General features: G+C 39.4%; 1 protein-coding gene across 8 annotated transcripts; it reads right to left on the bottom strand.

Annotated features, from left to right (window-relative positions):
* Window positions 1-23,149: 23,149 nt before the first annotated feature.
* Window positions 23,150-70,938, bottom strand: LPL (lipoprotein lipase). Of its 8 annotated transcripts, none has more exons than XM_039350987.1 (10): window positions 70,914-70,938; window positions 42,050-42,225; window positions 39,435-39,614; window positions 35,756-35,867; window positions 33,754-33,987; window positions 32,127-32,369; window positions 30,890-31,010; window positions 28,701-28,880; window positions 27,519-27,623; window positions 23,150-25,009 (listed from the first exon to the last, which is right to left on the bottom strand). In XM_039350987.1, coding segments are annotated over exons 1-10 (1,362 nt in total). In that variant the 5' UTR covers window positions 70,924-70,938; the 3' UTR covers window positions 23,150-25,008. The 8 variants fall into 8 exon arrangements, with proteins under 8 accessions (XP_039206921.1, XP_039206918.1, XP_039206924.1 ...); XM_039350984.1 differs by lacking the exon at window positions 70,914-70,938 and adding an exon at window positions 54,857-55,083; XM_039350990.1 differs by lacking the exon at window positions 70,914-70,938 and adding an exon at window positions 54,467-54,753.
* Between the last annotated feature and the right edge of the window lie 1,151 nt (window positions 70,939-72,089).

The following is a 72,089-nucleotide window of genomic DNA, read 5'->3' as shown; positions in this document are numbered from 1 at the left end:
TTCCCCTCCTTTTACATCTTTTCTTTAATGAGTCTATTCCACCATTTCTTTCATATTAGTGCAACTCTTGTCCCTTGGCAAGTTGTCCCACAGCAAGTAGCCTGTGACAAATTGGCCAGGGCAAGTTGGGTGTGGTGAGTTAGCTGTGGCGAATTGTCATAGACCCATTCTAAGCCAAGCCCTGGTTATCTACAATATTGTTTTGATCATTGACCTTCATAATTAACTCTAGAGCCCACTCAAGGTGGGCAGCCAATAAATTTAAATAAAAAACAAACAAATAATATAGAGCCACTATTAACACTATAACCTCCTGTTGGCACCTAGGATCAACCTAGGAATTCTTGTAGAAAGAAATCCTGAAACACACTCCAATCACATGCAGATCAATAGCCTAGTCAGTACTGCTGCTTTGGCATCTCATATTTGAGATACCTTATCACTATCAAGTGGCCATAGTCAAAACAAACTGTAGTTATTCCTGATGCAGTTGCTTGAAAAACATGTTCCAGCCTGAAATGTTTGCTTGACAAAAAAAAATATACTAGATGCAGTTGAGTTACATTATTCATCCTTCCTTTCTATTTTACTATATTGATGCATGAACATCTTGGACATCAAAGTATAGTTGTAGTTTTGTATTCGGTAAAACTCAGTAAAAAATCAACAGCTTGCTCTTTCTCAATATTTTTGCCCCAGAATTTGTTGCTTTAAACTTGAAGACTAACAATGATTCCCTGCAAGATTTCTCCCAGCTGACAAAATGGATTGATAAATTATTACATGATAAGGTGTGATAGATTCCAACTTCATCAGATGATGGAGTTTAACCTTAAGTGAGAATATATACTTTCATGATTTGGATGAGGTGAATATAATGAACAGTAATATTGAAAGAAATGAAATGCAGTGGGGATGGTGATAGAATACATAAGAAGTAGTAATTCAAAAAAATATTTAATATGACACTAGCATCTTTACAGTAATGAACTGATTAGCACATGTACTGGGAGAACTCTTGCTCTCTGTTCATCCTATGAGGAAACAGACTGAATTGCTTGCTGATTTTTAGCTCAACTGTTTCTCAGTTTTAGTTCTTAATTATTGAAGAACATTAATGAGAATCTAATGTGACCTAGATATGCCAGCTAAGAAATAAAGTAACAGATTGATTAGAGTTACTGGGACTGGGCAGCAAACATCTGGATATCCACTAGATGCTATAAAAATAATGTTTTCTATATCTAAACTCAAAATGGTGGTCAAAATAGTATGCTGCTTATTAAAAAAAAATAGGTGGAACTTCAATTGTCCCCATTTTGATTTTTTTATTACCTTGTTCACATTCTAGCCTCACCACAAGTATTACACAATATTAGCAGTTTTCTGAAAACCTCTTCAAGTAATAGTGCTCCTAAGACCTATGAAAATAGAAGTTTGTGTGCAACATACACTGTATATGTACACACGCACCATACACAAAGAAGGAAGTATATTTTTGGAAAGCATTTGGGAACAATTTAAGCATAATAGAACTTGGGTTCAGGCCCTAGCTAAAAACACAATCAACCTCTGCATTTCCAAATTTATGCTTTCTGCCTGTGTAGATAATAATGAACTACATGAAACAACAGACTCAGGAGGAAAAAAATTACTTCCTATGTACTTATTTAAGCCAAACAACTATCAATTAGAGAAAGATATGTCTCCTGTGAGTAGATTAATCCAGGCAAATGCTACAACTCTTCCCTTGCACTGAATATAGCTTTATTTTCCAATTTAAATATACTTCTATCCTTATCCTGTCGTGCAATGTCATTTCTATAATCTAGAACAACTGATCACTATCAATGTGTGCAGCAAAATTGGCTACATTCATAACAAGTTGAGTGATTTGTGATTTGGTCATGCTGATAGCAATAGTAATAGCACTTAGACTTACATATTGCTTCACAGTGCTTTACAGCCCTCTCTAAGCGATTTACAGAGTCAGCATATGGCCCCTCAAACAATCTGAGTTTTCATTTTCCCAACCTCAGAAGGATGGAAGGCTGAGTCAACCTTGAGCTGGTCAGGATCGAAGGAATCGAACTCCTGGCAATGGGAGCATATGTTAGCCTGCAATACTGCATCCTAACCACTGTGCTACCATGGGTCTTGGAACCCAAGGGATTCCAAGATGGAACCCAACTATTAGCATGCTTTATGGGCTAAGCCTTTAGGTTACACATAATATAAAATATTTATTTGGCCAAATATATTATATAAACACAGTCTTTGTTAACTCAGCTTTCTGATTCAATAGATTGTACTGTATAATCTCAGTCATTTGATCCAAAGTCTTCCTTCGATATGGAGGAAATCTCATTCAACATTTGAATGAATATTAGATGGCAACAGTAAGACCTTGATTCTTTCTCTTGCCATCTAATTGTAACCTGGAATTTTGCTATTCAGATGCATTAGTTCTAGGTACAGACCACTGTGAGTCTGTATGGATTTTGAATGATCTGAGAATTATTATTTGGTCACAATAAATATCACAGGAAACTCCCAGGTTTGTACATTTTGAATGTGAAAGAATCACAGCCCCTAGAAGCCTTACCACTAATTGGAAATACTGGGAGTTGGAGTCCCCATATTACTAGAGCTGAATTTGACCACTGTTATTTCATTCCTCTTGTAAAGCTGGCCTCTCAGAGGCTCTACAACAATTTTATTCATAGGTAAAATAAACAATAAAGGAGCAATTATCACAGGGTGATAAGAAATTCATGTCGCTAGATTTTGCCTCAAACAAAAAATAAGATTAATGAGAAAGATCCTGTCTAGGGGGAAAAGAGAGAGATTTGGAAGGTAGCTGAATAACTTTGGATTAACTTTAGTTACGTCATGGTTTTTAATGGCCTGGTTGTGTCCCTACCCCCAGCTGCCAATCTATGCAGAGTTGAATCATTCTCATAAGGACACTCTAATATGGACGAGTCAAAGAATAAAGCATGTAAACAAATGAGAAGGATGGGAAACTTGTGGGTTAATTATATCCTAATCATAACTGAAATGCACAACTGAGGTGACATGTTTGGCATGTTTGGCATGGCCCAAACAAACTATGTATTTTATCAAGGGCATTGCCGTACACTGAGGACAAAGGTTTCAGATGAAGAAATAGATTCTTGGGCCATTCAGGCCATCCCTCAAGAGAGAAGTGTTGGAATTAAAAATGATGTGGACCTTAAAAGGAACCTTGTTTCAAATTCCAAAAAGGAGGGGAAAGATGCTAAGGGCATGGTAATGCAAGCATTCCATAAAGAAATTTGAACATTGGAGATGAACAAAGCCAATGCTCTCATCTGGGATCTATGTGACATATTTGAAAGATGCAAAATGTATTGTCACGCAAGAGTTAAAGTGCGGTTCTGTGTTCTTGAGGCTTCACTAGTAGCCAAAACAACAACAACCTGCCAGAAAGATTTCTGCAGTAAAAAGCACAAAAGACTGGTTTTTTTACAGTCAGAATCAGGCTTTGCGAGGCTTCTCCTTGCAAACAAGCATTGCATTCTAGCTTTCAAAATGGATATTTAGGTTGTTCTTGTTTCCTCTGGATCCTGTTTAGGGATAGGGCAGTTGAAAAATGCATTGCCTATTAAAGTGAGTAGGAAATGACTTAATAGTCCAGCTAAGTCATCCATCATGTGCTGCAAAGGTTTTCTTCTGACAAACTCCTGGTGGGCAGCTGCATGGCATTTACATGCAACGTGGTTGTGCATTAGTTGTGTTAGCCCTTCGCTCAATTTATCATTGTCACCTTGTTCGGCCTGACACTCTTTTCTATGGAGTGTTCCCAACATACTTCTTTGCAGATGAGGTAGACTATTACGCCCATATTTTCCCCAGAATGTCCTCCTACATTTGGAGGACAAACCGATTCATGTAGTCTATGCTGCATTTTAAGCACATCTGCTAAAAGTATGTGAGTCACTTAGAGAGAAAAAAATTAATTAGCTGTCATTTCATAGCAACCACCCTGCTTAGCCTGTCTTTCAAATGACTGATACAAAGGGGAATGTTTCATCTGAATAGAAAGATTGTTTCCCAGGAAAGAATATAATTTATATTAACTGCTTGGTGGTCACACTATCAGTGAAAGGAAGTTAAGAGAGAGATGGATCAGTTCTTAGCAAATACACTAGTTCAGTGATGACGAACCTTTTAGAGACTGAGTGCCCAAACTGCAACCCAAAACCCACTTATTTTTTGCCGGGTGCCAGGCGGGTATGGCCCACTTGGTGGGTGTGGCTGTGGTGCTCATGGCAGACTGGGTAGGTGTGGCCAAAGTGGGCGTGATCACCTCAATGTTGCTCGTTGGGAGGGACACCTGTGGGGGCCAGGCAGAGTTGGGGAAAATCCAGGGGGTCTCTGGCAGGTGGGACAGCAGGCAAGAGGCTCATCCTGCAGAGTGAGGCAAGCAAGGCGAGGCAGGGTGGGGGAGCCATTGTCGCAGGGCAAGGCAAGGCAGGGGCTGGGGCAGCTGATGCCTGACACCATCAGCCCCTGCATACAGAGGCTAGCAAGCACATGGGTGCTGGGATGCATCCAGCCATGTGGACCTCGGCAAGTTAGCAGGTGGCTGGTTGAAGAGGGACCATTGCCATCTCTGGCAACGAGCAACATTGAGGTGATCGCGCCCACCTTGGCCACACCTACCCAGTCTGCCATGAGCACCACAGCCACACCCACCCAGTGGGCCACACCCGCCTGGCACTCAGCAAAATAAGTGGGTTTTGGGTTGCAGTTTGGGTATTCAGTCTCTAAAAGCCCACAGAGAGGGCTCTGAGTGCCGCCTCTGGCACACATGCCATAGGTTCGCCACCACTGCACTAGTTTCCAACAAGCTGATTACACAAGAATTCTAGTTTAAGGTCAGGAATTCTGGAGGTTCCTTCACCCATTCCTCTCTGTTAAACTGATTGGCTGTGGAATATAATTTGATATTCATATCTATTCAGCGATGGATTCCTTGTTCATGCAATCATTGTTTGCCAACAACAGCTTTGTTTACTTTACAGAGGAGCAAGCATTTGACTGGGGCTTCTTTTTCTTTTTATTTAAACAATGCAGATTGCATCCACTCCCAAATAACATCTATTAATTCTTTACACAAGCAATCATTTACACATACAAGTTCATTCTCATGTTCATGAATACACTAAATCATTAAGCCATTTGACAAGGCAAAGCTAGGGGTGATAATTCTAAGAGAAGTCATAGAGTGTCATTCTCAGCATGCTTCCCAAAAGTCACATTTGTCTGGATTCCTAGAAGAAAAATTTGAGTGGTACAAAATGAATACAGTCTTCCCAACACAGAGAAACATATCACATTCCTTTGGGGGGGGGTCACAGTATGTGTTTTTGTTAAAGTCCCCAAACAAACAACCAAAAATAAGTGCATGGTGGCATATAATTTGCTTACTATGATTGTTGGGGTTTCTTCTGCCACTGAGGCAGAGAGGGACTTACGCTATGTTTGATTTTCAGATTTTGAGGCTGGCAACTTATGCTATCTTTACCGCTCCTTTTTGTGGGTCAAGTTAAAAATATGAAATTGATAGATCCTTCCAGCTTTGTTTCCCTTCCATCAAAAAAAATCACATGAAAGTGAGAAAACAACTCCCAATCACTCTCCGTAATTGGGATGGGGAAGAGTTGGGTGAGTGTAGACAGGTTCTTGGAATGTCCCACTTAATACTATCAGGTTGCTATGATCTGTGAGTCAGGCTACATCTGAAAAATGGATCTAGTAATTGTCTGAAAAAGTGCTAAACTCAGGCCACAAAATACCTTGTTTGACTGGTCACAGGCACAGAAATCACAGATAAAGGGTGAAGCAGGAGAGATTGATAGATCATGATTGAGACTTAGAAGTAGTTGTGGGTGAACATGGAGTTGGAATAGAACAGGCTTTATTTGTCTGTTTGTTTATTTTTGATGCTGCCCACTTCCATATTACTCGGGGCAGCTCACAATACCTCAGAGAATATAAAAAATTATATAATAAGAAGCAACAATCAACAAAACTAAACTAGAATGGAGGAACAAAAAAGAAAAACAAGATGAGGACCCTGACAAACACCTCCAAACCTCCCACCACCTCAACAGGATGGGATTCCTGTTGTTTCTCACAAAAACAATAAAGTAATAGATAACTTTTCCCTGTACCATGAGAAGTTATTTTTGGTCCACTTCCTATGTATCAAAGCATCATATGTTTCCTCTGTAGTATTGATAACCTTGACCAAGAAAGATTTAACATATATAAATCCAAATGGTAGGTGGAATAAATGTGGATACATAATCCATTATTTGAAAGTATAGTTTATTCTGACTGTGGCAGTATATAGCTGAAAGATGTTTTAGGGCTGAGCGCTCCAAGAACCATAACTCAACATAAGCCACAGCACAACGAGCTTTAGTTTTGAAAGTTTCTTTGTGTGCCCTTTTTAAAAAAACATTGCTGGCACTGGAGAGGAAGTTCGGGATGAGGTACAATGGGCCTCCACCATTCTCTTGATCAGATTATGACTATTATTCTCAATAGGAGAAAAAAATTAAATGGCAGATAGGTATATTACTGACTGCAGGTAACAGGCTTGTTTTTGTGAGGTGCACCCCACTCATTCCTTTGATCCCATCACTGAAATTAAGAATCAGATTGCCAACATTAGGTGGAGCAATTTTTCAGTTCAGTTTTTTAATCTGGGATGAGAAGTAAAACAGCCTCCTAAACCCCTACCTGATTTAATAGATCAGTTTTGCTTTAAACCTCTAAATCAGTGTTTCTCAATTTCAGCAACTTTAAGATGGGTGAGTTTCAACTCCCAAAGTTCCCCAGATAGGTGGGGATTCTGGGAGTTGACCCATTTCAAAATAGCTGGGGTTGATAAACACCACTCTAAAGCCTATCATAGTGATGGCGAACCTTTTAGAGACCAAGTGCCCCAAAACTGCCCCGCCCCTCCTGCCTCCACCCCGCCCCCCCACAGGGCCACCCACTGCGTCCACAGCCCACCACAGCAGATTGCCCAGGCAGCCCAACAGCACCATGGTGAACACGGGGGTGCGAGGGTGGAGTCTTTCCCTGCTGCCCGGCTGCCATGTCCTTGGCTGCACAGCTCCATGCAGGCCGCGCCAGGGGTGACTCTCCTCTGGGGGGGGCTGCTGGTGAGGAGGGGGCCATGGGGAGAGGTGGGGCTGGGGTGATAGCACACGTGCTCACAGAGAGGGCTCTGAGTGCCGCTTCTGGTACGTGTGCCATAGGTTCACCAGCACTGGCCTATCAAAAGGGGAAAGAAGTTAGATTTTTCACATTTGTCCTTTGATTCAGTCATCACATTGAGCCGGAGGCTCCCACCACTATCGTCAGTTCCAATTCAACAATATTTATTTTTCTTTTTTTGCCCAATTTGACACACTTATATAAACCAAGTGACATCTTTTAGGATACAGTAACCATAAGCAAAAATATCCTCCAAGGGAAATGGTGTAGCGCCGTAAGCATGAAAATTCACTAAGTCACAGAGATTCATGGATTGACATTCCCTTCCACTGATCCAGAGAGCACCGATCAAAAGGCCATGAAATGACTCTTTAATCTCTCGCAGCTCAAATGTACACAAGCTACAGACAATAAGCTGATTGTACCTTGTAGATACTTAAGCTTTATCCAGCATTCACATTTCATGGCCTTTCAATATCATTTCATCCCTGTCACTCTCCCTGAATCGGAGCCTTGACCTCTGGGCATTGATCAAACCTTTGGCACAACCGGCTGACATTCACATCAGTGGGAGTTGTGCACGTGTGTGGCACACTTCCTGTCTGAACACACCACTGCTACAGAAGGCTCATCTTCCTAGGCAGCTTTTCATTTGGCAAGGAAGTTGCTAAGTTATTTCTTTTTTAAGAAATAAACCTTGATTCTAGGTTGCCTATCCTTCTATGCACTTGCTACCCACTGTTCCTAATTAGTGGCAGATTGTTAAATCACGACCTCGCCCTCCATCTCTCTTGAGAATGGAGACATATGGAATAAATCTCCCTTTGGAGGGAAGCTGCAGCCAAACTATGGGCAAGATAAATGTCATAAAGGAAAAACTGGGGGATGTACAGGGAAGAAACACACTGCCTTTCACAAATAGGTTTCTATTAAAAGACAAATGATCCAACCGGTTTAACTCCCAATTTGCTAGCTACAGTTTCAGTTTTCTGGGATTTTTTCCCTTGGAAACCACTGTGATATACAATATACAATCTTTCCATATCCAACCTTTGCAAGTCTCGGATGTGGCTCCAGATGTTGTGGGTCCTGTCCTGGGTTGCAGGACAGACCCAGTATGAAGCAAAATGTATTCTTGATTCTAGAATTTTTAAAGAAAAATTGCAGTACCTAATCCAATGGAAGGGATACCCATTGTCTGAAGCCACCTGGGTGAAATCCAGTGAAGTGAAAGCTGATAGATTGGTCAAAAGGTTTCATATGAAACACCCCAACAAACCAAAAGATAACCCTTAACATATGCTTTTGTTTACTTTACAGGATGTGACCTTCTTGTAAGGGGGGCCGGATGTCAACGCTGCAAATATTGTATATTCTTGCTTTTGACAATATGTAGAATTGTCTGGTAATTATGGGGTTAATACAGAGCAGAAGGGTGGTTGGGGGTAAAGCTCGGGAAAGAAAGAGGAAGAAAACATTTGATCTTCACACTAATTGGATAATGTGAGATATGACGGTTAATTTAGGGAGGGAACATGCTGATAATTTAACTGCTCAGAGGAAGAGAACTTAGATCCTAGCGTGATGTTGTGGTTCCGGCTAATGAAACATTACAAAGAACTTCCAGGCATTTATTTTCCTAAAAGTCTTTTATTGTTACAAAATGTCGGCACAGGCACAACAGAGGGATGCTAGGATCTAAGTTCTCTTCCTCTGAGCAGTTAAATTATCAGCATGTTCCCTCCCTAAATTAACAGTCATATCTCACATTATCCAATTAGTGTGAAGATCAAATGTTTTCTTCCCCTTTCTTTCCTGGGCTTTACCCCCAACCACCCTTCTGCTCTGTATTAACCCCATAATTACCAGACAATTCTACATATTGTCAAAAGCAAGAATATACAATATTTGCAGTGTTGACACCAGACCTGTCCAGCCCTATTGCCAACCTCAGCCCCATGAAGTTTTACTAGCTCCATGCCAGTTTATGTGAAACCAGACCAAAGCTGATTTTAAAATAATAAAAACAATTACTGTATGGTTGGTCAAACAGTCAGCCAGATATTTATTCTGGATCTGGCATTTTAATCAACCTATTGAGTCTCTCCCAAGGACCTGGGATAAGCAGATGAAAGGTATTATCACAAATTGTTCCAAGTAAAAGCTGTCTTTTGCAGTTGATGGATGGTGATTTTGTCAATGCCCTTTGCTATTTTTATTTTGCAATACTGAGGCTTATGGCTGGTTGTCTTTGCCTTTGAGTTATCTCATCTCCCAGTTGCAGTGTGCAAGCAAGCTCTTGCTCAATTTCTTTTGCAACCTAATTATGCTAGGGAAAGAATACAGGCACTTGAATCCAGTCTCAATATTTCTAGACAGGTTCTGGTCAATTTCATAATCTCTGTCAAAAACTGGCCAGCTTGATTTATTCCCTTCCTCCCTATTCTCTACAATACTCAGAAACTCATACATCTTGTGTTTTAGACCTCAAATTACAAGTGTAATCAAGCTATTATGAAGCATCATGATACACACGTATGCGTGCTATTTTTTCCTAGCATCGCAGCCAAAAGAAAAAGAAGCACAGCAGGGTGGATCCTTCCTTCCTTCCTTCCTTCCTTCCTTCCTTCCTTCCTTCCTTCCTTCCTTCCTTCCTTCCTTCTTCTTCCCTCCCTCCTTCCTTCCCTTCTTTCCTTCCTTCCTTCCTTCCCTTCTTTCCTTCCTTCCTTCCACCAGACAGCTACTTTACATACAACCTGAATTAAAATGTGGATTGATACAGTGCGAGCAATTTATTTTTCCTTTGTGTGGAGGAACGCAGGGGAACATTGTTAATCCAAGAGCTTTGGCAGCTCAGGAATGAGATATTGAGTTCCCTTTTTTTATAGCTGACAGAAAGGACAAAAAAAAGGGTGATGATATTGAAACTCTTCAGAGTCTTCTCAATTCTGTCACATTATAGAGGTCATGCTGGCTAAGACTTCTGGGAGTTACTGTCTGAACAATCTAGAACAGAGGTCATCAACCTTTGTTGGTTGGTGGACTGGAGGAAAAGGGAGGGGGAAGTATTTTACATGCGTGCATGCATGCGCTTACGCACGGGGGCTGTGAGCAGTATGCACCACAAATGGGGTGTGGCTAGCACCTGCGTGATACTCACTAGCCCTGCCCCATTCTTGCGTGGCACAGAGCCTTATTTCTGTGCTCCATGGCGTGGCAACAGCTGTTTTTACACTTGCAGTGAGGTGGCAGCCTGTTTTTGCACCTCGTGCAGTGGCGGCCCATTTTCATACCCCATGGCACAGCGGTGGCCCATTTTTGTGCCCTGTGGCATGGTGTCCTGTTTTTGTGCCCTGCGGCTACAGTGCTAGCACAAGTGAGGGGGTGTGTACGCACATACATGCACACTGGCTAGCCTGTCCCGTGGCCCGGTGGCCAGCAGACTACAGCCCACTCCAGGCCACGGGCCGCAGGTTGGAGACTCCTGATCTAGTCATTCAAATTAGGCCTATTACACATTGAATTGCATTTTGCATTCCACCAGCTATTATTCTTCCAAGGTTATCAGGATAAAGGAACAAATAAAAGGCTGAGCTCTTCTTGAAACCCCTTTCTCTTAAACAAATGATTTTAGATTCCCTTATACATAGTAAAAACCAATTAAAGAGAAACTACGGTCTTCATGTTGAGAACTCCATTGATAATTTTGCAAGAAAATCATATGCTCATTACTAACAGAGGCCATGAATGAAACTTGATTCTCTTTTCACAATGCTCATCTTTTCTTCCCCTTCCTATGTCTGATGTTAACAAATTCTGAACACTTTTCCTCTGTTCTGGGCAAAATAGACATTTTTAACAGCTACGTGGCTCTTGTTTTTCTGCTGACGAAAGCTGTACACTGCTGGTATTGATCCAAATAGGAGTTCTGACATTGAAGGAGTTACAGAGCAGTTTGGAACTCTGTTGTGTCTTTCTGAAACACAACAAGAAATGCTGGCTGTTAGATAAACAAGAGAAAGACAGATTCTTGGAGGAAACCCAAACCATTAAAGCATCTGAAGCTGCTGTTGTGTGTCTGAGTGAGGGGGAAAAAAAGTTAATGATCTAAAAATTTGATTTAGATATTTGGTCTTAAACAGCATTCAAAATTCTGTCTAAGCATTTTTACAACCTTGCGTGCTAGAATGTCTGGTTGTGGTATATACATTACAAAAGCAAAGTTCACTATAGTCAGACATCGCAGGAACTAAAATGTTGGAATAATATAAATATTTATGATACACTATCCCCAAAGCAAGGAAGCTAATAACTTGGGAGAAGCAGTCACAAAAATAAAAAGTAGCATTCTATAATACATGGCAGTATTATTACATACCAAAATACAAAATACACCTATTCCCATAATTAATAAAATGGCTTCAATCTGCTTGACTCTTAAAAAGGAGCTTATAATCACATATGGAGAATGAGTGAAATCAGAAAGGAAAGAAAGATGAACTCTCTCTTAATTGAAGAGAGCAAGAAGAAGACAAAGCCATAAGCCAGGGGTCTTCAAACTTGGCCCTTTTATGACTTGTGGACTTCAACTCCCAGAATTCTTTAGCCAGCATGCCTGGCCTAGGAATTCTGGGAGTTGAAGTCCACAAGTCATAAAAGGGCCAAGTTTGAAGACCCCTGCCATAAGCAATATTTCTGTTGAGGGCTATCAATTTAACTTGCCCTAACTTTTCTCCATCCCTTGAAACTTTTCACAGAAAGAACCCAGCTGGGGAAAAAGTAACAATGGAAAAGAAACAGAAGATATTAAGTCTTAATCAGGGAATGGTTCTAATATCTCAATCATTTGTTTACTTCTATAAATCATTAACTCACCCTCAGTGTTGTCTACTTTGTATATCAGAAGTGGGGAAGCACCAACACAGAGCCACATTTAGGGCATATTTTCTCTAGTCATCTAGGTAAAATAACAATGCAACCCCTCTTATTCCTCATTGAGCTGATGAGGATGAAGAAAAATCAGTGTCTTAAATATAATGACATTGATTTATAGCTCCTAAAGGTGCCAATCATTTACGACTAGGAGTATACATAAAACAGAAGATGTACTTTGGTCTTTGCTGAACAAAACTCAATCCCATTCAATGACATCAGAACATTCTAAGTGTCATGCATTATGAAGGAGCAAAACTCAGATTGCCTCTATTTCCACGTACCATTTGGAATACTCCATCATAGACGATAATGAGGACTCAGAATAAGCCTCCGTTCCCTTGCTTGTTGCGCAATAAATATACTAAATGCTGCTTACCAACAAATTTATAAAAAGATTGTTCAATGTTATGATTTGTATGCACATTATGAACACTTCAATAATTTGAACAGGAAGCAGTGTATATGAATTTAAAGATGTGGGGTTTTGCAGAAGAAAAACACACAGTGCCTCTATAAAAAAAAAAAAAATAGCCAACAGCAACTGGATTCACTTCAAAGTTGCCTAAGAACAGCAACAGCACAAAATACACTGATTTGCAAAAGATTCTTTTTAATGTATACAAGTACATGGCACTTACGTACTTGGCCTGAATCTAGCAAGAACAACAATGATTAATCAAAATCACTTCAGTGTAGTGTAATGTAGTGTTGTGTGTGTGTGTATACACACACACAATCACACACGAGAGAGATACACATTTTTCTGGCTAGAGAGGTTTCTTCATAATGCATACATCCAACACTTTTTGCATTATGGCCCCTCTGCAACAGCACTCAATAAACAATAAAATCCCAGTCTGGCAATGTACCACTTTTGTCCAAAGGAAAACTGAATAGCAGCAGCAACATGCTTTTGCATTTCAAAATGTCAGTTTGTCAAGACCCAACAACAGAAAAGCAAATATAGAAATTACCAATCAAAAAACTGAACTAACACCATCTGTAGCACACACACTGTACACATTTGCGTTTGTCTACCTGCAGCACAACAGAGATATGATATAAGACGGGAACATTTTCATTGCAATCTGAATATGTGAGTTTTTTTATTCTCCCTTTTTTTTCTTTGCCCTATCATTCCTGAGTCACCCCATCTATTCTGACCAATAGTCGCACAGATGGAAATGGGGCTTGCTAGTTTATTAGTTAATACATCCAGCTATGGAGGAATTTCAAAACAGCAGCACAATCTAGAAAGCAACCAACTACTGTAGTCACAATAAAATGAAACACTTGGAACAATGCAATCTATGTTTTGTCACAAACTCAATATGAAGACTATCTAGCTCAGGGCTTTTCAACCTTTTCACCCATTGTACCACTTTTAGAATATGGCAACCTCCGAGTACCACCAGTCGCCTAGCAAGGTGTCAAAAAGTGATAAAGTACAGGTAGTCCTCGACTTACAACAGTTCTCTTAGTGAATGTTCGAAGTTACAATGGCACTGATTAAAGTGCCCCCCAAGCCACAGCCGAAAAAGACACCTGCCTGCCCACCCGGCGGCGCTCTTCCTCCTGTCCGAGGTTTTCATTGTTGTGATCATTTCTGTCGAGGATTGGCAGAGCGGGTGGGGTGGAGGGTGTTTGGTCTTTATTCCCCCCATCTGCTGGGTGGTTGCAGCAGGTTTTGGTCTCTTCACATGACTCTGGGACACTGTGACCATCATAAATATGAATCAGTTGCCAAGCATCTGAATGTAAATCACAAGACCCTGGAGATGCTGCAACATTCCAGGTGATTGGCGCTTCTTGGCTCAGCAGAAGTGCCAGGATCAGTGCTGAGCTCCAGCTGGAGCCTGGCGCTGATCCTGGCGCTTCCACTGAGCCCTGACAGTCCCGAAGAAGCGCCGATCAGCTGGAAAGTGGCACTGATCCTGGCGCTTCCGCTGAGCCCTGACAACCCTGCAGCTCCAGCCATTTCTCGCTCAGGCTTGTGTGGTGCTGCCACCAGTTCAGCTCATTCCCCTCCCCCACTACCACTTTTCTAGGATGGTCGCGAACCACCTGCCAGGTGCCAATGTACCACAGGTGGTACCCATACCACTAGTTGAAAAGCCCTGAGCTAGCTGGTCAAAATTCAGAACATGAACATTTGGTTTCACAATCAGAATGTTTTGGGCATCTTTATTCAGTGAAAAGCCTTGAAGGAATGACTACTAACAATTCCTGAAGGAAACGAAGGCCTTGCTTACATTGGCTTTGATTGTCAGCATTCAGTCTCTGTTTATGAGGTGCTTTTAAATATAGATATTCTTGCATCCCACAAAGCTTCCCACTTCAGATATATATGATGGACAGAGTCCCAGATTAATTGTACATATCAAATACAACAGCCAACTGATGGGTTATTTTTTACCCCACACTAGCTGAAGTATAGATGTCTAGCTTCTAATCTCAATTTCCAGAAAAATCCCTTACCCCTCCAAAGCAACTGAGGAGTGGTATATAGTTTTCTGCTCAAGCTGGAATTGGACTATAAAACCCCCAAGGTTCCTTCTAACCCTATTATTCTATGTACTATAAAAACAGCTTAACTCATTCTCAGTTATTTCAAACAGGCTGATGTTTCAAACTGGTTTTAGCCAGAGCCAGTTTTATCTTGGAGGCCACTGAAGCGTGATGCAGAACATTGTTCCTGAAGTGAATTGTGTGTCTTTTGGATGGATACCTCTGATTTTTGTTTAATAAAGGATTTAAGGGGTTGTTCATCTTTGAACTGAACTCTTAATATTTATTTAGTTTCACAGCAGAGGGGGGAAACACCAGGTGCAAATCTTTGACTGTCAGCCTCTGAGGCTGGGGAGATTTAAACATTTTGATTATGATAAAGTATTTCAGGCCAGAACCACTTCAAAATTTCTCTACTAGTTCAATAACCCTATCTAATGAAGCAGGGTGGTGTTTAAAACTGATACTAAAAGCGGCTGCTGGCAAGTCTTTTATGATGTCTGCAAGAGCAAGATAAAAGGGGGGTGGATTCTGTGCTCAATCCATTTTTTCCTCTGCATTTAAAAGCCTGCAGGAGCCTTGCTAAACACTAACTTATTAGACTTTGTGCCAAATGCATGGCAAAGTTCTTCCTTTAAGGAAATTCTCAGGCTACTCAGATTTGTTTTTCCTTGAATTATTTATTCCCTGACAGAAATACATCCATTTCCCTAAACGTTGCAACTTTCTTTTAGACCAGTGCTTCCCAAGCTTGGGTGAATTACTTCAAATTGGGTAAATGAGTTTCTTCTTTGGGTAAAGACACACAAAGTCATTATGCAATCACAAAAGGAACATTTAAATGGACTTAAAGTGTTTTGTTTACTTTGGGTAAAAGGGATTTTCTGTTAGGTGGTTTGGGATAATGAAGGAAAAAAAATTGCTTTAGATGTTGTAAAATTCGGCAAGCGGTTTATGAGCCAAAGAGATTGGGACTCTCTCATTTTACAGATAGATATAGACTGGGTGTACAACCAGTTGCTTAGCAACTGTTTGACATCCAATGGATCTTCCTGGGAGGGGTACTTATGACACAGATTTGAAGTTCCAACAGTTAGTCCCTCCCCATGGTCACATGACTGCATTTCATGCGCTTAACAAACAGGCCATATTTTACCATTGTTTGCAGCATGCCATACTCATGTGACCACATTTTACAATAATTTTGTCAAAAGTGGGCATTTAATAACAGTTTTTGGCAAAACCACAGTCATAGTGACCCATTAGTTTGTTTAACAATCATGATGATTTGTTTAATGACCACCACAAAAAGTTCATAAAATTAGGTTGGTCAGATGGCTGACCTTCTTTAGGACTGTCCCAAATTTTGCCATGATGGGCAGGCTCCATTACAGTCATAACTTGAGGACTACTATTTTAGTTATGACTAGGCGAACAAATCAAAATGGCTGAGTGCTCCTGAAATGCTAAGCACACGTCAATAGCATGGGTAGGCAACCTTGGCTCTTTTATGACTCTTGGATTTCAACTCCCAGAATTCCTGAGCCAGCCATGCATGGCTGGCTCAGGAATTTTGGGAGTTGAAGTCCACGAGTCATAAAAGAGCCAAGGTTGTCTACCCCCTGTGCAATATGTAAACCCACCCATCCAAGATTTTAAAATGGCACTAGAAATTTCTTAATAATGCAAACCAATTAAAGGTCAGAAGCAGAACTAACTAAAACTGAAGCCATCTGCTCACTGGTTTTCCAAAAGCCTTTCTGAATAAAAAGCTTTCCACATTATATGCAAGAACAGGTACTATGGATCTGACATTTCTATAGATTCAGGTATGCATTTTTACAACTCACTGGAAAAGCTCAAGGAAGAAAAACATGGACAGCAGGAGGAGGAGGAGGGGAAAAGATATATGCACCTTAATTGAAAATTCTCCTTTTCCTTCTTTTCAAGGCCCAGCTCACACAATGATACGTAGGGAGTTTCTGATTTGCCTATTAAAATAGAAAACAAAACAGGACACAACCTATCTTATTTTCTTATTTATCCACTTGTAAGAAACAACATAATTTGAACTGAATCCAGTGACAACAAACTAGTCATTAGTGCAATTCACTGAAAATAGATATTAGATCAATTAGCTGCTCTGATTGGCCGGTATAAAATCAACCAAACTGCAACTTTCTGGATCATGTGCTATTTTGGGACATGGTTCAAAGGCATCTTTTCACAGAGTGCATTCCAATAAAGAATCTCCACAATAATCGATACCATTGAAAAGAGTTGGGATTTATTTTGATATAGCAATGAGTCTTGAGTTGACTTGATATATTTGGCTTTTGAGTCTGACAATCCAGCCCACTGCAGTGTATCTCTTGTTCTCTTCTGCATCTTTCTTCCAAATATGTGTACAAAGTGCATACATGTTTGGGATCAGCATTTTTTTTTAATGCTAGTTCATTCCCAGGAGGATATAATCAGATATTGCACTGTGCCCAGGGCCCCAGTCTGTTCTTTTTAACTGTGTTATTTAACAGATCTTAATTCTCAGTGAGCTTCTTCACACTTGCCCTAGACATAATGGCATCCAACCAGAGTAAATAGTAGACTCCAAAATAGACATTTATTTTAATTTATCACCAGGACAATTGCAAGTACCGTAGTAATAATGAATAGAAGGTGCTTCTTGTATTTGAAGCGTCTCACCTCATCTGCATTTCTTTTCAACCTCGATAGTTTTGCAGAAAATTGTCAAATAATATAGTCATACTATAGTTAAAGAATGAAAATAAAGAACTCTTGTTCACTCTTACTTCTATCCCAAAGCAAGTAACAAAACACAGACAGCCAGTAGATAGGAGATATATTTCACATCATCTAGACCAGGGGTCTTCAAACTTGACTCTTTTATGACTTGTGGATTTCAACTCCCAGAATTCCTCAGCCAGGCACACGGGCTGAGGAATTCTGGGAGTTGAAGTCCACAAGTCATAAAAGGGCCAAGTTTGAAGACCCCTGATCTAGACTATCGGGTCCAATCTCAGAAACCTGGAAATAACTCAGCTGTGTAAAATTACCTGTAAAAGAAGGAAGGGCATTACAGAATCATTTCCTCTGCAAATTTTACCTGGTTGTATAGTAGCAGCTTTCTCAAAGCCAGTCTTACAGGTTGCTAGCCCTGAGGTTAGCTTGAAGAGTTGTTTAAAAGCTTTGGCTAAACATCTCAGTGATACACTGAATCATAAACTAATCAAAACATGCTAAGGCAGTGGTGGCGAACCTATGGCATGCGTGCCAGAGTTGGCACTCAAAGCCCTCTCTGTTGGCACGCATGCCACCGCCACCAGCAGCAGGTCCACCAGGCCGCCACTGCTGCCCGGAGCAGGCGCCCCGCCCAGCACAAAGGAGGTGAAGCGGCCGACTAGCAAGCTTGGTAGAGGTGGTAAAGCAGAGGTCACAAACCATTGTTGATTGGTGGACTGGAAGAAAAGGGAGGGGGAAGTATTTTACATGCATGCATGCACACATGGGGCCACGAGCATGAATGCCCTGCAAATGAGGTGGGGCTAGTGCCTACTCACTAGCCCTGCCCCGTTCTTGCATGGTGCAGCACCTTGTATCTGTACCCTGCGGTGCTGCAGCGGCCATTTTTGCGCCTTGTAGCATGGTAGTCCATTTTTGCGCCCCCAGTTTTTGCATGCCAGAGGCAACACTCAGAGGCACCTCTCTGCCCCCCTCCCCCTGAGGGCACCACAATACTGATCAGCCCTAGCACTTTGCGATAAATAAGTGGGTTTCGGGTTGCAGTTTGGGCACTTGGTCTCTAAAAGGTTCGCCATCACTGTGCTAAGGTCATCCACACATTTCATTACACAACCAGAGTTCACTGTAAAGCAGAGATGCTTATATTCTCTCTGGGGTCCCCACCTCTCACTTTTCAGTTTTCCTTTTACCAACTTCATCTTCACCTCACAAGCTGAATATTATAGATGAAAGGGCAGACAGCTTAGATTATGGATCTGGAAAAACTCCGCAGAGAGAATTTTTTTAAAAAAAATTAAACTGAGATCTCATGGTATCATTCCAATCATCTCAGGCCATTAACAATATCATGCAACAGGAACAAAAAAACTAGGATTGTCTGAAATACGGAGGCCAAGTCTAGGGACCATGAGGAGATTATGTTGCTTTACAAAGTCTTGGGGGGCATTCCTAGGCATGGGAGGGGACCCATTAAAGGAGGATTCTAATGTTGAAGATGACCACAGAAATAGCAACATGTGGACTTATTCCAGGCTCAGGGACGAAAAAAATATATCCACAACAACAACAAAAATAGTTTATTGCAGATTTCTTCTTGAAAAAAAATAGTTTTACCAGATTCCAGAAGGCCATTCTTATCTCAAGGGAAGGCTGTTCCTGAGGTGGGAAGTTCCCACAGAAAACTGCCATTGAGTTCCCAATAGATGGAGGTCCTTAGGAGACACCGTTTGGTTGGCCAGGTTCTGGGGAAGAGCAATTTCTCCCAATGAATGGATCTGCAATGTGAACCTAACCATCATAAGTGATGGGAAATGGGTCTTTCACAAGGTGGATAAAATCATCATCAGATTGAGAATGAAAGCTTGAAAATAAACTACAGGCTGGTTTGCTTTGAAGTAAACCCCCTTCTTCCGACTACAATGAAAAAAAAATCAACAAAACAAAATGAGTGAATGCATTATCTTGGACAAAGTGATACATCATTTTATCAGACAAATTTTGCAAGTTTGCAACTAGTTGACACATCTGGTTAATTCCCCAAATTATGAAAGGATACATCTGCACACATTCTGCTTAGCCCTTCACCAGTATAAGCTACCCATCTGAGGGCAGGAACAGGTAACTTCCACTCATCAGAAATGCACCCACGTTTTCCAGCTTTGATTCAAGCCTGCTTTTTCTGATCTGGCCTGTCTTACACTGCTCAGAATGATCTGAAGACCTTTATTCTGCTTGTCTTAAGGTGTTCAAGATGGTCTCAAGACCTTAATTCTGTTCTAGTAGCAGCTCCAGCACCAACTGGCTGCAGTGCCTGGCATGCAGTTTTCCCTAGTGGAGAGTCACTGCTCTAGGTTGCCATTTTGGCCTTATCTGCTTTCTGCTAGTTGGCATTTGACATTTTTTTTAGAATAATCTTGTGGTTGATCCAACAATGGGCCATTAAGTTAGTTAACTATCCTTAACCCTAAAAGTTCATGCTCTATTCAATGCCTTTATCTCCCAGTTGACACCCTTTTGGTTTCTGCTCAGGTGGAAGAAGCAAGTTCCTCTTCCTTTCCCACTCCCTATACACAATTCTGCAAAATTTCTCTTCCTCCCATTCACCCCTTTTTTTTAAAAAAAAAAAACTAGTTTGAGTTCCCATTATTACTTTGTTTCTAGGAAATTGAACTGTCAACAAGAATAGCATCCTTGCTACAACATTTCCCCAGGCCTATAGGAAAACTTAGAAACGGAAGACGCTGCTCTCTGTTGCTTTATTACATCACACCAAAACAGGGAAGGTCTGCAATACTGGAGTGTCAAAAGACATAATGTAGGAGGGATATGTACCAACAGCTGCGAAAGCAAAAGAACTAGAGTTAATGAGGAGGGATTAATCCCTAAAAGGAGGCTAGGACTGATAGACCTGCTGAAACAGAGGCTAGCCAATGAGGCTTCTCTCTCTTGCACAGATGACAGAGGCAAGAAACAGAGAAATGACCAATGGACCCCTCTATTCTACTGGCATTAACTCGGCCCCTTTGCCAACTCATTACAATCCAGAGTGGAATCTCTGAAGCTGATTTACAAAAGGAGTAGAACAAGAACCACTCTTTGGGTTCCAATATGGAAATGCTCAAAGTCTAAACACCGTAAATCCCCTTATAAAATTTAGATCTTCTTATCATTTCTCCCTCTCTGGTTTGTGTACACACACACACACACACTTTAGGCTGGAGAAAATTGGTTTTATTTTTATTTAGTCTACATAGTAGTTTCCCTACAGTATCTGCAGAAGCTTGCCTGACTAGTCTAATGATTTTTAAATTCGTCACTTCTTCCTCACTTCACGTCACTACACCACTGCAAGTCTCAGCACAATTTTCTTTTCCTTTTCTTTTTGAAAATGCAAAGGAGATTTGAGCTGGGAAATGGTCATGCTTTGAATCCCGTTATTTTATGTTGCAGACACGAGCTCCTCATTGGAGTTAAGTCACCAAAGGGAACCATAAAAGTCTGCATTTTATGCACAAAAAAATATCTGCTTTCAGAGGCACATGCAAGGAGGAATAGATGGACTAACGCAGTGTTGTGGCATCACAATGCAAATTCTGGCATTGTGATGTTGCACCTGTGAGCCAAAGAAGAACACATTGTGTCATAACGCAATGTCTTTCTGACCAGAAAAGCTATTTTTCTGATCCCGTCTGATCTTAGAATTAGACTATGAATTCTGAAATGGAGTGTCAGAATTTTTGCTTTGCAGTAATGGCAAATTGTAATAAATAGGCTACATTTCAGACCGCATCTACAAAGATGGTCTGCTGTAGGAAAACATCCTCCTTCTTGGTCAGCACCAAATGATCATCCATGTATATTACAAACTAGGATGATAGCTGATGATGGTAATTATGATAATCATATGTAGGAAAGTTGTTCTCTTTAGTTGTTTTCAGCTTAGCTAATGGTGTCTAGGTTTCATACATTGGAAGGAATTATATATGTATCAATCAGCTTTTTTGGAAAACTAGATAACAAATTAGATCTTTGTGTTCTCAGCTTGGTTGTTTTCTTGCAGACATCTCATTACCAAACAAGGTAACTATCAGTGTTAGAAGGGAGTGGGGTTGGCTCTAATTTTATACACTAGTGCTTGCCCTGTCAGTGCTGGTGGGAGTGGATTTGATGGTGCCTTGATTAAGCTGTTGTTTATTGTTAGCTTGTTTCTCTGAGCTGGTGGTTTCTTGATTGGGGTATTATTTGCTCGATGGTTGGTCTAATATTATTCTTGGTGTTAATCTCTGCTCATGTGGGTGTTTGTTGCTGGTGAGAGGTGTTTTGTTTTTTTCCTTTTTAGCTTTTGATTGTTCTTTAGTGATTTGACCTTTCTTGGTAAGGTCACTGATTGTTCTACTAAGGAAGATCTGGATGGAAGATCTCCACCTTAAATGAAATCCCATTTGTAGATTCATCTTACTTTAAGCAAGAACTTCTTCCACTTAACACAATACATGCAGATTCACAGTCAAAAACTGCACTTGAGACTTATAATCATTTTTCTTAATTTGACTACTCACATTGTTATCACTTGCATGCTTTAGTGGACAGTTCTCAGCCATTGACATTTTCTCTTGAACTACTTGTCAAGGGTTATGGAGAGGTAGAGTTTAAGACAGGGGTCTTCAAACTTGGCCCTATTATGACTTGTGGACTTCAACTCCCAGAATTCCTCAGCCAGCGTGCCTGGCTGAGGAATTCTGGGAGTTGAAGTCCACAAGTCATAAAAGGGCCAAATTTGAAGACCCCTGGTCTAAGATAATGATAAGGCTTTCACCATGTCTTGGCCACCAGGGGGATGCAGGGGTGAGACAAATAATGTGCTCTGGCCCCTGGCTATGGCAGACGTCCTACAGATCTCTGCAGATCACCAGCAGTCCATGGCCTACGTGTTGAGAATGACTACTATAGAGGATGTAAAAGAGCAACACCCAAGTATCATGCTGTACTAAATATTATAGGAGCATATTGGGGGGGGGAGGAAATAATTTACATGCAGCTAAGGCACAATAATGAGAACACAAAAAGGTTGTACTTTATACTTCTAAAGGTTGCTGAATTGCTTTTCTGCAAATCCAAAGGATCATTACAACACTGCTGAGATCAGCTCTTTAAGATGTCAGCAATGTAATAGCAAACAAGGCTAACTGGGGACCAGAGGTGTCTGGCCACCTGGGCCTGAAATGGCCATTATGCACCTCAGATTCATGCCACTACAGGGGTGTATAGCAATACTAGCATATATTCTACACACCCTGCAGCTATAATTGGATGATGCCACTTTTAAGCAGGGGAGCTTTTCTCTAACACCCAGTACAACTAAGGATGACTCAAATCTGTCTCATTTTTGAGCTGGGATGAGATAAAAAGGAACATGACCAAAAAAAGTTGTTGCATTTAATGCATTGTCAGATGCCAAAAAAAGATAAAGGCCTGATGTGTCTGCACTGTTGGGATTTCTGGTTCTGCAAATATAGCAAATCATTCCAGCCATTTTACTAACAATGGCTGATTTCTTTGAATGCTTGTGAAAGTCACTTATATACAAAGTAGAGATGTCTTGAAACAACAAATGATCATTGCAGAATGTAACATATTTGTGTTGAGAAACCTGTGTCACCAGAGTCTATAAATGAATATAGCTTTATTTACTTCAGCAATATATACAAACTAACTTTTACATATATACACAAATATATTTTACAAATAATAAATAGAAACAATTAAAGTCAAGATATATCTTCTCATATATAAAATTCCATTTGGTGATCAAGTGCTGCTGTTGGCGTTGTATTTGACTTTGCATTAAAAATCTTCAACTTGTTAAGAAATTGTCTTTTAAACCTCATTCCTGAGAAATTGGCTTCATCCAGAAGAAATGATGTACATCTTTAAAGATATCCTTTGGTGTTCACTCGTTTTTCTTGCCTAAATGAAAGACCTATGTGCAGGGAAACCATCTCAATAAAGAAGACTTAAAAGTATTGCATGTAATTTTTGCCACACATTTGATAACTTTTTTTCCTGTAGTAAGAGATAATGTATTTGATAACCAGGTGCTAAAATGGCAGTATCTAAGTTCAGGCACATCTATGTTTTTATGTATCTTCACAGAAGTAAAAAATTATCTTTTTTTTTTAGGATACAACTTACTAAACCACTGTGGATATAATTGGCTGCAACTTTGAAAGTCTGAGATTTTGATTAAAATATTAAAATGAATTATTTTAAACATGCCAATAAATATCTGTATCAAATACCTTTTTGTGTGTACTTCCTGATTCAACAAACTATTTGTGTATTCTCCAAAAGTGAGAGTTATAATACTACATTTTCATACGCTTACATTACTTTAAAAAAATATATTATTTTCTAACTTAGAAACAACAGTGTCAAAAAAGAGGATTATTATTTGTTTGGGATATGGATTTGTGAAAGTTATAGGTTTAATTGTCATCCCTATCCACAATCAATACAGTAATTTTGTGTAAAAAAATTGTTATAAGTAATATTCCTACCATTTTTATGATACTGCTCTGCCTTTTTTATGGATAGTCATTTGATAAGGATGCATATGTTTAATATAAATGCATTAGATTCCTTTTTAAAGGAAAAGCATGAGACGCTATGTAGGTATTTTCCCCTGTGATGAATTTATTGTCATGTAAAGAGATTATGGATTGCTAAGTGTTTCCTAAATTTAATTATTTACCTACTGTGAAACAGCTTACTCTGGAATCTTTCAGACCTACAAAACATCATTATTCATATATATCTATTGTGGCTTGTAAGCATTTATTGAATAAAAAGTCTAAATATTGCTCTTAATTGCTTATAAAAGTAATTTATAGCCAGCCAAAGCTCCAAAACTGCAAATATCAGCTAAATGGACGTTGCACAGCAAAACATCCACTTGTAGAACTTAAAAAACAAAACAAAACCAAAAACCTTAAACCAAATGCATGTAAAAATAAGCAATTCTTCAATAAATAGGGTTTTTTTATACAAGTGCATTATAAAACAAGAAAGTTGGTATAAGAATTATTGATGTTTGTTCCGAATAATACAAAAATCACCATCTGTGAGAGAATTCTTCTTAATTATAAAAATAAAGTTGGTTTATGTAGGTTTTGGTATATGCTGAGATGATCCAGATTAGGAGATCTATCTGTAGAAGTAGGTTTTACATACATGCTGCTCACTGAATCAGGAATCAAGTGTGCATTCAGATGTTGATCTGGATGAAGATAATGTCCATCTGCACGTTTTTTCAGTCAGATGTGAATTTGAATGTATATTGCTAGTCGTATTCAGGCGAAACCAAATCAAGATTTCAGTCCGGGTGAATAATTCCTAGGACAGTGTCAGCTGACAGTTTTATAGAAGATAGATAATTATGTCAGTAAATCATTCCTGTTTGGTCAGCACTCTGGAGAATTTCCTTTCCAAAACAGAATGTCTTCACTCATTCATTATTCTGGCCTGGTCTCTAAAAATAAAAATAATTTTAAAAATCTCAATAGTTGACACTACTTCCTAAATCAACTGGATTGGTGACTTCAGACATCTAGTTTAATAATCTGATGGGGTAGCAACAGTAAATTTCTTTAATTTAAGCTATTTGCCCAGATGTTGGGAAGTGTCATTCTATCAGTATTCAACTTCCTTACTAAACTCAGTTTTCTTCTGGGAAAAAACTCTAGGCTACTGTTTCTGAAATGCTTAGGATGCAATTTAATGAGTCATCCATATGTTCCATTCCAAGGAACACAAGCCACCTTTCCTTGAGCAAGATGTAAGATTAAAGGTTTCTATGCATTTTGCATTTGCAAACCCTGCAGGAGTTCAACAAGTAAATCAAAACAAAGCATATAGGAACAGTGAAATCAATTAACTGCTCTGAGATGTGAAGTGTAATGAATACTAATATAGAGAGCCTTTCTACCAAGTTTTTATAACCCTGCTTTACAAATCTAATGGCTACATAGGCACAATACAAAAAAAGTAGATAGCAAAACAGAACTTTATACACCTAAATATCCGTTCTCAAATAAATATGGTTACTAGACGTGAGGTGCAAATATCCAGTTGAGCCACTAGATGGCAGCAAAACAATGCAGAAAACTCCCAACTCTTTGCTGTGGTCTAGAGGCCTTTTGGATTTTTGCTGCCCAAATTTGATAGCTATACTAACAAAAGACTTGTCACTCTTAGACATAAAGCACTTGTGAGGATAAATATTAATAAGGTGATTGATTAATAACAAATTACAAATTCTATCTGAATTCCTCTAAATTCCTTCAAAGATCCAAGCAATCAGAACAATGTGGAGATGCAAAGCACAGAATATATTTTTAAAAAATCACAGGGAAAATAATATACTTAAATCCCTATTCTTCCTATTCATTCTCTACTACAAATATATTGATCACATCCCTGTATTAACATTATGAGAGAAAAAACTTTTGGCTAGTTCTCTCAACGTGCAGAATTCTGCTCTCAGGAGTGTAAGGGCTTCATCTACATCAGTCTTCAAACAAAGACTCTTTATGGCATGAACAGTGGCTAAATGTGAGACACAGAGATCTAGTGACATCTATTTTCTATCTCTCTGGAATTTGCAGAAAACATTCAAGTCCTTTGTTACTTCCCTAAAATCTAGATTCTAGAACAAGCAATACATTCCTGAGGAGAGAAGCTTTAGTGACATTCTGCTGACGTTCCGATCTAGCTTCAACATTTCCTATCATGGATTCAGGTGCCTATTTAGCCGCCTCTTTTGTTTCTTAAGAAATTATTCAGGCTTTGCTAAGAGCAATATATTCTGTGAAATTAATGCCTGCGGGAGAGACAGGGATGCCTTGTATCTACTGCATTTTATGATTTTTTTTTATTGAAAATTTTTAAAATTTTTACAAGAAAAAAAAAACAACCCTCCCCAACCCACCCCACCCCAGCCCTCCCATTCCCTCCCTCAGCCTTCCCAGAGCTGAATATAGGCTTAATTAAAGTTTCTTGAATTCTTAAAAAAAAAGTATAAACCATAAATAAGTCTAAATACATTACTTAAACTAATAGAATGATTAACAATATATATATATATATATATATAAAACATAAATATTAAAGAAAAGAAAAAAAATACTTAAAAAGAAAAAAATAAAAAGAAAGAAGAAAAGAAATATAAGAAAGTAAAATAATAATAAAAAAATATATAAAAAAAGAAAAAATAGTCTATAAAATATTAAAATTTATATATAAGTTATTGAAAAACTAAATAATATTTTTATATCCAACTTATATTGTATAAAATCTATCCATTTTTCCCATACCACAAAGAACTTCTCTTGCGATTGATCCTTTAAAAAAGCTGAAATCTTTGCCATTTCCGCCAGATAGGATACTTTAGAAAACCACTCTTGCAAAGTAGGCAAAGATTCCTTCTTCCAATATTGCCCTACCTGCATTTTATGATTGACAATGGATTCTCTTCTTCTAATTACCTAGTTTTAGAACTAAGTTATACATCTAGCACAGACATGTCAAACTCGCGACGTCACGTGATGTATTGGAACTTTTCCCCCATTGCCGGCCATCAGGTGGGCACGGTTTCGTCGTGACACGTCCGGCCCATGGACCGGCAGTTTGATACCCCTGATCTAGCAGAACCATTCAGCTCAGCTTTTCTTTCCCAAATGCAGGTGGAAGAGTGTAGTTTGAATAGGATCTCTCCATAAAGTTGAGAGAATATCCTAAACACATAAAGCTAGCATGTTAGAGGAAATTGTTAATTTCCACTATAACTCTCTAATGTTCACATGGTTTATATATAGAATTCCCTTTATCACTCCAACCCAACCTGCAGCAGAAAGACGTCAGAAACGGAAAGTGTGTCACACAATTTTCTGTCCAAAAAGCCTGCTTCTTACTATTTGACAACTGCAACGATGGAATGAATTTTCAGGGGTGCACTGCATAGCGAATGAAAGAATTCTTACCACGAATCTGTGTCATTAGGTTTTTTCTTATTACATCTCAGAAATTCTGCAGCTTCGCCCCCTTTTTGGAGGAAAGAAGATCCATTCTGTGAGCAGAACATCAACCTATAAATAAACAGAACTGCTGAAGTAGCTGTAAACTCATCTTCTAAAAAGTCATATTTCATTATCTCAACTGTATCTAAAATAGAATTTCTGACAAGGCATTAACTGATTGGTTAGTCCAAAAATTAAAAAAAAAACAATATCTACTATTTCTTTATAATATTAATTTGTAGTCAGGTGAGTATTTAGTAGATATGCCTATCAGAATTGAACTGTGAAGTTGATCCATTACAAATAGGAAACCATTACTATCAAATCAATCATAGCCTACAAGCAAAATAAGATCTATAAATATATGCAGAATCAATAATTCAGTCTAATTCCATATATTAAATAACAGAAAATGCTAAAAAGTGCATAATGTACCACATTTCTGAAAAAAAAAAACCACTAGACATATTTCAAGGCATTTATTCTACAGCTTCTCCATCAGTTTTTGTAATTCTGGATCAATTTTACTATTCAAGAAAATCTCATCTTTCCATGTAGACCAAGGCAATTACAAGGATATTGGTATTACTATAATATCTCTGTACCATGGGATTAATAAGGGTATCCTGTGTAAAAGTTATTTCCAACATCATTTTTGTTACTTGTTTACTATACACCTAGTACTCTAGAGAACATAGCATTATTTCTAAGATACAGCTGAGTGAGGATTAAAAAATTCTCATATTGAGTCATAGTATTGAAAGGGAGAGTATTAGTAGCAGTAATAAATTAAAGGTCAGTGTTATTTATAGTGATTCAAAGATACTATGTGAGTTGAAACTAGAGCACTATGGTTGTGAAATAGGGAATAGTCATGTACTCTTCTTTGTTGTACCTTTTCCCATTAGTATAAGCAAGCTGTCAATGGAGAGAGGGGGCAATGGAAAACATTCTCCTGCATGAAATAAGTGCCTTGATTAAGGAAGAACACCCACTGTAATTCTCCAAGTTTTTTAATCATTAATTATCTTTCAGAAAACTCATTTCATACAAATGAACCCAAGAGAGAACAAACAGATAATCAGTAATCTTGGATGGTGACAAAACGATTGACTGCAGAAAATAAATAAATAAAAGTAAACTTACTTTTTCTGGGTTTCTCCAGCTTTGATTCTGACTACTCGTATGCTAAATTCAGGGGTATCCCACCATCTAAAACTGAAAAAAGATTCTTTTTCCCACTGAAGTTTTACTATAAGCAGTTCTCCAATATCAACTTCTGTACATACCAGGAAGGAACTTGTTTTGTTAGTGGAGATCTCAGGCCTGTTTAAAAAAATAAAAAATACAAGTTCAGTCAGTGCTGGTCTTCAACTCACCTCAGAATCTTATTCCTTTATCAGAGAATATAAAAAATGGTTTTCATTCACAGGATAATTTTAATTCAGAAGCAGCAAAATCCTATAATGAACCACAGTGACACAGTGGTTAGAATGCAGTACTGCAAGCTACTTCTGCTAACTGCCGGCTGCCAGCAGTTCGATTCTCACCGGCTCAAGGTTGACTCAGCCTTCCGTCCTTCCGAGGTCGGTAAAATGAGGACCCAGATTGTTGGGGGCCATATGCTAACTCTGAAAACCGCTTAGAGAGGGCTGTATAGCATTGTGAAGTGGTATATACCGGTAAGTCTAAGTGCTATTGCTATCATAAAAATGATACCCTCCTTGTAAATCCAGAGAATCCTGATGGCCTGTTAAAGACCCAGATGCCATTTCCAACATCCTCCAACTCTTGATTCTTACCTGCTAAATTTCAGATATATCAGCCCAGCCTTTCACATATTGTCCTCCATTCCACCACTATTGTCTCTCCTGGTTTCTTTAACCCTACATCCTTCCAACTTTCTTCCCCATCAGCTGAAAAACCCTCCAAGACTTCTCTTTTCCTTAACAGTTAATGCTCTCCTTCCATCTCAAGAAGTTCATAATGATATGAGTTACTTAATTAATTGAAATATTGTTTTGACCTGACTTTTTGATGTAGACTCACTCCTTTTCAGAGTGATAGCCCTTGGCATGCCAGTTAAAGGCTGAAGCAACTCGTGACCCAAGCAAAGTTGGCCTCCTATTACAAATCTTCCTTTCCTAACTTGGTGTTCTCCAGATATGACACCACTCCAACTCTAGAGATTGGTGGAAATAGAAGAGGTGAACTCTCAATATATTTGGAGAGGACTGGATTGGGGAAGTTGGTACAATCTTCACAGTAGCAATCATATAAAATCAAAGAGAGATATCTTAAGGAGCATCAATTTTACTTATTTGTCCAATTCATATAGCTGCTCATTTCACAAACATGTGACTTTGGGCAGCTTACAACAATTTTTTTTCTCAGTACCAGCCCTCTTTTTTCCAGATCACTTTCATTCAGACAAGCACATGCCCAATATAGTAGCTGACAGCACAACTATGGGTGACTGCAAATTGAGACAATTCAGATTAAAACATGCAACTGGTAATCCCATTCTTTATTAGTCCTGCTAAATCCCATACTATATCCAGCATGAATAGTAAGTGCCAGTATGCTCACAGACCAATCCCTTACATACTTTTAATTTCAAAAAAATTTTGGGAGGCTAGAATGTACCAATAGGCTTTCTTAGGAAATAGCCGGTTTTCAATGAGGGAACATCTCATCAGATCGCCTTTTAGCAAATGATTACCAGTAGTTTGTAACACATAATCATTAAGCGAATCTTGCATACTTATATTTTTAAGGACTACTATTATTGCCACTTAGCTGCTTGTCTTTGTAATGCTAAAAGTCTAATCTCAGGTTCATGAGATGTACATTTTATTTGCTTCACCCAAGCAGAAATGCATAATGGGAAGTCACCATTTGTACAACTTTCTATATACAAATGTACATTTCCCAAACAGAGCAACTGAATACAATCAACTTGTCCTTTTTTTGTGCTTACAGGGCGTATCAAAAGCCTAAATATTATCTCTTTTTTACACTTCCTTGAAAGGAAGTGTAGGAGAAAAGGGATGATCATTCACTTGTTTCATGCAGCATTTTTGTATAATATGCAAAAATTTATCTGAGAACTCCTTCTAAAACACACTCAGAACAATTAAATGGAACAAAATGTACCACATCCTTTAGTGAAAATCCACAATCTGCACACATGCAAGAACCATTATCAAATGATTCTGCAAGCAATTTCTGCAGCCAATAGGAAGAGTTTTTTTAAAAAAAACAAAAGTCTAGCTGCTACATAATGCGACAGTATATTGATAAATGTGTAGGCAACTGTTTCAGCTGATACTCACATTACAAACGGTATCTCCTCACTTTCCTTCTTGGTGCCATAAAAAGAAATAAGAAATGGCTCGTTTCTCTTGGTAATGTTCAATTTTCCAAAAAAATGTACCTTGACCTGGAAATGAAAGACTGAGAGCAAAAGATGAAAAATATTATTAATAAATTCTGCCAGTTTTGGTTTGGAAGATAGTACTTTTATGCTTAAGCATGAAAAGTAATTTTATAGACAACATTTCATAAGTTTAAAAAACCCTAACCCTAACCCCAAAATAATTTCAGATAATCTGCAAACAGAAGGGGGTGGTATAAAGTGCTGATAGTCTCCCAACTAATTTCCCGCAACGTTTGAAGATCAGATCAAATATTATTTGGGAATTCTGTACTGCAATACTAAGTATGATTGTATGAGATAAAGGAATTTCTTCCTATTACAACTGATTAATTCTAAATATAAATTATCTAATTCTGCAGTAATGTAAAAAGGATTCAGTTATAAATCCGAATTGTCTCTTATTATGAGATTTTGAAGTATGTCTTTGCTCCCCCCAAATTTTTATTATATGAAAATAACATTGCTAATTTAATTAATAGCACGGCAAATAACAACAGCATCAAATAACATCTGCCTATCGCAGGTCCTTGGGAAGGACTCAGGTAGATAAAAATGCCAAATCCAGTCGAAACAGCTGGTTGCGCAACAACCATAATAATACATATGAATATATTTATTCATAGATTCTACCCTAACAATTATTAGTTGGGACTTCAGTTAAGTTTCTACCAGTCTTAGATTGTGAATCTAACTGTAGATTACTCTCACATAACAACCTAATATCAACAATGGATAGTCTCATCAAGCCTTAGGAATTGATACTGACTATTCTGGGGGAATCATGTCTCAGAAAATCTGTATTCGTTTACAAAAAAAAAATCAGATCATGGGATTGATATTAGAACGTATTATGCACCTGAAAAATACAAATGTATCACATTTGCTAATTTTAATTGAAATTTTCAATTTCAATAGTAGGATTAATTAAAACAAGTGCATAATTTGAATCTAATAAGTCTATCGTTCTTAAATTTATAATGAACTCAGACTTTAATCAAGCAAAATGTTATTATTTCAATGAGGTCTGTGCAAGAGTCCTTTCTGGTTCAATTTGTTCTGAAATTAGTTTGTTTTCACATGTTGTATTACGGCAGTGACCTAAAAATAAAAGTTTTGCTGCAGATCACCAATACCTTTATAAGGCGCATATGCACGGGTCTTTAGATACATTTTGCTGATCCTCTTGTTTCCCACTCTTTTGACTTCATACCCTAAATTGTTGCAACGATTCTTTCGGCAGCTCAAGCAAAGCCCTCTTTCAAATGTTTCTTTTGAATTGCATCGATACGCCATGATTGGCTTTTCTTCATACAAGAGGGAATCAATGAAGAGGTGGATGGAGCGTTCATGAGAGCATTTTATCAGCTGATCAGATTCTTAGGGAAGAAAAACAACATAAGCCGCACTGTACAGAGATGTATTTCTATGGTTCAGCAATTACGATAAGCAAGTCTGCATCAGATGTTTTCTAGTATAACAAATTTGGTGAGAATTCTCTCACCCTCTGAAAAATACTTCAGTTGTGAAGCTAGTGTTCATTTTTAGTCACACTGAATGCCATTGTTTTTCTTCATTGCTTCTTCTTCAGTACTATTTCACCCTACCTGGCTGCTATTTCTCCTGTCCTGCATTAAACCTCATCAACAGTGTCTTCCAATTAGGAATTATACAATACTGCTGATCATAACCACAATGATCTATAGCTCATTGTATTTTCTAGATAAGGAAGAAATTAAGGAGAGTCTAGATTAGGCATGGAGAACGATGGGCTTTTTTATGTGAACTTCAGCCATTCTGGAAGTTCACATATTGTAAAAGGGCCACTGTTCCCCAACCCTGGTCTAGACTGAATATTTGAGCATAATAGTGGGTATGTATAACTGACTACACATAGATAAGCACAACCTATAATACAGTTTACATGCTACACATAGTAGACCAGCTATCACTACAGCTGAAGTTATCATATGCATGCAATGAAAAGTGAGCACAGCACTAGCACATGGCACCTCTTTTGTATCTCTGCAGTACTCCCTTACTTTTAATCTTCTGTAACTTGACAAGGGATGTTAGTCATAGATCAATACAGGTAGTCCTCAACTTATGACCAGTCACTTAACGACCATTCAAAGTTATAACAGCCCCCCCAAATGTCCTTTCAACATGCCCCCCATAGTCACATGATCACATTTTGAGCGCTCAGCAACCGCCCCACATTTATGGTTGTTTGCAGAATCTCATAGTCACATGAATGTGATTTATGACATTTTTTTTGCTGGAAACTGGTATTTAATTACTATTTGTGCCCCGCCCAATCACCCATTGCGGACAAGAGGTTACTTAATGGTGGAGTCCCTTAACAACCACTGCAAAAAATGTCATGAAATTGGGTTGGTCACATGATGACCCACTAATAATCAGCAGGATTAATGACTGTAATTCCAAGCTCATACCTAGCATACGTGAACCATAGGTCAAGGACTACCTCTAATCCCTGAAGTAAACAGATAGTTTAATGGAGGGAAGGGGAAGCCCTGCTTAATTTGGACCCAGTATGAGCAAAACTCTGAGACACCTGAGGAACAAAAATAAAGGCAAACTCCTTCATTACTAGATGTTTCTATAATGAATCTAAGAAAGGGAAACAATTCTGAACAGAACTAACATAAGTCATGAATAGCGGTGGCCACAGAATCTTCCTGATACCGTTGTCCTTGTACTGGGGGTGGGGGAGGGGGGCATTCAGATTTGAAAACTTACCTTGGAAGCCTTTCTGGGCAATCAGGCGCAGGGCTTCAGCTAAATTGCAACCTGGCTGGAAGCCACCTCCATTGGGATAGATATCAATGTGGCCCACCGGCTGCTGAATGCCAATGCTGCGATCTGGGGAGCCTCTGATGAAAGTATGCAAGACGTCTACAAAGACGGCATCGTCTGGAGAAAGGCGCCTAGACGCCTCAGCATATTCAAAGAGGGGCCCAGCAGGATCTAACCCTAAATGCGAAGACAAGCGTAAAAGAAAGAGACCCGTTATTTGGATGCCCTGGGCAGCGTCGTGATGAAAAATTGCAGATATGGTCCATATTTTTATTCACTATCGGTGCCAAAATTCCTGTCAATATTATTGGGTTTTACAGTGCTCTCTGGTAAATGAGAAATTTATTTATGTTTTTCCTTTATCCTTTCTTTGGTGAATAACTTGAGTCGATCAACGTGCCTAATGTTCCTCCCTCCTCCTGTTTTCCCTACAACCACTATGAGAGGTAAGTTGGGCTGAGAATGTGTGTCTGGTCTAAAGTCATCCAGCTGGCTTTCATGTTTAAGGTGGGATTAGAACTCCCGATCACCTAGTTCAGGGGTAGGCAACCTTGGCTCTTTTATGACTCGTGGACTTCAACTCCCAGAATTCCTGAAGCTCAGGAATTCTGGGAGTTGAAGTCCACGAGTCATAAAAGAGCCAAGGTTGCCTACCCTAACCTAGTTTCTACTCTGGTGCTTTAACCACTACACCAAACTGTTGTCCTGAAAAAACAAGGAAGGAAGGAGGCAGGCTGTAGTTTTAAAATAAACAAGAACTCAGCTGTAATTAGGCTGTGCCCAAAATAGCAGGCAACACTAGAATAATCAGTCAATGTGAAGCCTAAGATATTATGTCCGAAAAAAAAAATCTTTCATAAAAATATAGGTAATCCTTGACTTACAACCATTTAGTGACCAAAATTACAACAGCACTGAGAAAAGGGACCTATGACCATTTTTCACGCTTGTAACTGTTGCAGCATCCCCGTGGGTCATGTGATCAAAATTCAGACTTTTGGCAACTGGCAGGCATTTATAGTGGTTGTGGTGTCCTGGGGTCACACAATCACCTTTTGTGACATGCTGACAAGCAAAGCCAATGGGGAAACAAGATTCACTTAACAACCGGTTTACTAATTGAACCAATGCAGTGATTCACTTAAGAACTGGGGCAAGAAAGTTGTAAAACGGGACAAAATTCACTTAACAACGGTCTTGCTCAGCAATGGAAACTTTAGGCTCAATTGTGGTCATAAGTCAATGACCAGCTGTAGTGATTTGTTTATTGATCTTTTGCTGTATTATATGCAAAGCAAGATAAACACTTTAACAGTTTAGTGTCGTTTCAAAAAATTCAAATATAAAGAAGTTAAAAGAAAAAAAAATATGAAACGTTTCACCGATATAGAACAAAGCCATGAAAGGATCATGCAAATGTTACATAAATGCCTTAAATATTTCTTAAATGTCAAGTACCTTTTCTAAAAAAAATCAATTTCCAGCATTTATAAATGAATTGAACGATTGTCTGCAAAAGCAGTTAATTCCAAAGTTATAATTAAGGTCTCAAATAAGTATTCACTTAAACAAAAAGCTTAAGATTGCCATCCAAATAGCTTATTTTGCAGGTCATGTGTTGCTTTCATAAAGGCAGAAATCCTCAGTTCATAAATCCCACTGAAGCCAATGACTTCCCAGGGCAAAGACTGCCATTAAGGCACTTACTTTTTTTATTTTTGTTTTTTAATTTTGAGGAGGAGGAGGATTTGTAACATACAATGGCTCTTTAGAATCTCGAAGGAAAAGCAATGGTATGTATGCTGGAAAAAGCAGTTTTCATTAGCTCCTCATTTTATAATAGCTGCTATCGACATATGCCAGGATTCTAAAATATTTAGTGCTTTGAATGATCCACTGTATCTCCTTCTAATTATTATTCTAATAGCAATAATGATTTGCTTACCTGTAATTCTATTAATCTTTCTACTGGTCAGGCTTCCAGCAATGCCAGCAACATGAGCACCGAGGCTGTATCCCAGCAAATGGACATTGTCGAGAGAATAACTGAACTGCTCCTGAGAACAATCGTTTTTAAAATATTAAGTGCAAATTTTAACTTGCTTATTATTTAAAAAACAAATGATCAGTTTCACTTCAAGAACAAAAATATTATAGTAGCAGCAGGAAATTTGCACACTTTTATATAAAACGCAAATACGTAAAAATCTATGTAAGACAGCTAAGGGACAAAACTTGAGAGCGGCAAAAGAAAAATTGATTTAAAAAAAAAGAAAAAAAGAAAAAAGGATGTTATGCTTAAAACATTCAGAAAGACTTCTAAAGCCAGAGATACATTTTTCTAAATTATTGATTACTCAGCCTTCTCCATCAACAAGATGGAACACATTTTATTTTTTTTAAAAAAAAAAGTTTAAGTATAAATATAACATTTAAAAACAGTATCGTAACAAAAAATAAATAGAACAGCAGCCAAAAAAGAAAATATAATCCAGCAGTGTTCAACATCCTGCCCAAAAGCTTTATTTGTTAGAAGAGCATTTATTGGCAAAGATACTAAAGGAAGTATAGTCCAGGCCATGGTTTTCCCAGTTGCAATGTATGGCTGTGAAAGTTGGACCATAAGAAAGGCTGAGCGCAAAAGAATTGAGGCCTTTGAACTATGGTGCTGGAGAAGACTCCTGAGTCACCTGAACTGCAAGGTGATCAAACTGGTCAGTCCTAGAAGAGATCAACCCCAACTGCTCTTTAGAAGGCCAGATCCTGAAGATGAAACTCAAATACTTTGGCCACTTAATGAGAAGAAAGGACTCACTGGAGAAGGGCCTAATGCTGGGAAAGATTGAGGGCAATAGAAGAAGGGGACGACAGAGAATGAGGTGGCTGGATGGAATCACTGAAGCAGTAGGTGTGAACTTAAATGGACTCCAGAAGATGGTAGAGGACAGGAAAACCTGGAGGAACGTTGTCCATGGGGTCGCAATGGGTCGGACACGACTTCGCAATTAACCACAACAACAACTAAAGGAAGATAGGCATTTCTGGTGAAAAAGTAATAATTTATGTTTTAAAAAGAAAGATGGATGGATTTGGTGATGCAGATACAGAGAGAAAATTTTTCCTAGAGATACTGCATAACAGATAATGTTAGCAAATATGTACATTTATCCTCATGTGGGATGTGGCGCAAGGGGAACCGAGCTCCATTTACAGCCTGTTTTTCTGCAAAATGTAAAGTATGGGAACTAGCCTAGCCTCAGGTTTACTCTCCATTGAAAGAGGTACTCAATTTGTGGCTCTGTCCCACCTGCCCAGATGAGGAAATGGGGAAAGAAGGCCACCTAGTAACATTTTAAGTAAACTTCATGAGGCCTTCAATCTTTTGTGCGTACTCTCAACAGCCACTAAAAAAAAAAATCACTGTCTCCTTTCCAGGAATCAGCACCGCTTCATTGCTCCTAAGAACTGAATTTCAGATGAAGATCTAAACAGAGAGATAGGTCTCCACTCCATGTCATTTGAAGGTATTAGTTGATCAAATTTATATGGCTGCCCGTTCACAAGAAATGACTCTGGGCGTAGCTTGTTGCATCCAAAATTTACTTGAGAACAGCCTCATGTATTCAGAAAGCAATTTGAAGGGACTATATATTATCGTGATGGAAGTAAGGAGACTGCAAAGGAATGCACGGAGTTAAGCAGCAGTGTATTAAGAATACTTGCACAGATAGCTGGGATAGTTTCCAACATAGCCATACATAGCTTGAAAAAAGACACAGCAGCTTTAACAATCCACAGCAAGCTGTTCCATATATTCCTGTGTGTTTCAAGGCCCTCTTTTAGAGGCTTTGAACAGCCCTAATGTAAGAATGTGAAGAACAGCAATATATTCATCACTACCCAGCAGAGGGCACATTTGGCACATCAGGAATGAAAAAAACACTCTACGTCAAAGATGTCCTGAGTATATAAGTGAACATTCAGATATCTTCATTCCTTAATTACAAATCTGATACTTAAAAAGACTTGACATCGCTTGCATTTAATACAGGTAGTCCTCAACTTATAACAATTCGTTTAGTGACTGTTCAAAGTTACAATGGCACTGAAAAAAAGACTCGTGACCATTTTTCATACTTACAACCACTGCAGCCATCCCCATGGTCACGTGATCAAAATTCAGCGGCTTAGCAACTGGTTCATATTTGTGACGGTTGCAAGGTCATGGGGTCACGTGATCACCTTTTGTGACTTTCTGACAAGCAGAGCCAATGAGGAAGACAGATTCACTTAACAACCGTGTTACTAACTTAACCGCTGCAGTGATTCACTTAACAATGGTAGCAAGGAGGTAAAATGGGGCAAAACTCACTTAACAAATGTCTCACTTAGCAACATAAATTTTGGGCTCAATGGTGGTGTAGTCAATGGTGGTGTAGTCAAGGACTACATCAATTTTCCAGCCATCATTATGGACACTGTTTCTCATAAAAAATAGTAGTGTCAGTGCAAATATTGCTAACAACACTTTTCAGGCAAGAGCTGGAATATGAATGTTTGGATGTTTCCACATATTAAAAATAAGAATTAACAGAGAATAGCAATATTATGGAACTATCTATGCTACATATGTTAGCATAGATTTCATATGCCAGATACCCAGCAGACATGTTTTTCCCAATGAGAAAGCATTCCATCATGTCATTCTCACTAGCGGGTACAGCACAGCAATAGATCCATCATGAGAATCCACCTATTCTACTTTGGAAACCTTCACAAACAAATTGGAGATATACTGACAGTAAAAAATAACTGCTCCATCCTGAGTTATGGCAGATCCTGCCATAAATCCCTTTTCTTTACCACTCCACAGAAATGAGGAACAAAATAAATTGCTTTTCACTCCAAGGCCTTATTGCATGCAGTATGCATATGCTGGCCACATAATGGAAGTGCCGAAAAGGCATCAAGCCACTTTTCCCCTTAAAAGTGCAAGAGCAAGAAGGGTGATGAAGCAGAAAATGAACCACCTATAACAGTGGTTCTCAACCTGTGGGTCGGGACCCCATTTGGGGTCGAACGACCATTTCATGGGGGTCGCCAAATAACGCAGTCCACCATTTTCCCCCCCTTTTCCTTAGCTGTGCTACTCCCTTTTATTCTATTGGCTTTTGAAAGCCAATAGAATAGACTCTCTTGAATAGAGTCTAATTCTATTGGCTTTCAAACGCCAATAGGAATTGTCCAGGCTGTCTCTGCCCTGCTGAGCCCGCCAAAAGTCCCATTGTGCAAACAGTGCTGCACCAGTTGAGTAGTCCTCGACTTACGACCAGTTGAGTAGTCCTCAACTTACGACCGGTTGGGGATCGCGGCATTAAAAAGGTTGAGAATCACTGACCTATAAGGTCCATTTAACTTTATTTTTTTTAAAAAAAATGGTTAAGTACAGTTTCAAATACAGTTCAGCCAGAAATAAATATAGCTAACATTGTGGAATCAAAATCCCAAGGGCTGTTTTTTTAGCAGGCCTAAGTTTCTCATTTTGAAATGCCCTTATCTTGGATTCTAGGTATTCAACACTTTTGAGATATTGTGCTGTACAGAACTTGCAAACAGATGCTTACCTCCATCCAATCAACGAATGCAGCAAGATCTTCTCCCACCTCCTTTGTAAAGTATGCAGACGTTGTATAATGCAAACTGGCTCGAGCTAACCAGTTAAGCACAATGACATTAGAATCAGGTTCCCTGTTGTACAGTGCCTTCACCAGCTTAGGAACCCAGCTCTCATACATGCCAGTCACCTAGAATACGATACTCTATGTCAATCTATAATATAAACCTCAAAGGATAGGTATTAAGTACACTTACAGAGATAAGAAATATAATCATCAAATAGTTTCAAAGTAAGTAACCATAAGTAACCATAAACAAGCTTAGGAGTGCATTGATAGTAACCTTGTCTAATCTGGTGCTCTACAAATGTAGCAGACTAAAGCTTCCATACATTTCCATGTTAAGAGTTTACGGGAATTGTTCAAAACATATGGAAAATATCCAGCTGCCTGGGTGTATTATACAGTATTTTAATCCATAAAAGATTAATCCTTTAATAGATAGGAAATTCACTGCCACAACTTCTACAAAGGCCAGTATCTTTATATATTTATTGCAAAATGGAGAATTAGTGAATTATGCCAGCTTTTCCAAGTAACCCTGGGGTGCTGTTGTGGCTATTTGAAGGGCAGTAGAAAATCAACTGTGTGACAAAAAGCAAAATATTGTGTTTTTTTTTTTTTTTTTTTTTGCTGAGGAGTTCTAGCAGTTTTAAGGAAATATAGGGGAGAGGAAAATGAAGAAGACTTTAGAAAGCACTGAGAGGATCTGCAGTGAATGTATGTAAGTTGAGCAAAGCACAAGTATTAGTTTTCTTTTAACTTGTGCAGACCTTGGTGTGAAGAAGTAAATTACGTGGCTGCTGATTGTAGGAGATGACCAGGCTGAGCCCTAGTGAGGGGTCCCTTCACGCCCACAAGAGATTCAAATCCATCCTTTCTTGAATTACATGGACTCTTATCTACTGACAATCTGCCTTGACTGTTAGTAGTTCAGATTCTTGGATTGAACCTGAATGGATTAAAACTGTACTCATTTGAACAATCTTGGTTCCCGATTTCTTGCACCTGACACTTATTTAATAATAATAATTGCAATTATTAGATTTTTATCCCACCTTTTAAATATATAATTCAAAAACGATAAACATAGCTAATACCCCTGTCTCCTATTTCTCCCATAACAAACCATAATTACTATAACAAAGAACTCTGCTGGGATAATGCTCAGGTCACTTGGACCTAAACTTTGGAGAACATAAAGTTTAAGAAATGCAAATGTGTGTGGGTTATGTTAGCAGGTAAAAAAAAAAAAAAGGATTAACGAACAACATGGATGTCAAATGAGCTCCAAGCTTCTTTACCATTCTTACTGCAAGACTTCCTAATATTAATGCTAGCCTCAAGAAAATGTTCAGGGAATGGCTGTAGTGCAATAGCAATTTTTTTGCTTTTCAAGAAGACAATCCTGGTTTTCCAGGTAAGCCTAGAAAAGATCCAGCTTACATTTCCCTATGTCAAGTCTGCCCTTTGGAACTTAGGGCAAACTCTAGGTGGCCCTGGTTGTTTAGTTCTTCCCAGATAGGAAATGCTACGAAGACTTCACTATTAAGGATTCATGTCTTGCTTAAGCAACAAGGTCTTCCCAACGCCAATGTTTTTCATTGCTCCCCAAGCAATATGGCTTCTAGTTCTTGTCATGAATAGAATTGCCTGGATCACCTTTACAGCTACGTCCCACTTAGCGAGACAGCTTATCAGATTTCAGCACTATTTGAAAAAAGAATACTAAGACAGATGGCCTGATGCAGCAAAACAGTTGTTTTTTTGTAAGAGTTATCATCAAATTGGGATGTTTAAACTAAGGTTGGAGTTGCTTTAAAAAAACACATATTATAATTTCCAAACATGATCCAGAAGACAATACAGGTGGTCCTTAATTTATGGCCAATTCCTTAGTGACCAGAATTATGATGGACACCCCTCCCCCCCAAAAAAATGGGACTTATAACAAGGATTCAAATCTCTGGTGTCTGGGGCCCCTCAGTCATGTAAAAGATTTTGGGTGCTTAGCAACAAACCTAATTTACAGCTATTTGTAGCTTGTGGTCATGTGACCACAGTATTTTCTGTTGGAAAAGGCACTTACTTTCCATTTCTGGAAAAATTTCCCATAGTGAACTATGGGTCACAGGGATTGCTTAATGACTGCTACAAAAAAGTTGTAAAATTGGATCTGGTCATGTGATAAGCCACTTTATGACCATTATGACTTATGACCAAAATAGTGGGTTCAATTACAGTCATTAGTTGAGAATTACTTATAGAGCTTATCCATTCCAGAAATGAGATGACTATAAGTAAAAATGTATGGCAATTAATTTGTTGGGTTTTTTTAAAAATCACTATTTGGTCTCTGTTCACATCAGGCTAACTAAGAACCTTTAGTGCAGGAGTCTTCAAACTTGGCCCTTTTATGACTTGTGGACTTCAACTCCCAGAATTCCTCAGACAATGTGCCTGGCTGAGGAATTCTGGGAGGGGAAGTCCACAAGTCAAAAAAGGGCCAAGTTTGAAGACCCCTGCTTTAGTGAATAGCTATGCAAATGTTTTACTCCTCTTACCGTCCATCCATGTATAACCACAAAAGTTTTACTGGTATGATTGAAGTTGCAATCTGTTACACTTGTTTCCTGTCCAGGAACTAGGTGACAAATGTCTTCATCAGGCTTTTCAGGTATTCTTAAAGAAAATTTACTTTCAATACCACTGAAGTCTTTCTCGTTTGCTATAATGTTTCCTGAAGTTAAACAAGAGAGGGGATTTTTAAGTGGTATGAAAGAAAGGAACTGTCAGCAAATAACATGAATAGACTATTTAAGATTCTCTCTGATATAGAAATCAATAAAATAAGTAGGAAGCTAAGTGATTCAGCACTAATAGTGATTTATTAGCATCTCCAGTAGCATCAAACAGGGCACAGATGGGCTACCAGGAGAACTGTTTCTCCTAATACATCTTTGATACAGATTTCTGCAGTGGCAGCTAAAGAGACAAACAAGCCACCTATTTTATTGATTCTTTAAGTTTCCATACAATGAAGCTAAGCAAGAACATTATTTTCAGATGATAGAGGGCAGGAAAAGTCACAATATAATATTATTTTATTTTATTACAGTAAGTTCAGCTCTATATTGCTTATGAGCAGTTTATAAACACTTCCAGTTTATGCATAAAGTATTCCTTCTTTTAGATGGGTGTTTACTGATACATTTCTTTTCATTTTATACAGATCTTAATTTTTAGCCTTCATCATTAGCTTCCATTTAACTCTTTAATAAAAGCTGAGGCAAAAAAGCAGAAAATATTACCATATCATATTCAAGAAGTGGCACAGGTTTTTTAACAAATTTAATCAGTTTAAACCAATTTTGAAAGATTTTAATAAAATATTATGGATTTGCAATACCCCATTATTAATTGTTACTGTGAATATATTTTATATAACAAATATATTTCCTATTGGGGTGCGTTTTGATTATGGTATGGATGGTGAATGTCATCAGAAGCTAAGCAAATTTGCTTGCAAGATTATGTAATAGTTGATTAAACTCATTCCATATTTCAGTCAAAAAATGGTCAGTAAGTTGTCCTTGGCTTTAAAAACTTGCATTTACATTTGACATGGCTTGTATAGCACTCGGACAATAATATCATTAAGCACTAGCTACATGCAACGTGTGGGTAAATTAATCTACAAAATGTCGACTTAAAAAGAGTTGCAGGATAAGAGAAAACCCAATACTTTGGAAACTACTATTAGTTAAGAAATATTGTTTGTTTTGATGAAAGGCAACTTTATGGTCTCCCTATATATATTTTTACAAGAAGTTAGCAATTGGGTACAAGCAATCATGATGAAGAACTAGCTTTACTTGAAGAAGTTATACTTTACATAGAGCAACCATAGGTGAGAATACAATGGCTCCTGTGTTATGACTTACTTAAAATAAAAATCAGTGAAATGAGTGCTTTCACATTAAACTGCATGTAGAGAGGGAAGGAAGAAGTTGATTTATGCATTTTCAAGATTGTTGAAAGCCAAAGGTTTATTGTACTTCTCATGAGGTCTCTGTTCAATAAAGGTAAGTAACCTGTGACAAAGCTGAAGCTATTTTGAATCTGTCCCATCTAGATGAAAAGCTGTCCAGGCACTTTTCAGCAGGGATATAAAGTAAGTGAAGTTCAATGAATCAGGGGTCCTTGGCACTAATGATGCTACCTAGTTTGGGTGATGAAACATCTACAAGAAATCAACCAAGCTCAGAGAGCACCAAGGACCCCTCCTTTCAACCCTGACTTACAAATATTCTCCTTTATTGGTACAATGAATCAGCCCAATTTTGCCTTTTCATTTATGTATCACACCCTGAGTTCTATTTCCTAATATACTAAAGAGTCCCATAAGTTGATTTTTTGAATCCATCAACAAAGTAAATCTTTGCAGCCATCAAATAGTTATGTCACATACACAAACTATTATTTACCAGGCTGCCCACACTGAATACCTTACAAAAGTGTTGGATTACAATTTTTAGGCTTTGATAATGATAAGGCATAATACTCCTGGAAAGCACTAAGTCGGGAAAGAATATTGCTCTTTTACAAAGATTTTAGAAAGCATTTTAACATAATCCTCACGGCCACAGTCTGAATTGTTTTCTGAACAGGTAAACCACAAACTCATCCCTTAGTTTTCTAGGTAACACATGGCCTACTTGGTCTAGCTCCATCTCTCAAATATTTGTTCATCTTTTGGTAACACAAATGTCAACAAACCTGCATTGCTTATTACTCGATTTTGCATTTGATGTATAATTTCCATGGTAATATTGCAACACGCCTGAAACGCATTTGTGAATTTCAAAAACAGCAAAAACAAAATTAAAAATAAGGAAATACTGTATTTGCACACAAGAATAGTAGTGCCACTCTCAATTTGTTTGAGGTTTTGCTTAATAACAAAAAGACAAATTGCTTGTAAAAGATTCTGGGGATAAGATATGCATGCACTAATTTTAAATAGCTTTCCACTGCAAACTCATTCGAATTCCTAACAATGAGCCAGAATTAAAGTAGGCTGACATGTCAACTAATCTCACGTATTAGAAGTGCTGAAGGATATTCATTTAATATACAAGCAAAGCAATCCAGACATCAGGACATAAACAACTTTATCACAGCAATAGGTCTGGCAAGAGAGGCAGATTATAGATCGTGTCTGCTGAAGAGTTCCATCCGAGGGGATCCAGGAACAGGAGACAAGCCTTTTCTGCCATGGAACCTCATTCCCTGAAATGAGGCTAGTCCCAAATCTACTGGCTTTCTGGAAATCTCTTTAAACAAGATTTTTCTAGTAGGCTTAGGGATTCCATGGAAATAGGGAGCCTGAAGGATTGTTATATATGACTGCAATTGAAACCAGAAAGTCCACTGCTAAGCAAGGCGATTGCTACTAAGTGAATCACATCCAGTTGTATGCACCTTTTTGCCATGCAAAAGCAAATCACTATAGTTGTTAAGTGAATCACCTGGCCATTAAAAAGTCAGCATCTCCCGCTGACTTTGCTGGTCAGAAGCCAGTCGGAAAGATTGCAAATGGTGATCACATAACCCCAGGATGTTGCAGCCATCCTAAATACATGCTGGTTGCCAATCTCCTGAACTCTGATCACATGACCATAGGGAGGCTGCAATAATTCTAAGTGTGAGGACCAATCATAAGTCATTTCTTTCGGTGCCTTTGTAACTTTAACAATGAATGGCTGTAACTCGAGGACTACCTGTATTATATGTAGGATTTGGTTCTTCTTGGTATTTATGCTGTTGTTTTTAATGGATGCTTTAGACTTTTTTTACTGTTTCACTATATGCTAGCAGAGTCATGTTTGTGAGATGGGAGGCTATACAGGGAGTCCTCGACTTACAACACTTCATTTAGTGACCGTTCAAAGTTACAACGGTACTTAAAAAGTGACTTATGACCATTTTTCACACGTGACCTTTACAGCATCCCCGTGGTCATGTGATTTACATTTGGATGCTTAACAACTGGTTCATATTTATGACAGTTGCAGTGTCCCAGGGGGGTCATGTGATGCCTTTTTGCAACCTTCTAACAAGCAGAGTCAATGGGGGAAGCCAGATTCACTTAACAACCGTGTTACTAATTTAACAACTGCAGTGATTAACAAATGTGTCAAGGAAAGTCGTAAAATGGGACAAAACTCAATTAACAAATTTCTCACTTAGCAACATAAATTCTGGGCTCAATTGTGGTCATAAGTCGAGGACTACCTGTATAAGTTTGATAATTAAAGCAGATTGTGGGGCAAAAATTAAGAAACAACATTTGTTTCTTCTTCTTGCAAGTAAAATGTTAGATTTAATTATCTTACCTTTTTTCTCAGTTAAGAACATAGTGGAAGGCAGGAGAAATTCTGGATACAGTACCTCCTCTAACAATATGTCACATGTCAATCTATTATTTAGACATTCATGAATGAAATAAAACAATCAATCTCATCTTTCTGCTCAAGGGACAGCTTGTTCAACAGGAGGATGAAAATTCAATGCCAGTCTGATTTTCTGAGCTTACAGCTTTCTCTCTGAAATTTCTGACCCAGTGGATTATGGGTCAAAACTTTAGCTTTAAAATTTTTGACATTTCAACAGAGGCATTTTGAAAAGGATTGCAAGTTGAGTTTTGCTTCACCAAACTAAAAATGTATATCCAGTGGGAGGTAAGTAAAGTTTATCTGTTTACAGGAAAATGGTTTTCAACCATCGGAACCTATCTTCCTTTCCACTATCTTCCTGAGATTGTCTTTCTTGGGCTAAAAGACGCTTGTCAAAGGCTTACTGACTGCAGTACATTAAAGCAATCATCTGCCTCTTATAAATGCAAACAAACTAGAAAAGGCATTGAAAACTACTGATGCAATGCACTGGTTCATTCATCCCTAAGAGCTACAACAAATCATTGCAAGATTTAAGCTTTCACATTGATTGCCCCTAACTATAAGGTCACTGGATCTGATCAGATGGCTACACCTGGTTGATGATCTTGTGTAGAACTGGAAACTATGCAGGACTGGATGCATCTTGCAGACAACCACAGAGTTGTAGACTATATTGAAATCAAAAGTACATCTAGAAAGAAGACAGTAACAAAACACTTCCACACTGTTGTCAAAAGAATACACCAGTGGTGGTGAACCTATGGCACGTGTGCCAAAGGCGGCACTCAGAGCCCTCTCTATGGGCATGCATGCCATTGCCCCAGTCCCAGGCCTTCAGCTGAGTTTTATAAAACCTTTTTGCTTTAGGCCTCCGCCGTGTGCAAAAAAAAAAAAAAGGTTCAGTCAATCAATCAATCAATTTCAACTTCTCGCAGGAAAAAAAAAGATCTTGCAAAGTTGGAATTGATTGAACTTTTTAGCCCCACCCAGTTTGTCATTACCACTGCAGCCACGCTCACCCAATGGGCCACGCCCACCCAATGGGCCATGCCCACCCGGCACCCGACAATACATAAGTGGGTTTTGGGTTGCAGTTTGGGCACTCGGTCTCTAAAAGGTTCGCCATCACTGGAATACACAGATACATCCATGAAGTTGCCAGAGGCTGATTTGAAAATTGTAGTTTCAAATACAAGTAAGCCTTTGACTTATAGCACTTCATTCAGTGACTATTCAAACTTGCAACAGCACTGAAAAAAGTGACTTATGACCATTTTTCACACTTAGACCATTACAGCATCCCCATGGTCACATGAACAAAATTCGGAAATGGGTCCCAAAGCAAAGCTTGTGGTTGGAACATACAGTGTCTCCAATTCTTATCCTCTCAATCAAGTTCCTTTGGCGAATGTGAACAACTACTAAACTACTAAACATCAAGTATGCATGACATAAAGCCTGTTACTTATATTTGCAGACTGTCTTTACCCCGGAAAGCTTTTGGGAGGGAGAAAGAAATAGTTTCCTTCCCAACATGGTGCCAACACAAATGCCCCACACTTTGCCAAAATTGTCAGCTGAGAACAGAAACTTGTACCCAAACCAAGATTCATGGAAATATCCTTCTCTTAACTGGGAGCACCCCAGATCCAGAACTTTAATTTTTTGGAGCTCTCATCAATAGCTACACTGCATAGGGAATTCAGGGAGAACATCCTGATTGGAGAAGATATCTATGTGCTTATCAAGAACAGGCTTACTGAAATCAATGAGAAGTTAGACACAACTAAGATAGGTCCACTGAAATTAAAGAACTTAGGTACGATTGAATATAAGCATATGAAACACTCTCTGCATTCACCCTTTCAAATTAAATAAGCATACCCAGAAAATTTACTAGACTGCATATGTGGTAACTTATACAAACTATACGTTTAAATCTTGCATCCTGGGTATTCAAAACCTTTCACACCCAGAAAACCAGTCATTGTAGATGTCCTTATTTTTACTGAAATCAAAATTAGCTTTCCTATGCTGCCCTGTTAGTTTAATGAAATTGACATGACAGGCTGTGATAATCAAGCCTGAATTTTCTGCATTATGCTAAGTCACTTGTCTAGGATTAACACAAACCCTGTCATTTATGGGATATTCTGCAAACTGTAATTAAAGCATATATGGCTTGGATTATTTACAAACGAAGTCTGAATGTATGCATATTTCATAAAAATAGAAAAATGTAGCTTTGAAGATACAACCCTTACATATATTGTACAACAAAGGACAATTAGCTATCAAATCCCAAGTACTGGAGGAAGAAGGCTAGACCTTCCTACAATAATGTTATACACTTCTCTGGAGATACATCAAGAATATGCTAAGCAAATGATATCAACAAGTCTGCTTTTGATCTAGCAAGACAAATATGACTGATCAAGCAAGAAAACAGAAATTGACTGTTTTCTTCTGTTTTCTTTGTTTCTTCTAATATCTAGATGCAATACCTGTTTCCAGAGTCCAATGAAGATGTCATAGGACTACCTAAGGCCCAGGTATATTGCTGAAAATAATATTCCCACGAGAAAAAGGAAACCTAAAACAAGTTTTACACATTGATGCCTGTATAAAGATTACCCTCGTCTCTGATTTACAATATATTCCATAACTATGGCAGTAAAGCACTGACATTTTACATTTGCTTAATCTTTTTTTTTTTATTAAAAAGTTTTATAAATTTTACAAAAAATAAAAGACAATACAAAAACAAAAAAACAACATATACAAGTAAAAAACAAACATTACCAACAAAACCCCCCCCACCCCTACCCAACCCCCCCTTCCCCCCCCCCAGAGCTTCCCAGAGTAGAATATAGGCTTAATTAAAAAAGAATTGAAAAAAATTTATATTTATAGAAAAAAAATATATATATATATATATATATATATATATATATATATATATATATATATATATATATATGGTCTTTGGTTGTTCGGGTTTTCTCCTGCGTAAAATTGGAAGTGTCTTGGCGACGTTTCGACGAAGTCCCATTCGTCATCTTCAGGCTGGTGTTTTCAGCTTCGTGCTTCGAGCAGCAATGTAAAGCACGAAGCTGAAAACACCAGCCTGAAGATGACGAATGGGACTTCGTCGAAACGTCGCCAAGACACTTCCAATTTTACGCAGGAGAAAACCCGAACAACCAAAGACCTACATACAAACACCCGCGAAAACCTCAGAAAACATATATATATATATATATATACATATATATATATAAAATAGAAAATATATATATGTGTAGAATTAAAAATTATGAAAAAGCTATATAATATTTTTTTATATCAAATTTAAATTGTATAAATTTTATCCATTTATCCCAAACAGCAAGAAATTTCTCTTGCGTTTGTCCCTTTAAGAAAGCCGAAATCTTTGCCATTTCCGCCAAATAAGACACTTTAAGAAACCATTCCTGCAATGTAGGCAAAGATTCCTTCTTCCAATATTGTCCTACTAACAGCCTCGCAGCTGTGATCAAATTTAACATCAATATAACCTCCTTTGTATCACAATCAGTAACTATACCTAATAAAAATAATTGCGGAGTAAATTTTACCCTCCTTTTAAAAATTCTCTGGATATTCCACCATATCTTAATCCAAAATGCTTTTATCTCTCTGCACGACCACCAGATATGATAATAGGTAGCATCCATACAATCACATCTCCAACATTTAGCTTTTAAGTCAGGGTACATAAGAGACATTTTTTGTGGATCAAGGTGCCATCTATAAAACATTTTATAAAAATTCTCCCTTAAATTCTGTGCTTGCGTAAATTTGACATTTCTCACCCAAATAATTTCCCAGGTATCCAGTGAAACTGGCTCACCAAAATTCTGCGCCCATCTCATTTGCTTAATCTTATATGTGCTTATATGTAAATAAGTTCTATTTACTTGCATTTATTATATTATTATGCTTAGCAGCCTACTTATAATGAAACAAAATACTGTTCCTTGGGGCTTTTAATAAACTGAACAGGGAAGGAAAAATGATAAGATTTCTCTGGAAATGGCTACACTATTATAGTATTCCTGTCCTAAAGACAAGATAATATACATTACAAAGTTTGCAAAAGGTTAATATGTCAAAAGTTTTACTTAGCTGTCTTTTTGAAACAGCTTTTTGTAAACTGCTATTTACCTGTGTAAACAGTCCAGATGTAACTAATTTACATTTTCATAAGGAACTATAACTGTTATAAATATATTATGCAGGTGGCTTACTAAATTCTTGATCAAAGTTTTTACATAATCCTCTAACTCACAGTAGTCAGTTTTAGACCCCACATAGTCTCTTTGTATAAAACTGAAAATTATGTTGCATTTTCTCACTCAGAGTATATGTGTATCACACATCACAACTTTCTGCAGAGTACTCTCATTAATTTGACTTACCCAACTTATTAAACAGAATTGATATAACTCACAAAATACAAGAACTTGGTGAATCCAATTCTCCAGTTAATGATGTATAATGTTGCTAACACTTAGCCCCATTAATTAGGAACAAAAGTCCACCAAGTGAAGTATCGTGTTGAACCAATTCTAAAACTAATCCTTGAGGAATGGTGCTTAACTTATTTGCAGCTGATATATTTGCAAAAAGGATTATGAAAACCTTTGCATATTTTCTGTGCTTAACTAAAGTAATCTCATCTCCCTTATTCCCAGTTTCTGATGTTTTAATGTATACAATCCCAGCTTAGTACAGAATGTTAGAAGTGATGTATGATACCTTTCTATCCATTTCAGGCAGCTGGTGAAATAGGCAGGACTTTAAAAAAAATAAAAACAAACACAATGCAGTAATATAAAGCAGCATTCAGCAGATTTGAAAGAATGTATGTTGGTGCATTCAAATTATATGAACACAATCTTTCAAATCCATATGAACGTGAAACCTTGAATAGGCAAATTCCAAAATCAAGTGGATACCATCTTTTCATACTACAGTTACACATACTATACAGTGGTATATAAAACTCCAATGGCAGAGTAAGCAGATACAATCTGTTCATGTCATGATTCTAGTTTGATCCTATAGATAAAACTCACCGAATTGTATGAATTTAAAAACTTTATAAGGCCATGCATGTCAATCTAGGATAACTAATAATAAAAACAAGAAGAGCAAAGTAAACCAAACACACTATAATACAGTGCAATTCTGTAAGCAAAATCCATCTTTACTACATAGTAAACATAGGGGTATACTATTAATCACAGATGCTTAGTGCCAATTATATAATACCTGCGGAAAAGCAGATAGTGCAACAGAGAAGAAGCATATCCAGGGTCCAACCAGATGATAACAGAGGAGACCTAGAACATGCCCACCCCGTTGAATCTGGTGGAAGGTACAGAAATCACTGAAGATAGGCAGTCCTACAAGTGACCCATACCTAGGTCATACATGCATGCCAGAGGCGGCACTCAGAGCCCTCTCTGTAGGCACACGTGCTGTCACCCCGCCCCACCTCCCCCCGCAGCTCCCTCACCAGCAGCCCCCCCCGAGGAGAGTCACCTGCGAGTGCGGCCCATGCAGAGCAGTGCAGCCAAGCCCATGGAGCCAAGCAGTGGGGACAAGACTCCACCCTCGCACTCCATTGCGCACAGATGATGCTGCAGGGTGCGGGCAGAGGACATGGCTGCCATGGCACTGCTGGGCCCCCTGGGCAATTTGTGGCAGGATGTGGAGGCGGGCGGGGCAGGGGCGGAGCAGGCTGGGGGCAGGGGCAGAGTGGACGGGACAGGTGGAGCAGGGCAGGGGCAGTTTTTGGGCACTCGGTCTCTAAAAGTTTCACCATCACTGTCATACAGGATTTCATAGGTGACAATAAACACTTTGAATTGCACCCAGAAGACAATTGGGAATTTAGTGCAGCTTATAAAAAATGATTTTACATGGGTGTACCAGGGTGTGCAGACATCTGTACATGTCTTCTGGGGAAGGCTCTAACACTGGAAAAGGTGGAAGGAAAAAGGTAGATAGATTCAATTATAATGGTGATAGATACACTGTTGGAGGATCTAAAAGAACATGTTAGGGACCTATAATCATGGATGGTACATAATCTTACCCAAATGTGGTTCTTAAATTGAATGCTAATGATTATTCACAAAGAGATAACCAAGGTGATGATGGGAATTCCAGGGAATAGCAAAAGAATGATTTCTTTCTAATAGTACTAGCACCATACCATGGTAATAGATCCATCCCCTGATGCCATTTCCACACACATGGGTGTACATATCATATCCTCATTCACTAATAATAGGCCTGTTTCTCCACAATTTCTGAAAAGCCTACTAAAACTTAACAGATTTCTTTGGACTTCTATAGAGCAGAGGATAGAAACCTCAATATTTCACAAAACTCTTTCATAAACAACTTATTTCCAGACACCATTACAAATGGCTCCCAAATCCTGATAATCTGACAAAATACATCTCTTTTGATAGGCTTCTCAGGCAGCTGCAGCATTCAAGGATATCAGCTGCTTTTTTAAAAAAGCTGAATTGTGCACTTTTTGAGAAAGAGTAAGGTTACACAAATTGTCAATAACACTCCAGAATATTTCTTGGAGACAGGTGAAGTGAAGAAGCAATATCAGTCCAGTCAGCTCACACATAACAGATTACACTGTCATTGCAAGGTAAGCTTAAAAATTGCAATAAATCTGCAACACAGGGGATCAGGTAACAAGGCAGAAAAGTGCAGTAAAATTTATGTAAATTCTTATTCTTATTTGTGATAAGTTGTACTACCGGTAGTACTTCAGCATTCCTGTCCAATGAGAATGAGTCACCTATATCCCATTGTTATATACCACCCATTTTCTATATAAATTTGTTTTTGCAGTTATCTATTTTATGACTCATTAAATGGGTATTACTTTTTTTAAACTACAGCTTTAGCCAAAGGGCAATCATCCCATCCTATTTTAGGAACATATATAGTCTATAAACTTCACCTTAACTTTGAACTAGGTTATTAAATACATCTGCACCTCTTCCCCAGTATATTTCTATTCTGCTAACACTAATCAATTTTACTAACAACAGAGAGAAAGGAGATAATCTTGAAACTAAACTTTAAAAAAGGAGGGGGAACCACAAAATTCCTTCAAAAGGGCAAATAAGGAGAAAGTACTGGAAGCTATTAGTACAGAATGCATCCAAAAAAACAAACAAACCCCACTTTGGCTGCTAAACGGGGACAACTGGAAAACCATTTGTTTTTCTACCACCCCTTGCAGAACATTTGCTTCAGGAAACTGTTGCTCTGGCAAAGTTATGAGTTTTCACACGACCCCTTACGGGTCCTAGTAAATTCCTATCTTATTTTTGCGCCCGCCAGGAAAAGTCCCATTCGGGGAAACCGCTGTCTGCCTCGAAGGCAGATTTTCCTGGAAAGCCTCTTTTCGTGCCAGGCGCTTTCATCCTCCAGGCCGCCACGCGCCCCAGCCAGACTTTTCTGGTCCTGGGGGAACCGGAGCGCTCTCGGCCAGCTCCGGCTCGCCCCCTCCCCTGGCTCGTAGCAGTCCCTGAACCCGGGTGACCTTGGCCCACGTTCCAGGCATTCCTGCGCCGGCTCCTAAGCGGAGGAATTACTAGCGGTCATCAGCATGAGCCGAGCTTTCGGCGGGCCCCTTCCCCGCCCTCCTCCATTCCAGCCAGCGCAGTGGCGGAGCCGCTCCGGCCTCTCCTGACGCCGCGGGAGTAAACACGCGAAGAGGCTAGGACTCCGTAACCGGCGGCTCAATTCAACACGGAAGGAAGGAAGGAAGCGCCGCGGGCTACACACCACGTTGCGCGCGTCACCTTCTAGTCTCTCGATTCTCAAACTAAACGCGCGCGAAACGACCCGCCCACCAAACGGTCCAAACACCTCTCGGCGGGCTTTCCCGCTTTCCCAACTATTTATGAACCGGTCTCTTTCGAGCGGCCGCCGGGCTTCGGCGAAACACCTCCCATGCAAAGGCGCGCCAGCCCCTGAAGCTGCCACCTTTTTCAAGCAAACGGGACGAAGGAATCTGAAGATGTGGGGGAAATGCAAGCGGCATTAATCGTCGCTCAAACGGGCCGAGGACTGTAAAAGACATTCCACTGCGAGCTCCGGGAGACGCCACGTTGGGGAACGACTGACGACAAACACGCCCCTCGCCCGCCTTCTGGATTTGGCCCGTCCTCCTCACCTCTGGTGGTCCCACTCAAGCCACGCCCCTTTAAGAGAGCAACCCGATACAACCCACCTGAACCTGTTCGCGCACCTGCCCTCCGTCTCCCCAACACCAACCTGCCTGCCTCCATTAGCGCGCTCTGGTAGGACAGACGGCTCGCTGCAACGGCAGCCCCAGGCAGAGAGGCAGGCGGCAGCCAGGTCAGTCCTTGCCACTAAGGCTGACGTTACACCTGGCTGGTAGGTGGTTTCAGGGACCTGGCTAGTTCTGACCTTTTTCCTTTTACACAGCCTTCCTCCTCTGGGGACGAAGCACCGGACCCAGCCACGTTAGCCTCCTTCCTAGAACGAATGCCCCGAAACAAACCCTCTTTGGAAGTCCGCAAGCGTGCAATCTTGGTCGGGGACCCCGCTGTCAGGCGCTCTGCTGCCTCCCAATTCCCCGCCCCGTTGCCCATTTCTGGCCATCAAAACTCTCCGTTTGTTGTACGCTTCGCTCAGTTTCCCAGGAGGCTTCCCTTTCTCTCCCGGGGCCTCGCGTTGCCCGGCAGCCGGTTCCTCCAGGTTTGTCGGTTCGGTTCTTTTCTCCGCCGAGGCCGAGGCCGAGCCCCGCAGCGTTTCGGCCTCTCTCCTCCAAGGGAGACGAGCTGCTCTCTGACTTACTTGAGCCCCCGACCTTCTGGCTAGCCGACTTTCCGCAAAGCGCGACGAGGCAGTAACTCCAGATACACAGGGCTGTAAGGAGCGCTGGTCTACACATGGCTCGAAACGCGGCCGGTCCTCGGACCGAAACAAGGGAAGGCAAAAGGGGTGGGAGCCTTCGTGCAAAAAATGAGGCGGGGGGGGGGTGAAGAAAAGTTTCCCGAAGTTTAACGGACGAGAAAGCTGAGAAAGGGCGAGAGCCTCCGCGGGAAGAGCAAGGGAGACGCTAACTCCGCGCCCGGCTCCTCTCCACCGCGCCTTAAGTGCCTGAAGAGAAATATGCAAATGAATCTCCCCACCTATTGGCTCTTATCGTACGCATTCTTTGTGAAGGGAGGAGGGGCCCTTCCAGCCCCTGGCATTGGAGCGAAGCTTGGCTGGACGGCCGAGCCCCTTTCCTGCCGAAAGATGCCTTCGCGTAAGCGAGCAGGGCGATTTAGCGTCCCGACGGTTAGAAATTGCGGGCGGAGAGGGCTTCATAAGAAGAAGCCCTTCTCCTGTACGCCACAGAGTTTGCAATAACGAAAAAAAACAACACTTATTCTAGGATGGATCGTGGGGGATAGGGATGGTTTTGATCCACAACGGGGTTGAATAAAGTTCGCCTGGGAACCGAACCAGACCCGCAGGCATCGATTGTTTCCTTGATCCCCGTTGCTTCAGGCAGGGTTTGGGAGCCAAGGCTGAAGAGGAGCGCAGAGCGCACGCTCTGCCTTTGTGCGCTACTCTTTAAAGAAGCGGCGGTTTCTCCCGAGTTGTCACGGGAGCCGCGCGATCCCGGAAACGCGTTTGCGTTAAAGAGGCGTCGGGAACGCGCTCCTGCCTGCTGCGAATCGCTTTTCCAGTTTCCGTATTCAAAACGGCCCCAGTCCTTTTGCCTTCATGTGGGTTTAGGGGCGCTTACTCCCCCAAAGGTATTCCCACGGCTACAGCGTTACGGAGGGATAATAATGCAGGTGAATATATCAGGCACGACCCGCAGGTGGATAGAGTGTTATCTTATTTATTTTGGTCTTCAGGGTCACTGTTCAAACAGGGATCACCAATTCATAGAGCAGGAGCAAGTTCATTTGTTTTTACATCTACTAATCAGTAACACTCTCCAGTCTAGGAAAGGAGTGTTCAACCTTGGCCACTGTAGTACTCGTGGACTTCAACTCCCAGGATTCCCTGGCCAGCATGGCTAGGTGTCGTGGCTAGCTAGGGAATTCTGGAAATTGAAGTCCACAAGTCTTAAAGTTGCCAAGTTGGACACCCCTGGTCTAGGAGTTATGATCCACTCCCTGCCCGACTCTGGAAAAGGTAATTTCCTACTAGTGATGAATAAACTTAAAACTTTTATTTTGTACTGAATTGCAGAGAATAACTACTTGCTCTGACATAAAATACTATTCCTAATTCATTTTTAATTTACTAACTTTAATTTTCTAACTTCAGAAAAATTGGAGCGTTTAGAGTCCTGCTTTGCAGTAAATGCAACTGTGTTTCTTATTGGCACTTGAGAAATATCAAGGTGAAAGCCATCTAATTCCCAAAGAAAATTTTCTGTGTAAACCCAATTCCATAAGGAGGGGATGTGCAAGAGCCTAGGAAGATCTACCAGATCAAAGTTCACAAAAGTGGTTTCATCACATCATTTGCCCATTACTTCAGCAACAGTTCCCTCCTCCTGTGTGCCTCAATCTGGAATATGCAGTCTCCCACCCGCCCCCATCTTCCTCACTTGAGAAATCACATTCCTTTTCTTTCTCCAGAACTCTTCTGTATCCTTCCCAATATTTTTTTTCTCTCTCATGCATGCAGTTTAAACTTGCTCCTAAAATTTTGTAATGGGCAATTCATTCTACCATCTCTATCCCAGGTCCTAGTAACTCTCCATTTGGAAAGCTTTCTTTTTTAAAAAAATCTCCGTGGTCCCAAATGAGAAGCATACAATTACATCAGAAAGAGAACGCAATCACACTTTCCATTTGGGAAAAATGAATTTAATCAGAGTCGATCCAAGACATTTGCTGCCTGGGGCAAAGGACAAAATGATGACCTCGTGTTATGCATGTGCAAAATTAATTTAAACTGGCAGTTAGGGATTTTTTTTTTTCCCAACACTGACAATTAGGCAACATCTCCAGCTGAAGATGGCTGAGTCACTATGTGGAATGCAGCAGGAAAGTTTGGCCTCTGGCTTCTTAGGGCATCTCTTTAGCCTGAAGCAGTTCCCTTGTTTTGCCTAAAAGCCTGACTAGTGTTGGAAACAAATCTTTTTCCTGAGGTAGTTTGGCAAATTTTTCAAACTTATTTTTTTTAAAATTCCTCTGATGTTAAGTTGCTTAGCAACACAAACTAACTTTAAGTGAGATTAGGTGGTTCTGTTTTTGATAATGTAAAATACAACTTTTTCCAGCAGATAATGAGGATGGCAAGGATATGTTGCAATATTCTTAAAGGGGAACTTTAATTGTAGAACTCAGAGCAGCCTGTTAAAACAAGAACTATTCAGCAGTAAAATCTTGCATTGAGTGTATTCAACATTCAAATACCCCCCCTCTCTCATACACACACTCACACACACACCACACATTCTATAGATTAAATATTGCTTTCATTGCCTTAGTTTATTAAGTACCCAGGGCACCAGCATCTGCAGAGAGCAAAAAAAAAAAAAAAAAAAAGAAGACTCACTTGTACCGGAAGAAGAAAATATCTGTAGCTCAGGATTGAACTGTGTGGTCCCTGATGCTCTCTGAGTTTGGTAATTTTCTTGCAGAAGTTTCATTATCAAAGTAGGAAACATCATCACTGCTAGTATTGATGATGTTACCTTGTGTGGGAATGAAATGTCTACAAGAAAACCACCAAGCTCAGAAAGCACCAAGAACCCCACAGACTCACTTGCTTTGTACACGCAACCATGCCTAACACCTGCACAGAGGGATGGTTGCTTTGATAGTACAATACTATCAATTTTGGCCCCTGCCCCACCCCGCCCCCGCCCCCGGGAAATCTTTGGTGGAATTCGTATCAAAAAAATAGGAAGCGTCTACCTTTTGACCTGTGACAGTGCCCAAAATCTGGGAAGTGCAGGGCAGGTTTCGTGAGCATCTATAGTAAGGACAAAAGGGATATAGGATGAAAAGTGCATTGTGATATGCACACAAAGACAATATTTCCTTGGTCACTTTCTTAATCTCCCCAACATTCTCAGTGACACACTTGCAGTTGGATGGCTTCCCACAAGGAAAAAAAAAAAAACCACTGATTTAAATAGGGTCACCACAAGGCTGGGAAGCCTGTATTCCTTTTCCCTTTGAACAATTCAGTTGGAGATAACTGTTTTCCTGCTAATGGTTACTAAAAGATAATGAGGCTTCTTCCCTCTAGAAATTTGTTGTTTCCTACTGCAATTATAAACGGGTAATCAGATATCTCTTCCTCACCAACTAATTATCAGGCTGATCAGCTGACTGGTGAGAAAATCTAATGAACTTCACCATAGTTTATGAGCGCAGTCACCCATCCAGCCATAGTTAAGAAACTTATTTTTCTATCAAGGGTAAAGTAATATATTGGGGCCCAGTACCAAAATTTATCAGCGCTACCCCTCCTCCTTCCTTCTCTCCCTCTCCCGCTCACTCTCCAGTTTTGCCTGTTCCTGTGTGGTCCATCCTAGCTGGTGAGCTGCTTTGTCCAGTAATCTGTTGAAGGATGATTGACATTAGACCAGTGTTTCTCAACCTTGACAATTTTAAGGCATGTGGACTTCAACTCCCAGAATTCCACAGCCAGCATTGCTGGCTGTGGAATTCTGGGAGTTGAAGTCCACATGCCTTAAAATTGTCAAGGTTGAGAAACACTGCATTAGACTGAAGTCTGTAGGTTAGATTCTCCTGTTCTATGTACCTATGTTTTGCCGAACTTTATCAGGTTGCTTAACTATTACAATAATAAAATATACAAGCCCACTGTGCTTGAAAATGAAATGGTATCCATCTCTAAAATCCTTAATCCGACAATATGTCTTTGGGTCAGATACAAACCTTTCTCTCTCTCTCTCTCTCTCTCTTTCTCTCTCTCTCTCTCTCTCTCTCTCTGTTTTTCTGTCTCTCCCTCCCCTCCTCCCTCCCCAGAATTGGACAACTCGCCACGGCGAATTTGCCATGGGATAATTCAACAATTCAGTTTAATTGTTTTTTTTTAAAAAAAAATTAACATTTTTATTTTGGTCATTCATATTTCATTTTGTCCTTCCTTTTGCACCCTTTCTTTAATGATTCTGTTCCACCATTTCTTTGATATTGGTGTCACTCTTGTCCCGCAGTGGTGTGTTAGCCATGGTAAGCTGGCTGTGGCAGGTTGGTTGCGGCGAGTTGTCCTACACACCCTCCCTCCTCCTTGAGTGCCACACTTCATCTTTTACACTCTTATCTCACCAAATGGAACATACAGCTCATCACTAATGCAGTCACAGCCACTAGTTGGTCTCTTAAAGAACCATCTTTTAGCCACCGGTATTTTCCAAGAAACAACCTTATTGCCAAATTTAACAGAACAGCAATTAGCTTATCCCTTGGTCAAACTATATCGTCTTTCCCCATAAATAAGACCCAACCAGAAAATAAGCCCTAGGTGATTTTTCAGGATATTCGTAATATAAGCCCCACCCCCAAAATAAGCCCCAGTTAAGATCGTCAGCCAGATGGACACATTTAGTATCATATTTCCCCAAATATAAGCCCTAATGCGTCTTTTGGAGCAAAAATTAATATAAGACCCAGTCTTATTTTCAGGAAAACATGGTATATGTGCGTGTATGTATGCGTATGTTTATAAAGTACTAATATCTAGAGTACTTTATACATTCTATGTATGTTTAGTATATATAATCTATATCAGTGTCCTGCAGATAGGTGTCATTGCTTGATTTGTTATGTTTTAAGTTTATTGTTCCTGCCATTCTCCCTTGAATTCTGCACTCCAAACTTTAGGCTTCTTCCTAGGCTGAACAATTATTGTTCAAGCAACTTAACAGAACACTGAAATTGTGGAGAAGAGAAAGCGCTTGATAAATGAGGCAACATTGTTGAGCTCAGCTTTAACTAATGACTAAAAGATGAGTAACAAACAGCTATGTCTCAGATGATCCATGAATTTGCTAACTGCTAGCCCTATGGCAGAGCTGGGCAACCTGAAATCTTTTGGCCATATGTGATGCCCCACAATTAAGGTGACCAACCGTCCTCCTTTAGGGAGGACAGTCCTCCTTTTATGAGTTCTGTCCTCCCTTGAAAAGTGTCCTCCTACATGTCCTCCTTTTCGATATTTGAAGACTAATCTGCAGGGCTTTTTTTTCTCATAGAACGCTCAGAACGGCGTTCCAGCACCTTTTTTTGATGGTTTTTTTTCAACTTTTGCATGAGCTGTGCTACTCCCCCTATTGGCTTTTGAAAGACAATAGGAATTGCTGCTGAGCGCGCCAAAACATCCAGCCGGCAAACTTTGCACATGTAAGTTGTCTGCAGCGAAGGCAAATTGTCAGGAACTTTGCACCCCTCCCTGCTACCCAACTACACCATCTCCTAGTTAGTCCCGAAGATACCTGGAGGAGACTGAGTGGCAATGCCATGGTAACTTTCTCTTGATCTTCGGCCCTGCTAGGGCAATAATGGCTGCGGGCGCAAGAGGCAGGGGCGGTGGGGCTGCTTTGGGCGGGGGTGTGAGGGACGGCAGTGGCCGGCTGCCCCCATGCTATGGGAGCCGCGGGACCTGCTCTACATGGGGCTGTGCAGGGTGGGCAGTGGTGCTGGCGGGGCAGCTGCAGGAGGGGTGTGTCGATGGCAGGCTTCCCCCCGGGGCCAGAGCCGGCGCAGCCAGTGCTTTGGGAGCCACGGGGTCCGCTCTACACGGTGGGGCAGCAGTGCTGGCGGGGCAGCTGCAGGCAGGGGCGCGGCATGTAAGCATAATTACAATATAAAATGTTATTGTTACAAATGTTTTTATTGTGCATTTATCATATTATAGTGTATTCTGTATTATTGTTGCAATGAATAAAATGTTTCTTTTATTTACGATATCTTTTTCTTCAATTTATTTGTGTCCTCCTTTTCATTGTAAAAAAATTGGTCACCTTACCCACAATCCACTGTTGTAACCCCAAGATGTGAGAAAAGAGCAGGAGGGTTGTTACATTTGGGAGGCTATAGCCTTTTGTTAAAATATTTGACACTTTGCTGTAAGCCACCCAGAGTAATTGAGATTCAAAGGGCATACAAGTTTAATTGTGCCCTTCACTTCTCAGATTTGGGCCACTGTCACATGTCAAAAGGTAGACGTTTCCTAACTTTCTGACAAGAATTCCACCAAAAATTTCCGGGGGTGGATGGGAGCAGGGATCAAAAATTGTTGTTTTACACTATCAAAGCAACCACCCCTCTGTGCATGTGTTAGACATGGATGCATGTACAAAACATCTGAGTCTGTGATGATATTCTTGGTGCTCTCTGAGTAGTATAGTCATTATGGAGGGTGGAGAGAGACAAGTGACAAGGAAAGGTCCACTCACAGCATCCTGGTCACACCTGATGGAATTAAGGTGGGATTGCAAGCATTGCAACTCTGTTTTTCTTAAGGTATCCTGGGTGTGAGAGAGCTTGAGGAAAACCCCAAAACAGGTGGGCTTATACCTTGTTACCCGGTAGCATTATTCATTCTGAACTAACTTGGTTTCAGACAAATTAGAAGAAAGAGAAAGTAAGAGAAACAGGATGTCTCCTGCTTTTCTGAATCAGCTAGTAAAGATTTCTTCTCACATTTTTCTTTTCCTTCAACCCTCCCCTCTTCATACACATTCATCACCTGTACCTGTGGAATCTCTTGGAAGCAGGGTGATCCATTCTAGTTGTTCACCTCTGCCTGAACACTTTCAAGATTCTGATACTGAAATTCAGCAGTAACATGAAAGGTTTAAGCAGTATGATTTTTATTTTTATTTTTTTGCATTAAGGGTGAAGTTGTTTATGGTTAATACATCTATTTTGAATAATTTTCCTAACTTTCTCCCTCTCTCCCCCCCCCTCCTGTCCCCCCCCCCAAATACACATATATTCATTCTGGGTACAATTAAGTCAAAGTTAAGCACTTTGAAGTTTTGTTGATTTGAAAGGGGAAAGCTAAGATTCAGGAATGAATACAATTTTGTACAAAGGCCATTTGCTTCATTTAGATTCCAAGGTTTAATGCAATCTAACATTGAACTGAGTGTATTTAGGTTATCTCAGAAAACGATTTGCAATCTGATTGTAATTATGAGCAACTAAAAAAATAAAAAAATCATTTTTATTTTTTTTTTAGAAATACTGGAAGAATTGCAGTGCCAGAACAAACCTCTTGAACTAATGTGGTATGTATTGTATACTTTTACTGTGAACTGGGCTTTTCCTATAAACTAAGAGAAAGTGATTGATTTATGGAGCTTATTCCCTCTAGGGATTTGCATGTTTCCTTTTGGTTTATCCGAGGAATGCATATATTTGGCCTGCTTTGGATTTGCCTATGCAAATCCAGTCACAATAAAGGAAAGTATTGGACATATTAGGGGCCTGGGATAAATAACCTCTGCTCAGCCAAATATACTTCAGAAGATTGCTCTGAAGATGGAACAGAAATTCACCAGACCTTCTTGAAACCCTTGAGAGATTGACAGCATGGTATTATATTTGCAGAGTTTAATCAACCTTGGGTTCCATTGTGGCTTTTGGTCCTGATGCTGAATTGGTTTGAGATTACTAGGGTATGGTGTGTGTGTATGTATGTGTGTGTGTGTGTGGCATCTGGTATCACTTTTCCTGATTAATACGTTATATTAAAAGAGAAAGACTTTTATTAAATGCATGTAATTAAATGCATAGAATGCACACTTAAAGTTACTTATTTAATAAAAGTGTATATCTTTTAATAACATTCAGTAGTTGGAAAATATGCTACCAGATTCCTTCTGATCTGGAGCTACTATGGACTAACATAGTGCTCTTTTTGCCTGATCCCTATTAGATAAGATAATCGTAGCTCATGGATTTCTTACCAGCTTACCACTGTGTAAAAGCATGGATACAAATACTACTTGGAAGGGTTGCATCATCTCTTATTTATCCCTTAATCCTGCCCAATTTGCAGAATCACAATATGTCTGCACTCATAATTATTTGAGCACAGGTAAATAGCTACACAACTCTAACTTTAGGAAGTAATAGACACTCCTTGGATAAACTGGGACCAACTAAGAAATAGACACAAGATCTCATTGCACATTTAGTAAACACATTGTATTGTGGCTAGTTTAGAGAATAGTTAAAAAATACAGTAAAACATTCAATTAGAAGGAGAGATTACAGACTTTATGAATTCTTCATGGGCAACTCAATCTGTCAATGGGTCTGAATGCCTGCATCATGCTCAACAACTCTTTTGTAAAGGCATCTATCAGTAGGTAATCATTGATCTTGGCATCTCTTGTATTTCATTTCTCACTGAAAGTATAAATTGCCTCCAACTCTCAAACAATAATCTTCCATACATCTGACAAGATGGAATACTAGAATAAAGGCTTAATATTAGTCTCTTAGGTCCACAAGACTCTCTGTTGCTTTTGCTGTGACAGACTAGCTCCTCTGGCAACTGCTCTGTATTGTAATCCATAGTGTGGGATTGTTGAAATTTATATTTCCACCCAGTCCACAGGAGGGCAGGAAATGAAGTAATGGGATTTAAATTACAGGAAGGAATTGTTAGATAAAACATAGAGGAGAACATGCTTAGCTGTCACATCTGTTCTGTAATAAACAGCCATCCTTGGAAAAATTTGCTTTGCTTTCTTTGAGATTGTCCTAGGTCCTCTGGACATGAAACTACCAGCATTGCTTGAAAGACCTAATAATTCATGTCTTTCCAAGGAGTGAAGATTCTGTCAAGTCCATGTATGAATACACATATCAGGGGCTGATTATAATATTTTCCCAGGGTTTTTGGGTAGCGAGAAAGCAAACGTTGCATTTTTTCCCCAGATGGTGGGAAAGGAGAACCTAATGAGAGAAACACCAATGGAATTACTGTTTTTCCTCCTGATCTTCAGAGGAAAGAGAGAATACCTCCTAAGCAGAACCAAGCCATAATCACATGGCTGGGCTGCTGAACATTTTGAGGATCATGATAAAAAATAATTAATGGCTTGTATTTGCCATCATCCCTTTTAATTATGCAGCTTAACTTGATAATGATTGATGACAAACAAAGCCACTTATCACATAAGCAGACCTTCCCTAAAAGGGAAGGGGGACCTTCCCATGACATGTTTACACCAAAGTACTATGGCAGCTTAAGGAGGAAATATTGGATATTTAATTTAATTTAATTTAATTAATGTAAACACCAACCAACTCCAACCAACTGTGAGTGCTGTATACAGTAAAACCAACAGAATTTAAGCAGAATGCAATCATTGTAACAACAAAGAAAGAGAATATGACAGAATACGGTACAAAACAGCAGTAAAGGCACTGCCATTATGAATTAATGCAAGATTGATCTGAACTAGTTGTAGGCAAACTGTTTCAAGTCTGAACCAGGAGCATTTGTATCAATTTCAATAAAAGTGGTTTGTATAAAAGGGCAGTTTCAGAAGGGTTTTGAGCATTTCAGTCTCCTTCAGTATAAGTAAATAGGTATACTTATTTATTCCATTTAGTCTTTCAACTAGTAAGCACAGTTTACACCGCAGCCATAGTGGGTTCTTATTTACCCATGATCTTTAAATGTTGACTAGCAACTCATCATCATTGTGATAAATGACAGCATTATTATCAGAGTCCCTCTCTATTTTCCTTGAACATTTAATAGTGTGGCATTACAAGCTAATCCTTTGTACCCATGTTGTTTTTCTTTCCCTTTTTAAAATCCTTGGTAAAAGATAAAAGTTAAAAACCATGTTATGCTCCTGCAATTCAACATGTGCAGGGAAAGCATAGTAGCATCAAGACAAAACAGAGCAGGACGTGGGAGAGAATTTGTCTTATACAAGAAACACGGGACAATGAGCAACATCAGAGGTCTTTCCTCGTGTTGGTGTGACCATTGTTTCTTTATTACTCAGGGTCTGGGAAAGTGCCTATTATTTTCTCTTTGAAAACCCTTTGGTTGATACCTTTCATTTTCCTGTTGCCCAGGTCAGCCTCACCTCCACTCATTAATCACTTATGTCAGCAATGTCAAGTTCTCTTTGTCTTTTGCCTACTAGACTCAGGGGTTTTCTGCTTTATAAAAGTAAAAGTCTGCTACCTGGAAAATCCTGAAATTATCTAGGCTGTATTGATCTTCTCCAGTTTGATTAATAACTCCATAGAGACCACCTGCCAAAACCACCTCAATTGTCTTGCCAGCCCTTTTTTTAAAGCATGCCATATAAATGACAGATGGGCACTGGCCTTTTCTCCTTCAAAGGCTGAGAGGTGGGTATTGAAGCCAAGACTTCCTTCATTAGTTATGTCTCTCCTCTGTTGACCAAGCATGTTTGGCCCTTTCTCTCCTTCTTCAGCTCTGCCAAGGTTCTTGCCCATGTGCAATAATGAAGATGAAATTGGCTGATGGAAGGAGGGAGGCAATGTTTTGTTTTATTTCTTGGCCCAAAAGCAAATGATTCATTCCTGCAGAGCTATGGCTTCCTCATAGGCAAAGCTATTGTACTTGCAAACAGGTTTTGAACCAGCCAACTCCCTCTCACTTTTGTCTTTGAATAGGAATTTTTTTTAAAAAAAACCACATTCATATAAAGACTCAGCAATGAAATCTCATGTAAATACAAATAGTTATGGCAGCAGCCCTATCTTCACTTAAACAATGGTCATGCTCTCTCTGGAAATATATTTCTGTTTTAAACTTACATAATATGGCACCATACCTAGGATATCCAAGACTCTGAGAACCTTAACGGTGACCTTAAAAATACCCTCAAAACTTTATTTTACTTTTATTTTATTTGTCAAATTTATATGGTTACCAGTCTCAAATGAGGTGACAGGGCAGCATATAATAATAATAAAAAAAACAATAAAAGTTGCTGGTAAATTATCATTTTGAGTGTAAAACAAGAACACTGTCATAAATTACACAGGGAACAATTATATTACTTGCATTTAGTTCTTATGCTAGTTCTTTACATCCTAGTTCCATCTATTTCTTTGGGAAAGTTTGCATACAATTGGTTCTGGAGTACTCACAATAAGAGGGTAAGTTATGCTCCTCTTTATTTATTGTTCCTCTGCAACTAGTCTTTGAAGGCAGAGGCACAAGATGGGAAGAGGGGTATGTCTCCTTCTCTCCTTATGAGCACTTCTCAACTATCTGGATGGGAGTTACACTAGGATCCAGAGTTTCCCAGGGCAGAAATGTGAGTTCTGTCAACAGCCATTAGTTGCTGTTTTTCACATCTGAAAAATTCAAGGCTAAATATCTGTTAAATCATGGGTAAAATGAGCAGAAGAAGTACCGTAATTAAGTACTGAAGATATCAGAAAAGTTTTCATCCTGGCATGCATTCTTTTCTAGACACGTCATGCCAAGGATCTGGCAAACTTCTGCTGAGTTTAAGCTCAAGAGCTGAAGAAATTGCTAGCCACTGTGTGAAACAAAAAGCTGAAATAAATAGTACTTGCCCTAACAAAATATTGATTTATAGATTATATAAGATATGCTAAGGGTCAACTAGACGTTCTTTTTTGTCCAAACCCAATGTTGGCTCATATAGACAAAGCTTGGATTAATGGCTTTTTGTGATGGTGTCCCCTGCTCATCAATAAGAAGAGACTTATGTATACGTATAGGAAAGAAGGCTTACCAATAGTGCATCCTGACAAAAGTTTCCTGCCTCCTTTACTACAACTCTATGAGCGAACATAAGGCCTGCAGTACTTCTGAGTCAGGCATGATTTCAAAGAATTGAGGCATTTGGGAATCAAGGTTTCTATCATCTATTTCCTCAGAAAATATTTTATTGTTTTCTTATACAGAGCTCTCAACTTGCTGTTTAGAAAACTGGTAACATACTGTATGGCATTAGCCCAGTAATAATTCAGTGAATTTTAGTCATTCTGAATATAAAAATTAATTTATATTAATAAGACCCTAATTTATTCATAATTCTCCAGGAAAAATTAAAACATCAGTGAAATATTTCATTAGAGTTTTCATTCCTTAAATCAGTTCTTTCTGGTTGCTTTCATACAGCATAACACATGCTTCAGATTTCAGGGCTTAACTGTAACAAAACTGTTTTTGTTACAACTGTAACAAAAACATACCCTTGTGTACTAAATATTTAGCTTTGGAATAGTTAGATTTTCGGAATAAGAAGGATGGCAAACAAACACTATGGCTTTTGTGTAATCAAAATATGAACACAAACTTTTGTAGATTGGGAAATGTATCTTTCAAAGGCATATTTGGTACCTCATTGTTGTGTTGTGCTGTCATTCTATCACAAAGTCCTAATCTATTTACTGGCCATGGTTTACTGACCAACATTATAAAGCTCTTACACAATCCCATTGAAATAATTGCGAGGTGTCTCAGAGAATCTGGCTTAGCAAAGGAGCTGGTAAATTAATACTGTGTGAAAGATTGTTTGCTTTTTTAAAATAAATGTATATGTTTTCCTTTTTCGTGTCTTGAACATGGAACTTAAAACTTGGCTCCCTGCTTATTTTAAAAGAGGCAAATGAGGTGTTAGTCCCTGAATAAACCTGAGGCCCTTCAAATATACTGGACTTCAGTTCTCATATACTACGATAGCTATGGAATTGTGGTGCTGAAGAGCAACATATCTGAAAGGCATCAGGTTGACAAAACTTGCTTTAAAAACCCACCATAAATATTCTGTTGGAAATCTTATTAAATGGCAACGATATAGGAATAGACCACAACTCCATCTGAATCTGACGAGTGTAAAATCTTCAAATACCTCCCCTTAATGCCTCCACAGTGGCAGTGGAAAATATTCCTGACCATTTTCCTTTTGGAACCCTTCCTGTGTACCTCAGTACTAAAATCATGCCTCCCCTCAGTTTTTTTTTTTTTTCTCCAAATTGAACATCCCAATTTCTTTCATTCTACCTTCATGGGGCATGTCCACCAGTCCCTCCATCATTCTGTCACTCTTCTCTGAACATGTTCAAACCTGCCAATATCACTGTAGAAATGTGGAGCCCATAATTGTATATGGTACTCTAGAGAGGATCCTTCATTGCAGAATAAAGAGAAATGATGTAGGATAGAGACTGGCAGAGAGACGGGGAAGAATTAAATGGGGCATTAGTTTAGAACAGCAGTTCTCAACCTATGGGTCGCGACCCCATTTGGGGTCGATCGACCATTTCACGGGGGTCGCCAAGCAAGGCTGTCCGCCATTTTTTTCCCCTTTTCCGGCGGGTGCCTTACCTCCCTTGGGCTGGGCCAGCTGGTGGCCCAGCTGATGGTCGGCCTGCTCCGTCTCTGCCACTTGCCAGCTACGCCTCGGCCAGCGCAGGGGGTGGCACCACGCATGTGTGGGGCTCCCGGGCAGGGAAAGTCCTTGACTTACGACCGGTTGGGTAGTCCTTGACTTACGACCGGTTTAGTCCTCGACTTACGACCGGTTTAGTCCTCAACTTATGACCGGTTGGGGGTCGCGGCATTAAAACGGTTAAGAACCACTGGTTTAGAATCTTAATGTAGCCACAAAAGAATAAAGTCCAACCCCCTTTGATTGCCATTGACCCTTATTGAATTCTGCATAAATGGAAACCGTTAGTCTGAGAAGATTCCTTTGCATAGCTTTAGCAATAAATCAGTAATTTATAATCAGTGTGTGGACTGGTTTTTCCACACCCAGCAATAAGGACTTTGGGTGTCTTTGATACAATGCTTCTTCTTCCATTTCAATGAAGACCTGCATTAACTCTTCTAGAGCGGGAGCATATTCAGCTTGTTCAATATGTTCTCAGTGACCATATCTTCACCCCAAATTTAGCCACAAATCTCTCACCTTGTATGCTTGCCTTATATTTTTCTTCCTTAAAAGGAATGCCTTGCTTATCTCACTGTTGAAGGACAACTTGGTCTTCTGATTCCAGTCTTCTACCCTGTCTGAATTAGATTGCAGCTGTTTTCCTGAAAGGATCAGATACTGTATTTTCCCCAAATGGGTTGTTCTGTGTGGCTAACTAATGAATGATGGATAATAACGTCCTTGATTGTTTTGAGACAGCAGCCATTTTTTTGGCATCTCATTGGCCACTAATGCCAATGCTTCAAAGCATGTTCTCATTACTGTTATTTTGGCATAGTCATGATTTTATGGCTTTAGAAGATGCCATAAATCACTTATTGGGGAAAGGATTCCACACTGCAAAAGAAAACAGTAGCTACCCAAAACCTGAGAAAAGTAGGTTGTACTATGGAAAGATAAAATACCACCCCCTAAATTGCAGAGAAAAAATAAATCTATGAGAACCCCCCCCCCATTTGTTTCTTATAGCATTACTTTACTTTAAGTCGTTCTACATTCCATCATAATCTACCCCCACAAAAAAACCCTCGCTGATAATTATTTTATCTGTCTGGATTGTAGAGTGAGACTGGACCTTTAGGAAACTGGAACATAGCTCAGTTATGGCTGTAACTGATGGTATTTCTGCAAAGTTCAATCAGACACCCAAGAATATGATAAAAACATATGACAGGAGTTCCAATCCTAGGCATTCATTCCTGGCTACAAAGGCATTAAAATGATAAAACATCACAACTTCATAATTCAAGTTCTGTATTTGGATTGTCGTTTGCTCTCTTGCCTTGCTCCCAGAATCATTACTGTAATTCCCATATGCCCTGATGTGCGTGACCAATATTTAGGTATTAGGACAGCTATAGGGCAAATACCAGAAAAGTGTATTTCCTGCTCTATGAACAGTCTTTTCCTTTTCCTTCAATAAGACAATTGTCTCTCTACAAAAATAATTGCCTGCAGGCTTTCCTGAATGTATACCCTAAGAAATTTGCAATTTTTTCCATTTCAAGGTCTTTACCCCAGATTTTTCAGAAGGGACTGTATTATTTTGCAAGTACAAGATGAAATCCACGTCTGCAACGGGGCTTTTGAGATACATTCCGCAGCTCACAATTTCTGTCTCTATCACAATCCTCCTGAGAAAAGACTTTGTCTGAGATGGAGCAGCAGGATGGGACTTGCTTGTGAAATAGTCTGACTGCTAAAAATTGAAGGGAGGCAGTGGACTTACACTAGGGAATAGAACAAAAATATCCCAGGAGAATTTGAACAGATTGTTTTAATCACATTTGAATGTTGAAGATTTTGGTGAGGGTGAGTTGATGATGCAAAGGATGGTGGGACTTCTTTATCTTTTTCTGTACCAGATTTCCCTAACGAACTGAAGTTTGGATGAATAATGGTTAAACTGTTGCTAACCTTTTTTTAAAGATTTTTTTTCATCCCATCTTTATTCTTTTTATAAATACTTCAAGTTGCCAAACCTACTTAATACTCCTTCCTCTTCCTATTTTCCCCACAGCAACAATTCTTTGAGGTGAGTTGGGCTGAGAGAGAGTGACTGGCCCAAAGTCATCCAGTCATCTTCATGCCTAAGGCGGAACTAGAACTCACAGTCTCCTGGTTTCTAGCCTGGTGCCTTAACCATTATACCAGGGTTAGGCAACCTTGGCTCTTTTACGACTCGTGGACTTCAGCTCCCAGAATTCCTGAGCCAGCATGGCTCAGCTTGAAAACCTCTCCCTTCGCCTCAGCATGGCTGGCTCAGGAATTCTGGGAGTTGAAGTCCACGAGTCATAAAAGAGCCAAGGTTGCCTACCCCTGCACTATACCAAACTGATTGATGGAAACTGTAGCTTAAGTCATGGGGAGTGTTCCACATGCATAAAAATAGTATTTCTGTCAAATAACACCTAAATCCAAGATTTGACTTACCTAGCAGCATACAACTGGTGGTAAATCTGCAAGACAATGGGTCCTGTGTATGATTAAACTTCAGTCCATTTTGGAAGTGCAGTGATATCCTGTGCACAGTAGGACCTCAGTTGTGGCGCTGCACCACCCAACATGCTGAGTTTGAATTCTTCTGCAGCGCCTGATAACTCTAAATGAATATTGAATGAAAGAACAATGAAATGGCAAAAGCATGCAGGCTGACACCCCCCAGTTTTAAAATCAGAAAAACATATTATATTACCGTCTAAAGAGGGTAAGAAGATAGAAACACTTTACCTGTGGTTCTAAAATGATCTAGTTGCACCAGTGCATAAAAACCTACTCTCAAATTCTGTCAAACTGCAGTCTGACAAAAAATAAAACCCAAACAAAACGTAATCACGGATGAAGAATTGGCTTGATTGGGATTTTAAAGGACCAAGTTTAATCTCCACTCCAGTATTATCCATGATTGTTGCACTTTCTTCTTTCCCATATATAAAGGAATGGCTGTCCTCTAGTCTATCCTATAGAAAAAGAATAAAATACAGCCTAAAGGGGGATGCTGTTACATCTACAATAAGTCAGAACCTCCTATAGGCCCTTGACACTGCATGATATGGCCTGGTTGACAGTTGTCTTCATTGTCATTGGCCACAGAACACTGAACAATTGATCAGCTGATAATCGGAATGTATCCCTGACGTTTTTTTCTTTCTCGTCGTTCGTTATCAGCTGATCAATTGGGGCCAGTGACGCAGTCCAGGAGCCATGCGCAGACGTCGACCAAACCCATTTAAACCACCTTTGTTAGAATGGCCTTTTAGCCCTGATGATGTTGGGGAGTTCCCCCAATGAAAGCTTGGCAACCTTTTTAGCAAAGTAAAGTATTTTTAGTAAAGTATTTTTACTTAAAAATTCTCCCGGTGATCGTGTATTATTTATTTCATTTATAACTATGCCCGGGAGTCGCATTTTTACCAACATTATTGAATATATATATATATATATATGTTTTCTGAGGTTTTTGCTGCTCAAAGCACGAAGCTGAAAACACCAGCCTGAAGATGACGAATGGGACTTCGTCGAAACGTCGCCAAGACACTTCCAATTTTACGTGGGAGAAAACCCGAACAACCAAAGACCTACATATATATATATATATATATATATATA

The sequence above is a fragment of the Crotalus tigris genome, unplaced genomic scaffold, assembly GCF_016545835.1.
Source record: "Crotalus tigris isolate CLP2741 ecotype Arizona unplaced genomic scaffold, ASM1654583v1 scf7180000018368.3068619, whole genome shotgun sequence".
Lineage (NCBI taxonomy): Eukaryota > Metazoa > Chordata > Lepidosauria > Squamata > Viperidae > Crotalus > Crotalus tigris.
This window is presented reverse-complemented; position numbering and strand designations above follow the sequence as displayed.

Coding starts and splice junctions, on each gene's coding strand:
- LPL (XM_039350983.1), bottom strand. CDS start 43,616: ATGGGACAGATTCAAAATAGCTTCAGCTTTGTCACAGGTTACTTACCT. Junction 42,226..43,429: donor TTCACTGATTTTTATTTTAA/GTAAGTCATAAC, acceptor GTTTAACTTCAG/GAAACATTATAGCAAACGAG. Junction 35,868..39,434: donor CATTCGTTGATTGGATGGAG/GTAAGCATCTGT, acceptor GATTGTTCTCAG/GAGCAGTTCAGTTATTCTCT.